At 46.4% G+C, this 71153-nt stretch overlaps 4 protein-coding genes across 14 annotated transcripts in view; 2 read left to right on the plus strand and 2 right to left on the minus strand.

The window, feature by feature from the left end:
• Positions 1-597: 597 nt before the first annotated feature.
• On the minus strand, positions 598-18371 carry LOC119453197 (Golgi to ER traffic protein 4 homolog). The gene is made up of 7 exons (XM_037715216.2): positions 18248-18371; positions 14555-14633; positions 13422-13503; positions 11754-12038; positions 8352-8505; positions 7307-7449; positions 598-1516 (listed from the first exon to the last, which is right to left on the minus strand). Exons 1-7 carry the CDS (start codon positions 18355-18357, stop codon positions 1389-1391), a joined length of 981 nt encoding a protein of 326 aa, XP_037571144.1. The 5' UTR covers positions 18358-18371; the 3' UTR covers positions 598-1388.
• A 213-nt stretch (positions 18372-18584) lies between these two features.
• Positions 18585-23492, plus strand: LOC119453196 (cyclin-dependent kinase 2-associated protein 1). 3 transcript variants are annotated; one of them, XM_049667620.1, is made up of 3 exons: positions 18585-18732; positions 20195-20267; positions 22016-23492. In XM_049667620.1, exons 2-3 carry the CDS (start codon positions 20235-20237, stop codon positions 22316-22318), a joined length of 336 nt encoding a protein of 111 aa, XP_049523577.1. In that variant the 5' UTR covers positions 18585-18732; positions 20195-20234; the 3' UTR covers positions 22319-23492. The 3 variants fall into 3 exon arrangements, with proteins under 3 accessions (XP_049523577.1, XP_049523578.1, XP_037571143.2); XM_049667621.1 differs by having other exon boundaries at positions 18585-18679; XM_037715215.2 differs by lacking the exon at positions 18585-18732 and adding an exon at positions 18767-19702.
• LOC119453195 (uncharacterized) lies at positions 23485-36413 on the minus strand. Of its 2 annotated transcripts, XM_037715213.2 has the most exons (4): positions 36288-36413; positions 32491-33271; positions 32015-32150; positions 23485-30542 (listed from the first exon to the last, which is right to left on the minus strand). In XM_037715213.2, exons 2-4 carry the CDS (start codon positions 33132-33134, stop codon positions 30324-30326), a joined length of 999 nt encoding a protein of 332 aa, XP_037571141.1. In that variant the 5' UTR covers positions 33135-33271; positions 36288-36413; the 3' UTR covers positions 23485-30323. The 2 variants fall into 2 exon arrangements, with proteins under 2 accessions (XP_037571141.1, XP_037571140.1); XM_037715212.2 differs by lacking the exon at positions 36288-36413 and having other exon boundaries at positions 32491-33370.
• Positions 36414-43483: 7070 nt separating this feature from the next.
• Positions 43484-71153, plus strand: part of LOC119454029 (uncharacterized) — a 33964-nt gene continuing 6294 nt past the window's right edge. The window contains exons 1-2 of one of the 8 annotated variants that reach the window (XM_049667622.1): positions 43484-44009; positions 64607-64969. In XM_049667622.1, coding sequence (XP_049523579.1) covers positions 43614-44009; positions 64607-64969 — 759 coding nt within the window. In that variant the 5' untranslated portion in view covers positions 43484-43613. The other 7 variants (XM_049667626.1, XM_037716044.2, XM_049667624.1 and 4 more) reach the window with 7 other exon arrangements.

Below are 71153 nucleotides of genomic sequence, written 5' to 3' on the forward strand. Positions count from 1 at the left end.
CGACCAAAGTTGCACAAGCCAGAGAGCAGTTGGTGAAGCACCCGAAGCGAAATGTGCATCATTTAAAGCCTACTGGGAACCACGCACACTGGGCCAGATTCACCGAGTGCAGCGTTACATTTATTTTGAAGCCGGCAAGGGTCTTATATGCGTAGCATAATGGCCGATTCTCTTAAGTCAGCTTCCCCACAATGGAGCCGTGTTATGCGGTGACGCATAAGCAAAATATTGCTATCAAGAGAGTTGAAAGGAGCCACTGTCGCGAAACATTGTACATGTCGCTTAATTATAAACGCACGCACCATCCTCGGTGACAGTAGGAGCACTGAGACATCTAATAACAGTACTGGCAACCATTCAGAGCCATTTCAGAGATAGCCGTGGTAATTGGTGGCCATCCTCACAGTCCCATTTTCCCGGCTGTTACATATTCTTTCGCGATCCCTTGAAAAATGTATCAACGAGGCTCTACTGTATAACACCACAATTAAGAAATATAGCCAAAGCAAAACTTTGTTGCAGTTGGCCTTCAAGATAAAGTTACGCACAATCACGAAGCCACAATGTTGTTCAGGTGATGAGACACACATCCATGCATTCACTGTTTCACTTTTTTTTTATTGCTCCAGTGGCAAACATTAGTGCTTTCACATCAGCTTATTTCATAAGCCTGCTTATTTTCTTCTTTTTTTTTCTTACAATGCCTAACTGAACATTTTTCCACAAAAACCAGTCTGTAAACAGTCAAAGCATATTAAAACATAAAGGAAGCAATAAAACAAAAAATAAGGAAAAAAGGCTTGCCCGGAACTCGCAAGATAGTTTAATAATTGCCTCACATCGCACAATTGCAGTTCATTCCAGCCTCAAAGAAAAAGAAAAAAAAAGAGAGAGCTGCAGTTGGGCTGCTCATTCCAGCAATGCGAGTAAGAAAAACAAGAAATACCTTGCGAACGAACATACAGCACTGTACTGTCGGCCATCGCAAGCAACTGACAACAACACGATGGTGGCCGAGCAATGACCTGGAAAGAATTCCTTTACGCCCGACCCTCCCGACATCCAAAGCACGCGCGGTTTGTAGCCATCCGTAGCCTAGGCCACATTGCCCGCGCGGCCAGAAACGTGGTTAGCAGCCGAGACGCGTAAATCTACGAGCGAAAAACGTCTGCAACAAACAGCGCACCGACTCTTTGGCCTTTCGAGAGCTTCATCCTCGTTTGCTTCACCGAAAGCCTCCCACGCCGCGCATCGTTTCGGTGTATTTGTACCGTGTTGCTAACCACCATCTTTCCTTATGCACAAAACTATGCCAGGCATTAAACCTTGCACACCCGAGTTCCAATCTGCCGACAGAACCGGATCATCACGAGGCTGGATTCCCCGAATTAATTTAATCCAGCTCCTCGGGCTGGACCTCCACAGGATGTCGACTGCCCCGGCGCCGCGCCTGCTTGCGACGACGTGCCGGAGTCATCATCTTCCAGTCCCCCCAGTAGCGTCTGGATCAGGTTGCCTGCAACGAAAATTTTCACTGTGAGCAAAAAGAACAGAAAAGTTATGCACATTCCATGTACTGTGGGAATCGATGTAAGTGAAGCTTTCTGTGCTGTTTGCATAGAGTCACAATATTTGGCAGTGATGTTGATGATGCTACGACAGTCATGAGGTAATGTAAATGTTACTTTGCATCCATAACTTGTATTTGTCTACGTAGTACACAGAACACACAGTGAGGCACGTTTGCTCGAGGCGTTGTTGTGCACCATTGTTTGTAGCCTGCAAGAAGGTCAGCACTGTCACTGCCTCACACGGTACATTGCATCAACGCTGACGTGTTGGCTTTCTGGATGGTTGCTTGCATAATGTCGTCGTAACACTGTGGTGTTTCAATGCGGCTTTGTATCTGTGTGCCCTGCATCGGCTGTACAGATGGACAAACTTGCACGGTGCTTATTCTTCAGATATAGCACAAATGTGCCGTGCCCATACCTCCAACGAAAATTTTCCCAGTTTGCCCGCAACTTTTCCAGTTTGCCCGCAACAAAAATTAGCTGCACTAGTCAATTAGCATTTTACAATACTGAAAAAGTCCCTCTTATTGTGAGAGCAGGATTTGTAAAAAAAAAAAAAGAAGCAAGATAGAAAGACTAGGTGGAAACACCGCCTTACGTTCCTTCGGTTACAACACTTATGTTGTAATGCATCGTGTCATCCTGTGCCCATAATCACATCCTGTGTGCTACTAGAAAAGGAGGTTTGGGCCGCTGCCATGGTGACAATTTCCCATGTGGCGCCCCAAATGCACCAATCGAGGTTGGGACGCCTTCGGGTTGGGGGGCAAACACCCCTTTCCAAATGTTGAGGTCCCATAATGGCCGAGCACCAGGCCAAGAGCGCGCTTGTACCTATTTTACCGGTAGGTACCCGGCGGCAGCACTTGCCTCCCACAGCCGCGGCGGATGCTCTTCAACAAGCACTAGCTCGCCGTAACGTCATGGATTTTGTCTGTGTCCGCTCGAGCCAAACTAATCATTTATCCATGAAGATTACGAGTACATACGGTTTTTAATAAAGACGCCTTAGCTTCAGATGATTCAAGTTCAAAAATTATTTGTCAGGTCTGTTGCGGCAGAGCGCAAGCAGCAGCAAGCTTGGCACAGCAAATACTGACAAACAACACGTTAGGCCACAGCGACTTTTTCAGCAACTTTGGTGTAGCCCATTTTGCCTACTTCAGGGAATTTGTTGGTATAAACTTGCTTGAAGCAAGTACTCCGATCGCATCTTTCCACCATCCGAAGACTTCTGAGGGTAGGTGCGGGAACCAACGTGCGAAACATTTTCGCAAACAGTATTTTTCGTAAAACTTGCAGAACACTCGTAGATTTGTAAAACGAGCCAGAATTCGTCAACTTCCCGGAAAATTCAGGAACGTTTGGCAGATATGTCTGTCATGCCAGAGAAATCACAGTGATAAGCAATTCATTCAATTCTGCCATGTCCTTCCAGGCTGGCCACTAAGCTAGCAAAATGATTTAGGAGCTAATAAAGGCAATGTGGCGCAACATAAAATAACATACGGAAGAAAAAGGAGACACCAAAAAGAGCGCCAGCGCTGGCGCTCTTTCTGGCATCTCTTTTTTTCTTCCGTATGTTATTTTATGTTGCGCCACATTACCTTTATTAGCTATGCACCAACCCAACCAACGTAGTACCTGACTCAAAAACCTTCAGTAGAATGTGTAGTGCCTCGAGAGATAGAACAAGGGTACAACAAGCTGCTCCCTTCTTCAATGCTGTCTGAAAAGGTTGCATTAGTATGCATCCACAGCTGCACTTGACCTTCAGGTCCATTTGCATCAGGTGTGAAGCACGTAAAGACATAACTTGATAATCATTGTATAGGTCAGCGCGTGCCCTGTCCTAAGATCCTAGGGAAATCAGCACAGTTGAACGGCAACATAACTAAGCATACTAGCATTTGGAGTGACATTTTGTTCTTTACGTCCAATATCCGTGACAAATAAAAGCTAACAAATACCAGTGCCATCAAGTTCATAGTTGCAGCCTTGCAACAGATTTACGAATGTGAACAACCATGTTGCTACGTTAATTTTTTTCCCCCCACCGAAACGCACCTAAAAAATGCTCATTTCACAAGGCAGCCTCATCCTTTCGTATTAAAATGCTCAAGAGACAAACTAACAAGCCCAGAAATGATACACTAATTAGTACGTATAACCATTTTGGGGCAGCTCGGAAGGTACTTGCGAATATTGCTCTCCTCAAGAAACAAGGCGCTTCCAAGTGGGATCACAGAGCCACAAGTATGGCAAGGAAATCTGAAACCATGTACACTAAATTCAGTGATTACTGCGTTTACTCACAAGAAATTTTTAAGGGGCGGACATCTTTATAACATACTGTGTAGCGGCAGGAACTTGCCAACTTTAAGAATACTAGGATGTGAACATCGTTTTATATTAATTGCGATTCCGGCTGTTCATTATTCGAAAACTATTCTATTTGATTTGCTTCTGGCACTACTTGATTCGGATTCGATTTGGTCTCAAAAATCACTACTTGCACTCCCCTAAAATCTATATGTTTCTCGTTGACATCAGTTTATAATTAGTATATATACATATAACAAAGGTATTTTCTAGGAGTGTGCAAATATCAAATACAGTAGAACCCCGCTGATACATTTTTCACGGAACCGTAAAAAAAAAAAACATAAGAGCCGGGAAACGCAAGAGCCGGGAAACAGGAAAAATTGAAAAATGGGAGTAGTGTTGAACTGCACACAATATTATTTTAATTCTTACGTGTGAAAAAAAGTCGTAGTTTCGCCCGAAAGCCGAAGCATCGATCGCGACAGCAAATTAGTAGACAGCTATACAAAGTAAGAATAGTAGTTTTATCGTCCGTATAAACTTGTAAATATTCACGTATTAACTATATTAACAAGCATGGTGCTTATTAACTACAGTCGACGTCCAATTTCCCGGACGCCCGAAATTCCGGACGTGCCTGATTTCCCGGACTCATCTGTGGCACCGTCAAGTTCCCCATAGAGTCAATGTATTAAAAAGTCCGAAATTCCGGACGCTTATAGCCTTCGCCATCCGATTTCCCGGACTTTTTACTGTTAACCGCCGACCGAAAGTCACCACCGACGCCGCCATTTTGGCTGTTTTCATATCCTCGAACCCACCATGCACCGCGCCGCGGCTGCCGTAACCTCGAAACCGCACGTGTCAATCCGTTGCCAGCCGTAGCTTAGCCAAGCCAAACCTCTGTGTTCGCGTGTTGTTTTGTCAGCTCTGCCAGCTCTGCGGTCGTGTCTGCGGTTGATCGTTTGCTGCTGCGCGCTATCTTCAGTGATCACGTTTCCCGACCTTCAGCATCCACCGAGTTCCTAGCTGTTTCGTGCTGCGCTTTTCGTCGAGCGGATTCGCCGTTTACAGCGATGGCACCGACTGCTCCTTCGTCTTCGTCCGCGCCTTCGAACGAACTGCCAACCGCGAACTGCCCTCCGTGGACGAACTGCCATCCGCAGACGTTGCCTTCGACGATCTGCGCGCTGCCGGCGTGTCGATTCCAGCCGGGATAACCTTTGAGGGCTTCGCCGACGCTGACAAAGACCTCGAGCTATGTGCGGAGTTGACCGATGACGAAATCATTCGTCAAGTTACGGAGGATTCCGACGACTCCGACACCGAGAACGAAGAGCCAGCTCCTACACAGCCAACGAGCTCGGAGTTGACGCGAGCACTGATGACACTGTCATCGGTGTACAGCGGCAACATGACGTTGACTGAAATTGAGGCAGACATGATCGCGGGCAAGCGGACCGTGCAAAAGAAAATAAGCGACTTCTTTGCGCCCAAGTGCTGACCTATGAGGTAGCGCCGGCCACGTCGTATTTTTTTTTAACGGCTCTTTTCAGAGCCACCTAAACGATGCATTGGCTGAATAGCAATGAGAATCTTGTACTCCGGCCGTGACCCTCTCCGTCAGCGAAAAATACCTACCAAAAAGGTGCGTTTTCACGTGCATTCGTTTTTCCGGACTGCCCGATTTTCCGGACGTTTTCGCGGTCCCTTGAGGGTCCGGGAAATCGGACGTCGACTGTATATTAACAAGCATATTAACAAGCAAGCGCCCACAGGCAAACATGAACACATCACACTCGATGAGCGCGGACACGCGCTGTCAAACGCTGGCGTGAGGAAGCGAAGCTGCAGGAGCGAGCGAAGTGACCTTTGTGCTGTTGTCTATCGCTTCAACGCAAACTGAGCACCGAGAACACACAGCACGCAGAAAGCTACGAGCCGCCGACACACCTACACTGCCTAGACTCGGCCCGTGCGACCACACGCAGTACGCAGTTGGTGCCAGAGCAGCCCGCTATTCCCCCCTCGCTGGTGCCTCAAGCGCAATGGAAAAAGGCACGCTTCCTCCCTGCTTTTCTTTCTATCGCGCGCGATATTTGGACGCGGTCGTCGGCTCCCCTCGCACGCTTTCACTCGCACATACAGCATAGGGCACGTGGCGATGACATTATCGCCCTTCGACTTTATACGGAACATCTATGAGCCAAAACCAATGTTAGGGCCAAAACCAATGTTAGGGCCACAACGCGTCATAGACACCAGCTTTAGATAGCAAATACGGATCTCAAGGGCCATACTTTTGGTGGCGGAAACCGAAAATACGTCATAAGTGTCGCCCCCCGGCACTTTGGGCAGCCAATTCCATCGTTAAGCAACCAAGCCAAGCGACATGAAAAGTCAAAGTGGCCACTCGGGCCGGCGCGGGGTGGCAGTTCGCAACGTACGATGCAGGAACGGTCCCACAGTTGCAACGTAACAGCGGGGTTACCAATGCATTGGGTTCTATGGGAGCTGTGCCGGGACCAGCCAAAAACGACGTAACAGCCGGGAAAACGCAGCACCCGGGAACGTAACAGCGGAGTTCTACTGTACAGCCAAACCTTGAAATAATGAACCTTGACGTAACTATTTTCCTTTCTCGATCTTTCTTGACGAAAATGAAAGTGGCGCAACTGCAGCACTCTGCAACAGTTAACACCTTGATAACGGGAGCGTTGGCCTCAATCAGCTTAACACTTCAATCTCAGACTTAGTGGGTACACGTTCATCACCTGGGAGACTATAAAACCGGACTGTTCCAACCTTCTCCTGTTAGCGAAAAAACAAGGCCACATTTATCCCAAAGAAACAGTCCCTACAGCTGAAGCCTCAAGTTGGCCCAAAATATTTCCTACCACTATTTATGTATTGAGCTTACAACTCTAACTCAGCAATGACGAACGATATCATAATTCTGTAAACTGCACCTAATAGTAATACATCTAAGGCAGACAGAATTGATGCACTATCCATTACCTGCAGTGTTGGTCATTAGCGGCAATTCTTTTCACTGACAACTTAGCTCTTGGGCAGAAATGAAGTGCAAATGGCAGTCGTCTAATGACGCCCACAATTAGCTGCTGTACGTGTGCAGCTAAAGTGCAGAGTTTGCAGCCTGGTACTGCGCCCTCGAAGACTTCTCCATCTTGCAATGGGCACAAATCAAGTTGATTAGATCATAACAGCGACAATAATAATAACTACGATGATGACGCTGCCCTCATGTGCAGCATTTTTATCGCCACTGCGGACAGAGTCGAGTGCTGTAGTATGTACCAGAGGCCACTCACTCTGATGTTTGCATTTCCTACTAGCCAGACAAGATCATCAAATAACGAAGGAAGAAGGCTGAAAGAGATGCGCACCGAACATGCCCTGTGGCTTGGGTGGCGGCGGGAGGCCGAAGAAGAGCTGGCCAATTTTGTCCAGGTACTGTGGGTACGTGGGGTCCCGGCTGATGGTCGGCTGGTACTGCTCACACAGCACCGTGAACACCGCCAGCTTCCGGCTGCACCACAGTATCACGTTGGCATGCCAATCCTTAAAGAACAAAGCTGAATTCGATTCCATTCCTCTGCCAGCAAATAGCGGATTCTGGCTGCAATAAGGCGTGCCGATTTGTTGCAGCGGATGGTCGTTCTTCCACCGCAGTCTTATTACGAAGCGCTAAAGCTCATCTGCCTTTGGAGATACCAACTCCTCTGGCAAAAAGTCAGGCCTTTCTGCTTCATGTAGTGACATGCCTACAAGCAAATTCAACTGTCTTTGCAATGAACTGAATCTGTCATTACCAGGAGGTCTGAACATTTTCAGTGAAAAGTGGCAGATGCACTGCTTCACTTTCTATTCCCGGAAACCCTGGTGCGGTGCTGCTATGATCCCGTTCACTTCTGGGTATTCTGTCACATCATTTTCGAATGCAGCACTAAAGTCAAGTCGAGACCTGTTAATTTTGCAACCCGACAGTTAAGAAAGCTTGCAGCGAGCTTACGAAATTATTTTTTCGCAATGAGAACAACAAAAATGTTGGCAAAATTCTCCGCTTTCTTTTCTTTTTTGTCCCCTTGGGGGCAGACAACAATTGAAATTGCGCCAAAGACCACTATAGATGATAAGGGGGCATTTTTTCACTCATTTTCTTGCAAAATAACTCGACCGATATTTCGGTTTTTATAGCACCTCGCTTACGCAACACTTCACTGGAGGCCTGTAAGTTTTCATAAGTACTAAATAAGCTGATTAACTTACTGTAGGGCACATGGGCACCACTGTGGCATTAAGAGTTGGCCAGTGACAAAGTCACGTCCACTTTGAAGAAACTCTGAGCCTAGCACCAGTTTAAGATGTCTGTCCTTGAAAAATGCGCTATGAAATGATCTGTACATTGTGATGTCAGCAGCAGGAGCTTACGTTTCAACGGCGAGGAGCAGAAACCAGAGGAAGTTGAGCAGTGGCAGGTAGTAAGGTGGCCCAGGGTGAACGCTGGGGTGGCGACGTGTGTACGCTAAGAAAACAACCGACGCTGTGGAAGGGTTACGGAGGCACAGGTACCTGCAACGGAATGCTCCGGTCAGTATTGCGCGTAATTTCAGAACAACAATGTTCAACAACAAATGACGACGCTTACAGTGATAGCCACAGCTAATTGCAAGATGCTATAGGTTGATTTTTTTCCAAACATTACTTTTACAGCCTCGTTGCATGTCCAACAAAGCCACTGCACATAATGGCAACTGAAATATTTAGCACCATACAATCTCCTGTTCAATTTGTGCACTATGTGACAGCCTCTACAGGCAGTTTTAGTGCCAAGCGATTTTTACTCTTCTTAGATGCCGTTTTGACGCTAAGAGTAATGATGACAATGTTAAGCCGTAAACACTTCACCGTTGACTGGCGCAAGTTGCCACGGTTCCGTGGTCTAGCCATTAGCTTCTTTAGCTGGCAAGCACTGATCAAGGACTGAATCCAGAGGTTGGACTGGACTTTTTTCCTTTTCAGACAGTGATCGATAATCAGTAACATTAAACGCTTATGTAAATATGAGCCAAGGAAAGGCCAGGGATAGCTGCATAACAGCAATAGCTGTTTAACTGCGATAGCTGTTACTATTGAAGCAGCTGTATCCTCGGAGCAAGCCACTGTTGTCAGATGGCATGAATATGAGCTTAATTATGATGCCACTGTCGAGTTAGGTTTAGGTTATATTAGGTTTGTAAGATATTTACACCTTAACAAGCTAAGAACAAATAAAACAAGTAAATATTGATCAAGCATACAGGTGGTTTCGAGCACTAACCTACTACAAATCTATGCTATGCTTCACAACGATAGCTGTTATCGCTCCCAGTATATAACAATTATCACACATAAACAGTTACGTATCACGCACAGCAGCACATACAACGATGGTTGAGCAACTGCAATAGCTGTTACTATTAGGGCAACTGGACCTCCACAACAAGCCAATGGTGTCAGATGGTGCAGAGAAGTACTGGTTGTTTTTACTATGATGTCAATGACAATGAGTTGTGTTCATGATATTAGACTAGATTTGCCAATTTTGGTGCCTTCAAAAGATAAAAAATTTGTTTTGTCCATAACGTGAAGCAGTAATGCGACAACTGGCGAAACATAATATACAGTAAGCCTTTCACTGTTTCGCGTGGTGTTTCTTGGAGTGAACATTCACCAGTGCAAATGAGCAATCTCCTTGCGAGAAATAAAAGTGCGAGTCGCATTTGTTTGAGCAAGGTGCGGCTTCCTGTAGCGAAATGGAAAGACAGCTTTTTTTCCTCCTCTGTTCCATCCAGACTTTTAGCTTCTTACTGTTGGATTCCCTTGGCTTTTCAAAGATTTATATTTCGGCTACCCCACGCTACCGGTGCTAACATAAGGGGCAGAAACTTGGAGGTTAACAAAGATGCTTGAGAACAAGTTAAGGGCCGCACAAAGAGCGATGGAACGAAACATGTTAGGCCTAAGGTTAAAAGACAGGAAGAGAGCGGGATCAGAGAGCAATTAAGCATAGCCCATATTCTAATTGACATTAAGAGAATGATTGTGCTCTCCAGGATCAGCACTTTCCACTGCTGTAGCATAGGCAGAGTGGCCAAGAGGCAGAATCATGGATAGCCAATCTGTTGGTTGCAAGTTTGAATCCTCGTGACACAATGAGAATTTTTGTTTATAATTCTCTCATGAGGAATTTTGGGATTCCAGCAACGACAGCAGCAGACATCAAAACGACTAGGGGAGTGAGCCTATAACAGCTACCGCCGTGAAACAAATGAAACAAATTTTTATAGTTGTCGGCATAAGGACAGTTCGAAGCACAAGCATTGGCCGATAGTGTTGTGGGTATATTTAGCCTCATCCTTACTATCTGCACTCGGTATAACAGCAATAGCTGTTATAAAACTATCACTGCAACAGCTATTGCATACAGTATAATAGCTATCATATAAAACTAAATTAAATTCTGGGGTGTTAGGGTGTTATGTGCCAAAACAACATGATTACGAGACACGCCATGGTGGAGGACTGCGGATTAATTTTCATCACAGCTATCACATATACAGTCAAACCTCGATATAAGGAACCTCGATTTAACGAAATTCACCGATGTAACACTATTTTCATTTCCCAAACTTAGTTCAATTGAATTAACGAAACCTTGAATTAATCAAATTCGCGATATAACAAAGTTTTTCGCTGCAAGTACAACTTCATTATATTGAGGTTCGACTGCAGTAGAACAGCCATTGTGTATAGCAGCATGTACAGCAATAGTTGTGATACAGTTATATGTACTTGTATTTATATATACTCTATTTCAGTAGTTCCATGCAACAGAACCGAGGTTATGCATCCCGCCAGCGCAGGTTCTTGCGCAGCAAGATGTAGTGCTACAGTTCGGAACCCATTAGACGACTAAATGGCTTAGGCAAGTAGTCTTGTTAGCAGGTGTTTTTACTTGGAAGCTTCTCTGCAGATTGCAGGGCGGTCGGTTTAGTGCGCGATTTTGCTTCATTCTTTAATATTCATTGGAGCTCTACAATACTAAAAATAGAGTTCTCCACTTGTTCGAATGAAAATGTGCAGAGAACAACTATTGCAACGCTGCTGTACAGACATCAATTTGCATTTAATAAATACAAACATTTAATTGATTTGACAGTGGCTAAATTAATACATGTTTTTGGCACAGCCACAACTCCGTCAAGGACTCCCTCCTGGTTAGTGCTTCGTCCTTCACAAAAAATGGCATCCGCAGACTTGACTGTGTGGTATCGTTCCAAGCTGCTCTGCGGAAAACAGTGCGGAAAGAGTGCAGTAAATGTGCACGAATTCTAATTACGAAAACGGCCGCACCTACAAATGTCGGTGAGCGCACCACGTACAAGTGGATGTTACAAGAGGGATCAAGAGTTGGCGCCACCATACCGTGCGACACGCTGGCCGAGTGCTCCTTCCGAACCCTCCGCTTCCGACAACTCTGCAACCCTCCTTCTCTATATCTCGAAACATCTTGAAGACGCGTGCCTTTTTTGGTGTCAGAGCGAATATGGAACAAATTTTCTACCGCTGCTGATCTTACTGGGCAATTGCAGCCTTTGCAGATGCTGCCACCGCCTGCACTGCAGTGCTTGCCGCTAGCGGACGACAGGGTGCGGAAGGGCACCTTTAATACGTGTTCGCCCCCCTGGCTGATCAAAGAAGCCTGTAGCTGCCACAGTGCTGCACAGAACTACTGTAACAAAGAGAGCTGCAACTCATAGCATGGAGACTGAGCCCGACTCACTGGAACACCGTTTTGGGCAATGAACAGGTCAATTTCGGAGCTGTAGCCTTTGGTCGTCTGGAACTCTATGAGCATGGCGGCACAGCCGTCACCGTCCGTCGAGTGCACGAAGTGGTGCCGCGCCTCCGGGTAGTTCTTCTCCTTCCAGAGGGTGAGCGCCACGAGCCGGTGAAGCTGGGGGTGCCCCCGCGCGGGCTGCTCCTTACCTGCCGACCACTGCAGCGCTCGTGCCAGGAACGCTGACCGCTCGGGCGAGTGGGGTACCAGCAGTGCGTACAGGCGCCCCAACCGTTCTGCATACATGAGAGGCGGTGTGCACGTCTCAACGAAAAGGGCAGATAGCTGGGCTAGTTTGAAGATATTCATGATTTAACGTGCAGACAAACACACATCAGAACCTTAACAGCACAAGCACTTAATGGAACACATTTATTCGAAGCATTAGAAGTTATACACAGGTGAAAAGTGAAGCCAACAGAAAGAAGGCAGGCAATGAAACAAGGCAAAATGAAAACATTACGCTGCATGAGTCATGTGCCGTAAAGATATCAGAACTGATGCTATTGTTGCACATCTTACGCATGTCAGAGTTTTCTCAACCAAACTGGCCACTTTCATTTGTTAATGTGACTTCGTCATTAGGAGCAGCCCAACTGAGACCACAAATAGACAAAGGTCCTTCCTCTCTAAGGGATCAACAATTAATTCCTTTTTGCATCACTTTTTTCTTCATATCCCCTAATCTTGTTACACCAGCGAATTCCCTGCATTCTCACACCGTGTCTTCATCCCATAGATATCCACCCCGCTACTCTAAATGTGAATTACGCTGGTCGATCCAAGGCAGGTTAGTTTGCTAACAAGTCCACATTTCTGTAGCTTTAGATAAACTAGAATCTATGGCAGGACGCATTTTCTTGCTCTGCCTTTGGAGCATAGATTCCTCCACAAGTACTACAGCCGACGACACTGGCCAACTACCAATGAGCTCCAAGACACGGCTCTTTTTATTACACACTGGGAACAAAAGCATGTAGAAGGCATGTACAACATTCTGGCCACACTACACAGAAGCAGAGTCAAATGCGCACAAAGCAGAGGGCGCCAGGAGCCGCTATTCCAGCTTGGGCATATCGGGAGTGTGTTAACAAGAAAGGAAAGTAGTTAACTAATCAGCTGTCTGTTGTGGCAGCCTGATTAAATAAATCGATCTTGCCAGGTAAATCCCATCTGAAGCTATGAATCTCAAAGAGACAATCCTATCAAATAAATGGCTATCATGTAGCATGTGGAAGGCACGTACAACATTCTGACCACACTACGCAGAAGCAGAGTCAAATGCGCACACAACAGAGGGCGTCAGGAGCAGCTATTCCAGCTTGGATATAGTATCGGGAGAGTGCTAATAAGACAGAAAATCAGTTTTCTCTCGTGGCAGCCTCATTAAATGAATGGATCTTGTAAGGTAATTCCTATTTGAACCTATAAATTTCATAGACACGATTATATCCAATAAATGAACATGGTGGTTGCAACACATACAAATTGTTTTGACAGCAAGTGCTTCAAAGGTACCTCTCAGAGTGAATTGTGTCACTGGTGTAGCAACTGCAATCACCCTTGCAAGACAGAGGATCTGTAAGCATGCTGAAAACAGGTGTATAGAGAATATTTACCAATCTGTTCATCGCAAGGTTCCGTATCTGACTGCACAAGTACATCCACTAGTAAGTTCGCCAGGTCGGCTCCACTGTTGCACTGTGTTGGTTAAAAAAGAAAGCAGCAGCACAGTGACTCACAGGTTCACTATCAACGGCAAATCACTACTGTACTTGCACTAATGAGACCCCGAATATAACCCGTGGGGCAGGCTTGACTGCCTAGAACGTTAAAACGAATAATATTACAGGAATAACACAAACTATGTACATGTAATGCAACTGCACAAGTGAAAGACAAGAAATATGTATACTGCTATAAGCTTCACATAATTTTCTGAAAAACCCGGCGGTTGAAGTCTTAAAAGGGACACTGCTATATGAGCACTTATGCTTGTGAAATCCCATGACTAAAGATTGACTGATTAGTTCATTTATTGACAGCTGAGCACCACAGTGGACTATGGAGGGGAGGGACATTGCTCCATCAAAATGCAGCCACCGTGGCAGAGAACAAAGCCGTAACTTTGAGCAGCAGGTGCCACATAATGTTCTTTAACCTTCACCGAATGCTTGGTACACAGGTGACTTTGAATTCTGCCCCCACCAAAACGCAGCTGCCATGGGCAACAATCGAACCCCGGACCTAACTAAAGAAGTACCACTTGCCCAGAAATGGTTCCTGCAGAACGGCAGTCAAAATTCACTCGAACGACGACTGGTGCCGCCATTAGTTGGGCAAGTGCGCAGTGCAGAGAAGCGCACTTGCGAATCGGGAAAAAAGGATCTATTGGCCTACAACCATTACTTGGCAACTATTTTACCGCGTGAAGGCTTTCAGAGTTCAGAGACGTGAAATATATTGATTAAAGGGGTTCACGTCTCAAAGCTCCCGTCCCATGGACTATGAGAGAGGACGTGAGAGATGTCGTAATGGATTGATTTCCACCCCTTGAGGCTCGACACCGTGCACCTAAATTTAGGCACATGAGCTTTTTTTCCATTCCGCCCCCTTCGTAATGCAGCCGCTGCAGTCGGGAATCGAACCCACAACCTCGTACTTTTGCAAACTGCCATAGCCACCGAGAAAGAACAGTCGGTGCGACATACATTGTCAGGCACGTGGCAAAAAGGAAACATGGACAATTCACCTGTTCCAACCTGAGGAGTTTGACGGCACCATTGTAGAGCAGTTCCTTCAACTCACTATATCTCTTTTGGCCTCGGTATCTGCAACGACAGCAAACAAATTGCGTTCAGAGTAAAATTACGTAAATACTGACTACAGATATCTGGCTTTCTGACCGTTTAGACCACCTAACCGTTCATGTGGCTCTACAGTATACAGAGATAGCTTCACATAAGAATAAGTAGATAGACACGATAGGCATCTTTACATTAACCGCCAGCATCGTCTTTGCATCACATGCCTACACTTTATCCTATATTGACTATGAAATCTCCCAGTTTACACATCCTCTCATTGGTTTTCAAATCTTGCACAGATGCAAATGATAAAGAAGCATGATGTAACAGTAAAGACCAAGCGCAATGAAATTATGCTTTGGATAAATTTTGTGATCAATGAGTAGTATGCAAATGTTGAAGCAATCTTGGCATGGCTGTGCAGCTGGTAGTTGCCTAATTTTCTCACTGACAGCCTTTAAGTAGCACTTAAGCAGATGATGCATGCACCTGGTTGCTAGCAGGTGCAATGCGAATTTTAGAACTCTGAGTTCATGCCGAAGAACCACATTAGTTCTCAACAATCTGGGTGCTGCGTCATTTCCAGCAAGTGAAAATGGTGGCATTTTTTTCCAGTTTCGGTATCGATAAGGTCCATCTTTGGAGGTTTTCCGTGACACATCCGCTCGTATTTTTTTTTTTCCTTAAACTAGACTGCCTGCACTTTTCAAAATTTAGTGTCAGTTGCACCTTAACCCATTCACTTCCATGACCGGCATTGAGCTGGCCAGGTTAGAAGAGGCCGAAGTGCAGGTGGCCGGCGCTGCGCCTGACGTCCTTAGAGTGGATGTTTTGACGAGATTTTCAGAGATGGCAGCCCACCATAGGATATTTTCTAGTTTCTTTGTGTTTCGCACACTAGATGGACATACTTGTCCACTTTCAGCATGAGTTGATGATAAAACAATGGAAAGGTTCCCGCTCGCCAGACTCCGCTCTGTTGTTTTAGCTGTTGCAGCCAGAGTTACAGGCTTGAAAAAAAGAACCGCACTGCCTTCCAAGTGGGCTCAATTTTTTTTATCAGCGCATATCACCCAACACTATGTAGCAGATCCTTTCAAGGCCCAAGTCAAGAATTCCAAGAGACGTTCAGAGTAAGAAAAACACAAAGCTGCACTCCGCTTTCCTAGAGGATTTAAACATTTTTTAATCCTCGCTTTGTACTTTTCTTTTACCGCACCTGATGCAGAAGCCTTTTGTTAACAAAATAAACCAGACATTCTGTAAATGTGATGTCTGTAGCAGATTTGTTACAGCGCGGAACTGCTGAACGAGACAGAAAAATGTGCCGTGGAACAACAGGTGCGGCAGAGTGCCGAACGAGCGGAAGTGAAGGCCCCCCAACCAGCTACAAATGATGAAAACACTATGCGCTACCTAAACTGAAACACAGTTTTACACTACGGTGCCTTCCGACACCTTCCTTCATAACTAAACTGAAAACGAAACATTGTTTACATATTAAACAAAGTAGTCACATCTTTCTTTTTTGGACATTATTTCAGTGCTTTAAAGCTCTGCCCATGCATAATGATAAAGTGCAGTGATGTTACAATAAGATTAACTATTGTAACCTGAGCAAGAAAAGCACCATACAACACCGACACATTATTCTAATTTGCAAGCTGTGTTACAGATGGCTGCAGAACGCTGCCAGCTTACCAGCTTGAGGTTTCGGGCTGCCAGGAAAGTTCACAAGGAAGGGCCTTCAGCGGATACAAGAAGTCACTCGGAATGTTTTTATATGACACGCCATTAAGGGACAACGGCTGCAAAAACTCCGAAATAGCAAGTTACTATTTCTGTAACCACAACAAACTTTAATTTGGGTGAGTTGGTTCATTTTGACAGTGTTCATGATATAACAACACTATAGACAAGGACGAAAAGAACACATAAGACAGGCTGGGCACAGAAAATATAAAAAATATGATGATGATGATAAAATAAGGTTGTTGTTTTGTTTTCCAAATTGGGCCAAAACCATCGAAATGGAGTCGAGAAAAATGCCAAAACTGCATAGTGAAGCCGTTAATTGTCAATGGCAAACACATTTTTGTAACACGTTTCTGCGTGTTGGCTCATTTTCATATACCTGAGTGTCCAAACGATGTGTATGAAAGTGTAGTGTTGAATACAAGCCATTTTCGCTTTGTTTCGGTTTCAAGATATGGCTCATTTTGAAAATAAAAATTAAAAAAAAATGCTCCTCGAATGATGATAAAACATCAGCATCCATCTTGTTGTATGTGTTATTTTTGTCCTTAGGACAATTATATGAAAACTTCGAAACAGCTTACACTTCGCCTAGAGTGACTAGTTCTAGATGAGGAAATGAAGTGTAGCTTATGTCAGCAAAGTACTCCTAGTCATTTCAAACAGCAAAAGTTGCAGACAGCAAAGACAGCAAAGCAGCAAAAGTTGCACGAAGGCACCATCACTACACAGAGAGCAACTAAGTCACGCCAAGTCTTTCACAGTCGTACATGTCTATGTATAACTAAAGGATTCTGCCAAATAACTTGCCAGCAGTTTCGCTGCTAGCTCCCTGCCTCTGCCCAAAGTGACGTCACATGTGGTGGTAGCGCTGTGGAGGCCTTAATTAGACATCACGGTGTCGCGCGCTGCGACATTACAATGCAATCGTGTCAATGTAGCTACTACCAGCACAGTAAGACCCGAAACTTGATAGGTAAACTATTATGAGTCTCAAGCGCGAAGTAAAAAGAGAGGGCTAGGTCTCTTCTCTTTCCCGATGAGCACAGCACGGAGTTATCGAAAGCCCGAGTTCGCTCATACGCGATTCCAGGTAGATCAGGCGGTTCGAAACACGCTGCGGCATAGTCTAACTAGGAAGGACGCGAGCCGCACGATTATATATCGACGCGAATGCAGGCTAAACAGTCGCAACGTGAGCCGCGTGGCTTATCAAAGGACGTTTATCAGCGCGCGTACTAGCAAGCTGCACGTCGTCCGGTAGACATCGAAACAAGTAAGCGTCGGCGCATCGGGAACGAGGCGCCCACGAAAGCGATCACCGCGAGACAAAACCCACGCAAAACAAGTAAACAAACAGAGCGCTTTTCATTGTCACTCGGTGTACGGTTTCAATGCTCGCCGAGCCATTCAAATCGCAGTTTTCCCACGAGTTTCTCTGGTGTCGGAGCGCCCGTTGCTGGCATTGGGGAACTAGAACCAGTGACACGCCGTAGCTACGCGTCTGCGAAACCGTCCGGTTAAATCCCGAAACCGCGCATATTACGCACACGTGTGACGTACTCGCATTTAACCTGATGTTTCGTTCATACACGTCAGAGGAAACCCAATGAAACACCGCCGCCGCACAAGCCAACAGCGCGGCTACCGCCTGCGTTAAGCGCAGCCCACGAGCCGCTAGCATTCCTTAAACAGACTATCGTAGTACTACGTGGGTTTGTCCGTGAGCGTGCGCGATTTGTTTGTTTGGTTCGCAGGTGACGACCAAATGAGACGACTCCCGACACACGATAGATACTTCCAGCGCGTTACGGAAAACCAGCCCTGCGCTGCGCGTCAGGCCGGTGCATCACGAATGATAGACCGAACGCGCGGAGACTGACCTGAAATATATGGTCCTGTACATCTGATGAGCTTCGTAATAATTTCCAGAGTCGATGCACGCTTCCAATTTGTTTAGCACACGGGACGTGCCCGTAGCCCGCGCCGCCATTTTGGCCAGCCCATCTGGAAAGTGACAAAACCAGAAACAACTGCAAACGCGCTTCAACGCAAGTCAACACAAAATGCATTTATTTTCAATTTTCAACGTGGTTTTGCACCAACAATTATTTTTATGCGCCTATAATTTTTTGTTATCAAGCAGATTTAGACGCCTTCAAAGTTTACAAGCTTTCTGCACTTTTTGTGCGCTTCCGCTTTTCGACGCTCCCGTTAATAAAAGAATGCTCCCCATTATTTCAATTTCCCTCTGGTCGCGATCGCTATTATTTTTCAGTCTCGTAGGTTTTCGCATCACAGCAGGGCTGAAACTTGTGAGGAGTTCCCGAATTTTGTAAAACCTCTCTGCATGATGTCGGGTCCTAGCGTACGTTCACATTTTTCGATACTTTCTTTTCGAATGTATCGAGCTAGCGCGCTAAACTTTGAGGGCGATTTCCGAACCCGCTGACCCCACGCCGGAGTCATCTTGACGCGTCGGGAGGCCCGAAGATTCATTAGGCATCGCAATGCAATCAGGTGCAATGCGCGCTCGTAATGCTTCGCACCGAATATAAAAGACGCTTCTTGCCACAACATTGCGCTTCTCGAAAACGCCTCTTCGAACTTGTTGGGCGATTTGTCGGCTGCTTTCGGGAATGTTTTTACTGCGACAGCAGTAACGGGGGGTTTAGGAAATGGGTCTGCGCCCTCCTGTCCTGCGCCTCTTCGCCAAAGCTCCGTGACATGTAGAAGCGCGTAAACTTAATTTTCGGTTCAAAATTCAAATGCGACTTAAAAAGGTATCCGCGGTAGGCGACTTGCGTGCGCTACGTCGCGCGCTATGCGTGGTTGTCACAATTTTTGCGGTAACAGATACTTCAAATGTTCGCAGATGACCAGGTCATATGCGAAGGTTCGGTATGGTTAGATGACCAGGTAGTGTGCGGAGGTTGTGCTTGTAACATGCATAGCAGTATGTCGCTAAGATAAATATTTAAAAATACCCAGTTCGCACCTAGGTATGATGTCTTCGCCGCGCAAGAAAGAGCCCGGATCTTCGCGTCCACTCACGCGAGCCGAACAAGTCGAAGCCATCAAAGAAGCAGCGAAGGAACGCATGCGGGCCCATCGCAAACGCTGGGAAGAACAGCTTGCTAACACAGGAGAATGCGAACATATGCCTGGACACCGCGCGGAATGCAAGAGTCCGGTGACGTTGCAAAAAGACAAGTGGTCACGAAAGAGCCAGATGCCGGAGAAGTTAGGAAGGCGGTGGAAGCCAAACCGAAGCGCCTAAGACTCCGGACGGGTGACGAGACGTGCGAGGGCCAAGACCAGCGGATGCTTGCGAATGGGTACATCGGGAGTTACGTAAACGTTGAAGAAAATTTCGAAAGATTCGTTACAGGAGGGTGGAGGTTATGTTTAGTTCGAAGCCGGCGCCGTGTTTTCGTGTCTCCTGTCCAAGTGCTACTTTAGCGCAGTTTTTAATTAGTGTCAGGAACAAGCTTTGCAAGAATGTCGCGCAGCATTGGGATGACTTTGTCTGCTGTCGCAGTAAAAAAAAGTGCGCGAACCGGAGGGGGCTACTTTTCCCTGGGGCTTCTTTAAGTGGAGCGCGGTCCTACCTCGTGGTCGATCTTTCAAAGCTTCTGGCAGTCGAACGCGACCGGGCGTCGCAGAGCCCGAACGTTGGGTGCGCGCCCGGTGGACGACGGCCTGCGGTCGGCAAGGCGGCATTTCTTGCTGAAGAGTGCCATTTCTAACGATGACACTGCGTTGCACGGCATGTCGGACGGTCGCATTCGACTGCTTTCAATGATGCATACTTTTTTTCTTTCTCCTAGGCGCGACACTCCCGACCCGTTGGTTTCCTGTACCGGTGATATGCTTCATCAGTGGCTGCTGAAGTCCATTGAGGTGAGTTGACCTCAGTTTGACTTGGTATGTCTGTTCAATTTACAGCAACTTCTGCATGTGTAATGTTGAGTAAGAGACACTGCGGATGTGTTATATTCGGGTCATTGTAGCAACTGCGGTGCAAACAGCGGCAGATGCATTGTTCAGGAGTGCTCGCCTTAAGTAATGAGGGCTCGGCATGCAGAGGCAAACTCTGCAGGAAAGTAATCGAATGAAGAGCTCACGGCTACGTTGAGTTGTAGCGACTAATTCGCAGTACGCGAGATGGGAGGCAACCAAGTCTCCGACGAGGAGAGCCTAATGGGATGCATTAGATGGCACATGTGACAGTGTAGAAGCCGAACAGAAAAGAGGAGCTCGAACACAAATGAGTGAAGTATGGAAAAATTGCCACATAGAAGTGGAACATAAAAGAAAGCAGGGCTGTGATATTGTGTTGGAGCGATGCCTTTTTCAATGCAATTTTTTCCATTCCTTTTCACATTTCGTCACTGTTCAGAGCAGTGCTCCATTCCCCTTATCAATGCGATCAGCGAGCCATGAACGGTAAATAAGAGTGGCGTAGAATTGAGCGAATGGCATTGTTACAAAATCACGGTGCAGCTTCTGCCAATTCAGGAAACTTGCAAGTTCACTTTCACTGGGAAAGTGCCGCTGATGACCTCCGAGTTAGCATTAGTGCTCAGTGTTTTTGGTGCCATTTTCAACACATGCGAACTGCCATGATGGTTTCTCAGTGACTGAGTGCACAATGGAGATGCTAAGTGCTTTGTTCCATGTCATTGGCTAAATCTCCGGCATGCGTTGACAACCGGCCACTATCTGAAAGCCTTCTTTTTGGCCCACAACCAAAATACTGTGTCTGGCCATGAAGAGTATTGTGGCTTTTTTTTTAATTTTTATTCATGCACATGTACTTTTCTCTCGTTATTGTCACTTTCTCCCATCTCCTTTTGTTCCCTGTACCCTAATGCTGGGTACATAGTAATTCAGGACAACCTTTCAGCTTTTCACTTAAAATAAACCTCTCTCTCATACTGAGTATGTGGGACGTGTAGACTAGCATTGTGGAGAAAGATATTGCCTGTGCTCTCTCGTACGTTTAGATACACATACCTTTAAGATACTGGCAAGCTTCATCTGACTCTTCGATACCGTTAGAAATTATGCGGTAGTTGATGCTCAGCGGAGGGCAGTTAGGCACTGTGGTGGATCGTAAATGTTCCTTTCAATGTAAATGCCATGGTCGCAGCCATTGCCCTGAAACCCTGGAGACGTTTGCTGCGAGTTTAGGCAAATCCATGTGCTGTACTCGTCATTCTCGTGTGGTTGAGTACTCTACTAACCCGTTTAAAATTAACACACCAAAGATGACACGGCTGTCTTTGGCCAAGATAGGTCCACTTATTGGAAACATCAACCGAGCCTGTCTGAGGCACTGTATCTCTGCTTGTACAACTTTTCTCCCATAGTGTTTCCATCTGTCAGCCCCCATCTTGAATTTGTATTCGACACTATAGCTAGATGGCACCAAAGATGAAGTGCTCTGGGCTATCGATAGTGAAAAGGTGGCCTCCGACAGCAGTGACGAGTGATGGCTGGTCTGCTGTAGCTTGAATGTGATAAATTTTCTTTTTCCGAGTAACAATAAATCGCCATTTCTTTCTTTTACATTCGGGTACATGTTGCAACCAAAGGCGACTTAGGATCAAGTAAATACAGCACATGGTCTTTTGTGCCTGACGCAGGTCATGGACGAGGACTCTCGCTCAACTGACTCTCCGGGCCAGAGCCAGCCCGGCACACCCTTGCAGACAAGCCACAGCCCAGGCGCAGTCAACATGGGCCTGGTTGCTGGCGACGGTGCTCGTCATCCGCAGACGTCCAAGTACACGCAGCTCCTAGCGGTCATCGAGGAGCTCGGGCGCGACATTCGGCCAACGTACGCTGGAAGCAAGTCGTCGGCCGAGCGCCTCAAGCGAGGCATAGTGCATGCGCGCATTCTTGTCCGGGAATGCCTGATGGAAACCGAACGCAACGCCAGGTCTTAGCAGGCTGCTGTTGCTGAAAGCTAAGCTAGTTTGTTACTGGTATTATGAAAAATTGTTTGCAGGGCTGAGAGAGGTGAAACAAACATTGCGCGTGCCTGTACATTTCATGTTTGTGTTTTATCTTTCCTAGCACTGTAGACATGTTTCATACCTTGACTGGTATGTCTTTAACCCCAAAAAGCCCAACCTATCCTTTTTCCTTTACTGAGCTTGATATTTCTAAATTATGATATATGATGTCACGAATGTTCTGTCCATGGCCAGAATGCGAGCAGCCTGTTCCATTTCTTTGTCGAATGGTGTGCTTGGGCTTTATGGGGTTAATTGAATGAGCTTGAAGGACGTGTCTTTCATGTGGTATAATATGTACTAAAATGAGATTGAAGACTGCCAGTACGATGTCCTAAGGACATTTTGCTTTACATCTAGAGTGAACTTCCTCTAGGATTCGGAAGGCTGCTTTCCGCTAATGGGGTTGTCGGGAATAACCTGGTTTGGCACACCTTGGTCTAACGTCCTTCTCACATTAACCTAAATGTCATTTCTCTTATGTGGACGTCCCTTTGAAGCAACCTACAGAAGAAGATAGCTGTACCAGTAGCACCAGCTTATAATGGCAGTACTGTTTATTCATTAACTTTGATGCATCATGGTGACTGAAAAGCCATTATGACCATCACCCGTTCTTTTGTAACAAGGGAACACTGGGTAATTGCCGTTGGGAAGCCTCGCAAAGGATGTGCAGTGGTTTACAATTTGCTTCTAGAACTTGCAGAGAGTATCTATGGCATCTGGCAGCAAGAACGGCAGTGCAGCTAACTGATGTCATGAAGGGCAACTCAGATTCAGTTTTGGAAAGGAGCCAACATTGCATAGTTTTCAAGCGTGCATATTAACGCCGTCTAGTTAATGTTCATAGCCAAGCCAGGCACAACATCAAGACTCGACGGAGCTCTGTTAAGTAAAAGCCCTTTACAGCACCCTCAAATCATTTTGAATCTCTAAACCTTAAAACAACAGTCCATGCCCTGCTTTTGGTAACCAAATAACATATGGCATGCACTGATCTCATCACACTGCTGTGAATACAGAGCTAGTGTTGTACTGTACAAACGTGCGTGCCAAACAATGTTTGTGTACAAATGAAGGAATAAAAATGACCAAAGTAAAACATGCTGTGGAACTTTTTATTTGCTTTTTTTATTTTTCTCACCTTGTAAATAGGACGGTGACAAACCCTGAAACAGTGCCTCGTTAAAAAGTGAGGTCATTCTTGTAGAAATGTAGCACCAGGAAAACAGTATTGCTTGTAATTATCTATAGTTGTCAGCAAAGTGGACATTCCTTAGGGATGTCACCACGAACAGTCAACCACGAAGTTTTACTGGAGCACGAGATATGAGCAAAAGCTGAATATCCTACGAAAGCATCGCAACGCAGCCTAGTATTCGCATTTACAGCCTCTACCAGTATATATATGAACAACATTGTGATGTTTGGTTTTCCTGACTACTGTTGCAGGCTGCTCAACAGTTGAATGTTTTCCGAGATCCCATGGTCCGTAAACTTTTGTGGTTGACTGTACTCTTGCAGTCACTTTAGCAAACAAATGTACATGCACTTGAGCTTCTAACATGTAGCAAATCTACCAGTAAAACAAATGTGACAATAAGGTGTCTGACCTTTGGATAAATACATCCTGCAGTGGGCCAGCAAATGCTCAAAAATCCTGACTCGTCAAACATTTTACTACTACTAAACATTGTACTAACTCCCAATAATTGTAAATGACCTTTGGAACAAACCTGGAGACGTCAATATGCTAATATAAACGCTAGCCAATGGACCAAGGCAGTAATTTGGGCTAGTTTGTCGTACTGGGAAAACTGAAGTAGCACGAAAAAGAGAAGTACTGCTGCAAGTTGTCATTCTTATGCCTGTCCTCGTTTTGCTTTTTTTGGCATTGATGTTTTCAACTATATTACAGACCAACCTTACCAAACGTTTTGCTGCTGCTATAAAGGCTGTCAGTAGTAGCGGTGCTTAATGGCAACTTGTAAGAGGCATTTAGTTTGCAATGTAATAGCATATTTTCTTTGCACATTTACTAACTTACAAACTAAAGTGAGCAAAAATTTTTGCTGTAACAGCAGAGCCCTCAGTGCAGCTAGACATGCAAACTTAATTTTATCTCCCCTTGGAGATGAAATAAAGTGACTTGATTACGTTGACTACTTTGACATAGCTCTGAAGTGGCACAGGCGTCGCACTTGCGCTGCACGCATGGTGAGGTTGGTCAACTTGAACCCCAACAGCTTCTCTACTGCTTCAACCAAATAATTTGTAAACGAGGACACGAGTTTGCTCGAATGCTCACACCTGGCCCTCTGGCACAATACAACACCTGAATCTTGTATTCCAGATTCATACGATTTCCTGAATTATTATGCGGTGAAGAATAGTAAACGCACCACTATCCTGGTTAAACAAATTGAATTGTACGCTTTTGTGAATTGCTCGTTCCTAAACATACTCTGCTCTGCTGAAGTCTTGTCACCCGACGCTTGAGCCCATGGCTCGCAAAGTTTGTGTGCAGTCGGAAAGCGCGCAAAATACAAAGTGCCACGGATGAACAAGTGCAGTTGTAAATGGAAAAGACTTTGCCGCACCACGAAAATCCAGTGCCAGGTTGCAGTGCTTGAAACAGTGCCATCACAACACATACGAGAGCATGATTCGACTCGAGCTTATGCATGTAACGAGAGCTACATCTTCAGCATGCACTTTTGCGGCACACTTTTTTGTGCACCTACAGGACCACAAAGCTTTCCTAGACTAAGTGTAAAATATAAATCGTAACATGTCTACCTAGCAGCCAACCACATTCATTTCACAAGAGACAACTTCTCGACAAAAAGCACACACACACTTGTGCAAATACATAGTTGTGTAGTTACGTTTATGAGTGCCCACTGCATTGCAGCAAACAGATCCTTTATATCGTCAACACAATACTGCCTAAAGTGCAGCATTTTAATGGAAATAAAATGCCACAAAGTCCCAAAAGTGCATGCGAACACAGCAAACTTCAGAGTATAAAAAGAAGATACACTTCCATTCAGGGTCACTCGAGCATATAAACTACATAAAAATTGAACCAGTGAAAGTCAACTTGTATTTTTGCTTCCAGCTACACCACTTTGATTACTGCCACGTATCAGACTCCAACAAAAATTCGGCAACAAGTTCACAAACCATTAACGCAGCGATTTCACATCGCAGTTGGAAGTCGTCACACCTGAAAAATGTTCCGGTAAGTTCTTTCCATTTGTGTTACTGGCTACATCTGCTTGGTAAATGCTTGGGCTTGTCTTTCGGAAATTTGTGACCCGTCTAAAAGGGGGCTCTGAAACGCATTGTCATGGCTCATGTTACTATCTTCCATCATCGCCAGGAATGGCAGCCACCGCAAGTTTCCCCATGCAGAACAGGCGAGCACATTTATAGTGCAATGACACATTAATGGCCAATGACCCTTCTTTCGCGAGAGGGTGATGCGACTGCAGTATGAGGGTTGGAGGACAATGCCACTTGGAATGACTGCAGTGGTACTACGCAAGCCAATGTCTCTCTTCTAAGCTCAGGAAAGTGGCATCGTCCGTGCCCATGTCCTACTGCGCTGAGTAACGCTGTTTTCTTTTTATTAATGAAATCCATCGCGACGAGTCGTCCATATAAAAATATACCATTAGGAATATAAAACTATGATTATAATAGTATTTAAAAGGTCACATAATTTACATACTACGATTTTTGCCGAAAATAATTACTGAAAAATAGGTGCTTTCCTCAAATAGCCAAGGCCTTCAGCAACTGCCCCCCGAAAAAAATTCCTGGCTATCGGCCTGGCTGGACACGTCTACGAGCAACAGCGTTCTTGGCACAGTGCCAAGAGCGGTGTCTTGGCTTTGGGTGACAGTTGGTCACACTAAGTATAAATGTGAACAGCGTTAACAGTTCAATAAAATAATGTTGTTCACTATCATACGTTGCATTGTCCTATTTGATTTCTTTCATTTGTCTGTATCATGTAGAACTGTATTCCGAAGTTTGAACTGATCAGAATTTTCCTTCTCAGCTCTGCCGCCCCGTTCTTCTAGTAAACACCAATGATTGTGAATAGAAGCAAAGCAAGGAACCTCAGAGACAAAAAAAAAAAAAAAACTGTGAAATGTGTTTCGGGGCAACTGGCAATAATGTAAAATAAGCGTAACAACACAGCTGCCGTAGAATAGCAAGGTCAAACCTCAGCCTTATTTATATTCGCACTTGCATATTGTCATCTATTCCTGAGCTTTTCTTTTATATTTGCTTTTCTTTCTTACTTTGTGCACTGCGAAGCTAACACAGTGGCATTTTTGGACGCTATGTTAGGCGTGAGAGAAGCAAAATAGCGATAAAAACGTGTACACAAGGCAGTCCACCCACAACGATACCTCATGTGACAATTACCGGTTATGTTAATGGACTTTGTCTACAGCAATGTATACTGGAAGCGTGCTAAATCAGCCTAGATACGACAACGAACAGCAGCAACTTGCTCAACACTGCTACACGTGGAGTGCAGGCCACGCGTAGCAGGGTACCCAACATTTTGGCAATATAGTAACATAGTAAATGCATCCATGCAGCATATATAGTTAGCACATAAATGATAAAACGCCATCACGCCAAAACACTTCAATAACAATGAGCGCAGAACATCATGGGCCACTGGTTTGCCGACTTGAAACCTGAAATCTAGGAAGCGGCATACAAGGTTGTCGCACATTTGGGTGGCCCTTGTAGCCAAGGCAAGCTTTGTCAAGTGGCGACAGAAAGACAGCATTATAAATGCGCTAACGTTCACATGCGTAAAACCTTGGTAACATTCATACAAAATTCTGAGCCTTCGAAAATACACTGCTTCAAAGATTTAAACAGTTGACAAGTGAACCTGTTAAATGCCAGGTAATATGCTCTTGCACGACCCTTGATCGTGCGATACTTTGGTACCAAAAAGGACTAGATATAAAAATACCAACACAGTCAAACCTCGATATAACGAACACAGATGTAACAAATTATTGGATATAACAAAGTAAACCAAAAATTTTCCTCGCTGACGTTAGCCTGTAATGGATATAATACATATCAGCTACGATGAATGCATTTTCATGTTGAATACGACTTTGTTATAACAAGGTTCAACTGCACTGAACAGTTCACAGAGAAATGACAAAATAGTTTTATGTTGTGTTATTGCCAAAGCCCGACAATTTCGGGCACAATGCATGGTTTAACCGGTGACTTGTTGCATTGGAACATGTGCCTAGGAGCGCAAGAACTGTTAATGAAACTCGACAAGAAGACGAGCGGACCACCGGTAAAGGACTTCCATTAGAAAAAGCGCTATCATTAAATGATACTGAGCAAAGAATATTCCAACAGCATTATAATGAGTTCACCTCTACGTCAAGGCCACTGGAATTTGGCATAGCTCTTGTCACCATAATTGCAGCTACTACAGAAGTGAAAGCATCTGTCTATGCTAAAAATCATCAGCAAAAAGAAAAAAACACTCATTTTTGTGGTAGCACTGCGTACACTAAACTTTGCAATGGCTGCTGGCTATCTCTACTCCACACCGCACTACACATTGCTCTAGGACACACGAGCTCACACATTTCACGGAAGCACGGAATGCATGAATGTTTTACTTCAAGCAGTCGGCATGTATTGTGAAACAATGCTGTACTGGCCTTCAAGAAACCCATTTCAACATTTTGGCATGCTACATGTTTGCGATACAGCAATAGCATTGTCTTTACTACGAACATGTGTGAAAGACTTGGGACTTGCATTTGAAAGCAACAAGGATCATAGTGCGCACAAGGCATCAGTCTAGCTAAACGGACAATAAAGGCAAACATAAAGTCAAGATAAGGTGACATATTAATACTACTCCAAGGTGACCAAAGCATAACTTTTGCCAAGAATAGAACTTTTGTAGGTGAGAAGAGACATGAATGTAGAACAGGATTGATGCCACCACTGTGAAAATTCAGCTTGAGTGAATTTCACTGGATTTTTTTCGCATAAGAGCCCTCTATTGTTACTTTTTAAAAACTGCTGTGCCAGCTACGTTTGCATCATTGTGACGCCCTCCATGTGTGGACCTTTGACTCAAGGCAGGCCAGCAGCACCTGGTAAAGCGTGGTTCCCGAGATTCCTGGCACAGCGTAGGCTTCTTACGTAAGCCTACCTGTTCGTTATGGGGCAAATCGATTTGTGGAAGAATTGCGTGGTCTCTTACAGTCACAATTCTCTCTGCAACTGAGTCATCTCGTTGCATAAAACGAGCAGTCGAGATTGATTCAATGTTTGCCTTTACTGTTCCTTTATATACTTTATCTTCAAGCAACATGCAGCAGTGACACCTTGTGACAAATTAATTGGGGCACACGTGCTAAGCTCAAAGATAGCGTACAGATTCGGGCATTCTACATTCATAGTAGTGCATGGAAAAAGGAGCGGTCCTGAATATACACTTGGCTCTAAGCTGGCATGCACTTCCTATCGCAAAAAATGTTGCAGTGCAGCAGTTCCTTTTTTTTTTTTTCGTACTCCGTGGTAAAGGACAAATGACTGTTGGATTAAGTGTGAGATGGCATCCTTTGCTGGTGGATTTAAAGTAGCGACACCAAATATTTGTGCCTGAATATTCGAATATCCGGCTAACTGGTTATTTAATCCTGAATATTCATTTCTTAAAATCCGGATAACCGGTTTTCTATACCAGATTCACTTCCCTCCGGTTAAACCACATAGCCGTTTTGACGAATAATTGCAAGCACTAATTTAAAGCAACTCACTTGGGCTCCAGCCATGCAGTAGGCCACACGAATGCATTTCCAAAATGCGGTGCAAGCGAACAATTCAAAATTGAGCTGCGATGTTCCTATCATGGCAAGGTAACCTCTCTAGCTGCCACAACAATGCCACTGCTGCGTGCTTGCTGCGCAAGCCCACTTGAAGTATTAGGCAGGCCTCAGTCGCACTCTGACCCAATGGCGATACTACTGATGTCACACGGCTCAACCACTGTGATGTGCTACCAGTGGCTGGCATTGACCAGCCTAATACCCATGCCACAGGGGTGAGGTTTAATGCCCATTAAGAGTCAAAGACAATAAAGTTGCCCAATGCCATTATCATCTAAAGCTGCTGCTATGCCCACATTTTTAATTACATTAAACGTTGCGACGACGATAGCTGCAGTGAACGCAGAAAGCTGGTTTGCCAATCGTAAAATGATTTTTAAATGAGTGCTTAGCAAGGAAAAGTTAAAGAAACGCCACTAAAAACATTATTAATAGGCACATATTACATTCAATATTTCAGATTACTTCAGCAAATGTCATTTCCTAGTGCAGCCGTCACTGCTAACATTGGGAGCGAGTGTAAGGATTCAAGGCCAAATGAGTTGTGAGAATGTACCACGCTGCAAGCAGCATTAACATTTAATGTCATTATGCATGTCCATGTGGCACCATGCAAATGCCGTTAAATGTTAAGGCATTTAGCAGTTAATGTCATTTCCATAGCCCACTGTGTTTTTACAATGCCTGCGCAGTCACTCGTGCAATGCATGGGTAGCCAGTTGTCCACTGCAGCAGCACCACACCCCCAGTCATTTAAGGCCTGCTTTTGCTAGGGCGTAGACAACTTTTACTGAGAACTGCTGCCGCTCCATGCCCCGCTCCTCGGCTTTCACGCAATGTGTGATGAGGGATAGTTGACGTGACTCTAACCATACCCCATATACTGTGACCAACTGCTGGGAAATTTCCGTCGTCTCAGTGACCCCCGGATTTGGCATCACTGGGTTGACATCAAAAAATTACATGAGGCTGTGGTAATTCCTTGCACCCGTGTGGCACGGGCATAAAGCATCAGGCGAGCATCAGTCGTACTCTGATCCGATTGTGATACTGATGTTGCCCGGCTCGACCAGCGTGCTGTGGTACCAGCGGTTAGTGTTCACCATGATAATGTCACCGGGCCTGACGGTGACCTTTAGCGAAGGCACGCACACTGACTCGCACTCTGGTGGTGGCAGCAGGGTCCAGGTCTTTGCTCCCCGGATCTGAGCTTGCCACGACGGACGGAGGACGTAATCCAGCTGGAATAAAAAGACACAGCACGAGGCGGAAAAGAGACATTAGGCCAAAGTCGTTTTAAAAAAAGGTGGAGACCGGTTAGCAAGAGCTGCAGAGCATAGCTGTGCCATTTGCATAGACAAGTGCTTAGCTTTGGTGCTCAAGAGAACAGTGATGAAAGACGACACACAAAAAAAAAAAAAATTGCTGACGCGTAAAGTTGAAGTAGTCTACAGGACCTTGCTAAATAAACCCTGCATCTGAAAAAGAAACCTGGATATGTGTGAATGGCATAAAAAAACAAAACAGGTGTAACAGTTTGCATCTCTTCATTTTCACAGCGTTCCTCTCCACAGCGGCAAGAATAATGTATGCAAGGTGATCTTGCATATGTCTTTAGTTGTGAGAATAAGCTGATTTTCATGAACTTTTCTTGTGACGAAGTGTGTCTGGTTAAAATGAGAAGAATTATGGGTCTTAATGTTCGAAAGCTATGAGAGATGCCTTAGTTAGGTGCTTTGGATTGATTTGGATCTCCTGGGGTTAATTTTTACATGCACATGAATCTATAAGTACACAAGTGTTTTTACATGCTACCCCCATTGGTATGCAACCACCATGGATGGGAATTGTACATGCTACCTTGTACTCGGTAGCAGCATTCCACAGCCACAGAGCCGGGTTGTTCATAAGCTGCCTTTGGGGAATCCGGCCGCAGGTGTTTGGGATAAGATAAAAGCTGCCCGTAGCCTGCTGTCACTGTTTTGGATCAAATCAGTAGCAGTTGCCTTTAGCAGAAGCCTGATCAATGACAGCCACAGAAAACACATGTTCATACCTGCTGCCCTGCGAACATTAAAATTCTAACTATCCTACGAACACAACACAAAGAAAGGCATTGGTTACAGCATGCATTTAAGACCTTTCATCTGTGCACAGGCCTTTATAGTGCAATGCATACGAACATTAACGATAACTTTTACCCACAGCACAAAAGCAGCAGCAAGCTTGTAACATAAGAGAATGAGATGCAACACACTGTTTTTAGATCACAGTGACTTTTCTAGCAACCTTGTTGCTGCCGATTTCGCCTGTTTTATCAGTTTACATGAAGCAAGTACCACGTCTGGTGTCTTTCAAAACTGGAAGACTTCCAACAGTAGGCTCAAATAGTGACGAACACAACATTCTCGCAAGCAGGACTTAGTAAAACTTCACGCAACATTAATGAAATCATAGAATGAGCTCAAATTGGACAACTCTTTGGGAAATTCAGGAGAGTTGGCAAGTATGCATGTTGCCCCCAAAGAAAAAAAGAACTTGCACTGAAGTAGCCATTCGAAAAAATTGGCATTTCCCACTTCAAGAATGTTTGGTTATGCTCTCGCCTCCGCATGTGCCAGTGAACGTCTCACTAGAGAGGTTGCCACAACAACTTTGTACATACTGATAGTTTCACGCCCTAAAATTTTTCCAAAGAAAAATGCAGTCTCACGTGTGTCTTGAATCCATTTCCCGCATATCCAATAAATATCCAGTCGATGATGCTAGCTTCGGAATCTTCGGGAAAGAAGTCGGGTCTAGTGTAATGCTCCCTCAGGATTGCGACAACCCTCTGGTCACAATTGCTCCTGAAAGAGAGTGATGCAAGTATGTAAGAGCGATTTCAGGTCACCGAGAACAGCTAACCAAAGGTGATTCGCCAGTATATTCGGACCTGGCACTAAAAAAAAAAAAAAAATTACATTAGACTGCAATGTCCAGGTGTCTGGCTACGGATGCGAGTTTTCCTTCAACGAAATGTGCTCAATACAACTTAGACACATTAGAGTGACAAAGATAAATGAGATGGGAAAGGCAAGGAAATTAACCCGGATCGAGAGAAGCGTCTCGAAACTTAATTCGACAGCGCCTTGCCCGACTTCTGGACCCCGTAAAAACCGCCACTGTTCAAACTTAGCTCGAACTTACCATCCCACGTACCACGGCTTTTCTTCCGGACTCGACATGCGTGCACGGGAGTCCGGCATGGAGAAGAAGTCCTCCAGGTCCTCGAAGTCGGTGGCGGACTTGAAGAACTGGCAGAAGCGGCGGCTCTCTTCGAACGCCCCGCTTGTGTTGCGGTATACGTCCCGGAGGAAATCGTAGCTGAACGTCTGCATCGCCCTCCAGTGCGCCGCACCGCCCCTGAGCACGATCGGCTTGTCCGCGTAGCCGATGCGCAAGAACTCCTCCTTGCTCATCTCGGTCAACTCCGTCACTTGGGTCGGCGAGCGGCAGAAGTCGCACGGCAGCACGGGTCGCGTAAATTCCAGGTACAGGCCTCCGGGGTTCACGAGACAACGATCGTTGGCCAGGTCCGGAAGGCCCCGGTTGAAGCAGAGGTAGGCCAGGGTGCCCGCGATGAAGGCCCATTTGAGCAGCAAGCCGCCGCTGACCGGCGAAACCGTCGCCGCGGAGTCGTTCACCACCACCACCTCGGCCACGACGGCCGAGACATCGTTGTCGGACAGACCGGACGCGACGGCCCTCTCACGAAGGTCCCGCAGTTTTCTCCGCAGTTTTTGGACTCGAATGCCGTCCGCTTTCGGGCATTCGTCGTCGGCTAGGACCATTTCCGAGGCGGCGATGTCTCATCTTATTATCGTGATCGTTGCGAGCCGCCGATGTGGCACGACAAAGTGGTGGCGCCAGGCGAGCCTTCTTCGAAGGAGCGGTCGTGGTCCGGCGCTGTCACGCTGGCCTGGTGAACCTGCGAGCAATCCCAACGTTGTTTTCAGTTTCCACCCGAAACCGCACCCCGCCCACGCCTTCCGGGGCCTGACACGGCGGCCATGTTGACTTTTTGTTATTACACTAGCAAGACGTAATGCTCTACGCCCGCTCTCCTTGAAGCAAAATGACTACCAGCGCGTTGGCTGCACTTTTGTCATGAATGTGCGCAAACTGCACAGTTTGCGTCGATTTTCTCTCGTATAGAATTTCAGTAAATGTTGCGAATGTTGCAGAAGCCAGTACACGCCGTGAGCTATTCTGCGAGCTGTGTCCTTTGGCTTTGAGACGTACTACGGTCACTGTCACGTCGGGCGTTGGGACAGCGTCTTTGAAGAGAAAGGAATCGACCGCGAACGCACGTGCTTTGCTACCCCACACAAGGGAAATGAAATACAGAAATGAAAAGAGAGAAAGAAGGGAGAGAAAAAACAAATCCGTCTCCATTCCACCCCGTGAAAGTGTGGAGGAGTCAAATGGGAATGATCCAACTCTCATTATTCCGAGGAGTTACAAGACTTTTTAAAAATTTCCGCCTCCATTCCACCCTATGAAAGTGGATGTACACAGCGAATCTGTTGCCGACGTTACACAAGGGTCACCACCACAAGGCGTACACGACCTCGCTCGCACCCTATCCGTTGGAACTTCGACGCCGCGGCGCACATTAGCGGTGTCCATACGTTTGCACGGTTTGCACGTAACCCGTGTTCACGAAGGGAACGTCACTAACTTTTGACAGGCAATTGCCCTGATGTCGACCGATGCAACGGACAGAGCACCCACTCATCAAGGACAATTGCATCGTATGCACAGGTTCGGCACGCGCGCATGCAGGTGTGCCGGAGTCCAGCATATATCCTTTCTAGTAGACCCTCAGTCTGGCTCAAGTGCGTTATTGAACAAATTCAATTTCTCAAGGTAAAGTGCATACAAAACTTGTGAAGTACGACTTACACACAACCTGCAGACACAATAGCATCGGATTGTAATTTGAACATACGAGAAAACATAATTCTGTTACGCGTAAACTCAAAATTACGCTAGCTCTGGCGACGAAAATTTTTCTTTGTCGACGCGACGGTGTACACGCACGGATGCAGAAATTTTGGCGGAGTAGCCGTATACAGCTTCGCTGTACGTAAAAAAAAAAAAAAAGTACAAGAAGGTTTTTTTAAAAACCTCCTTGGCTGCGTACCACGTCTACAAACGGTCGCTGAGTCTGTCAAACGACTGCAGGAACTGCATGGATCGTTGGTGTGCGGCCAGCGACATGTACGTACACTGTTTGTCGAAACTAAAAAAGTATGAACTCAAACCCGCTCGGATGTAATCCTAACGAGCAGGCCCACCGGATAGCGCGCGATTTCACGTACCGTGCTGTCAAGGGTAGCCAGGCTCGGAACGAGGTCAACATCCACAAAGATCCATTATGTACCTTCCACGAAATTGTTTCCCATTATCGTCTCGGCAGGAGGAAATTTCCACCCCCCCACCCCATATTGAACAAACCTCAGGCTAGCACACTCAGACTTCTGCAAACCCGTTCGTATCCCACTCCCCGGTCCCTTCACAGGATAAACCCTGACCATTCACAGTCGTGCTCCAAATGTGGTCATGACTCATGCTCTTTTGATCACATGCTCTGGTTGTGCCCAGCCCTTAACGCCTCTCCACCCATCACGAAAGAGCAATGGGAGGAATCCCTCAAGAGCAGCAATCTTCAAATCCAACACCAGGCTGTCCAGAGGGCCCACGACATCGCGACGGGACTTGGTCTCCCGGTCCCATCGTGGGCGGAGCCACCGACTTAATCTGGGGGAGCCTTCAGCTCGCCTAGATCTTAGTTCCTCAGGACTGAAATAAAGTTCTTGTCATGTCATGTCTCAAAGGTGCCTGCTACCGCAACTACTGTGGAACGCCATAAACTCCAACGACCCGGGATATGAACTCTCGTACTTAAATACATATATGGGGCGTCAGGATCGAGCGCCATGGAAACCGCACCACACAGGCCGAACATATCTTATTGATTTAAACATACTTGCTCTATCTAGCCTTTAGCAGGAATTGGGACATTGCATGAGATCACATACATATTATATAAACACGAGTCTATACGGTATATCTTTGTCATTGACAATGTTCTTGAATCCAAGGGGGGCTTATTCTGCAAGTGTCCCCCTAGTGGACATGTCCATTTCGACTGCTGCTTAAGTGCTGAATGGCTGGAGTGCCTGTCACCTTCTGACGCGTACCCCAGCCCAGCCAATCAGGACTTCAGCAGCAGATGAAATGGACATGTCCACTAGGTGGATCCTTGCAGGAAAACTCCCCAGCTGACCTAACGTACGTGATCAATAGTAGGAAGCGTTCTTCATCGTAGCAGAAAAGTTACATACAGTTTCAGAGGGGCTTGGTGGACTTCTCCCTCCCCACCACCCCCCCGAGCCGTTCAAACGAAGGTTAATTCTGATTGTTGCTTCCGCAAGCGCGAAAAGAGTATTTTTGGCGGCTGCACGTTTCACGTACTGCACGTAGGTGATATCACAATGCGTATTCGAGGGATGAGGTATTGGTGTTGTTCCTTAGTGCAGTGGCGCAGCCCACCTCGAGGGATCAGCCATGAATTGGGCGCAGGAAAGACCACCGCGGGCTTCTTTCATGCCCCGGAAAAACGTTCACGGGTCACGTATTGAGCAACAGAAAGCTGTATCGGGAGTTTTTCATGTTGCTACACAATTTTCTCATTGACACTTTTTATCTAATTATATAATATCTGAGAAGTTGATTAATTATAATTAAGACTAATTATGTAATTAGGCGGAATGCGAGAAATAATCTGAGTATCTCCAAGCGACGGCAAACAACATTACCTTGGTTCTGTCCAGCTACGTGGCATTTGCATGTTTTAAAATCTTGGTGCATGATAGTTGGGACACCCTGTATATATCGTTCGCATATGTCGTTTGTACATATACAGTATATACACTCACCATCATCGCCTTCCTCTTTTGGGGCAGTCTCGCACGGTTTCTCTGAATTAAAGATTGAGTCAGCAGCCAACGTCTTACAAGTGGTGGACGTGCGCCACGATTCCTATACGCGTCTTCCTGCTCGCTCCGTCCCGGTCGCCGACTAGCGTCCTCGGTGACGTCGGAAATCGACGACACCGCCAATGCTGTCCAATGCTGACACACCTCCTCAATTGGCAGGGTCCAACTTGGACAGTTAACAGCCACCCTCGAGATCCACAATTATTTGCTGGGCTCCGAGGCGACGATGTCGAAGACTGGCTCCACCAGTACAACAGAGTAAGCCCGTTTTGGAAAGATTCGAACAGGCTATAGCTTTTGTGAGAGGTTCGCCGAGCCGGGCTATATATACGCGGCGAGAGACGGCTTGTTCTTAGTCTGTTCGCTTTATTTTGCATTTTTAAACAATATTCCGCGTTGTGGCGCATCGTGATTGGCCCACGCCAAAGTGGGGTGATGCATACGTTGTCAGAGACAATACTGCGCAGGTTGTACATCAGAGATCTCAGTGCGAATAAAGACGAAGGACATAAACGGCGACAGTACAATGCTCTGTGTTGTCACCGTCTCTTTTTCCACTTTTGATCTTTTCTTTTTTTTTTGCGCTGAATTATGATGTATACAAGCCGCACTAACTCCGATCGACGACACCGCCAATGATGTCCAATGCTGACACACCTCCTCAATTGGCAGGGTCCAACTTGGACAGTGAACAGACACCCTCGAGATCTACAATTATTTGCTGGGCTTCGAGGCGACGATGTCGAAGACTGGCTCCACCAGTACCAGAGAGTAAGCCCGTTTTGGAAAGATTCGCACAGACTATAGCTTTTTGTGAGAGGTTCGCCGAGCCGGCATATATATACGCGGCGAGAGACGGCTTGTTCTGAGTCTGTTCGCTTTATTTTGCATTTTTTAAACAATACTCCGCGTTGTGGCGCATCGTGATTGGCCCACGCCAAAGTGGGGTGATGCATACGTTGTCAGAGACAATATTGCGCAGGTTGTACATCAGAGATCTCAGTGCGAATAAAGAAAATTAATAAAGACGAAGGACATAAACGGCGACAGTACAATGCTCTGTGTTGTCACCGTCTGCTTTTCGTCTTCTTACCCCCTTTTTTTTTGCGCTGAATTATGATGTATACAAGCCGCACTAACTCTACCGACAAATTTTACCGGACTATATATATTGCAGCATCTCGGACAGAGCTAGCGGTACAGCTTCAATTCTGTTTGAATCACGGACGTCAGCTGGCGGGCGCAACGTCGTGTCCGACCCGTTCTTAGGAAAAATGCAATTCCATACTTACACAAGTGTTACATAAGAGCAATGCCGCCACCATTGCAAGTTATGTGACATTATAGAAGAACAGCGCAGGTTTTCCAACCCATTTGATATTTATACAATAGCAACGCAAATTATGACAGTTCATTGTTGGAATACATGTATTGTGCACAGCTTAGTGCATGCTGAGCTAATACATGCAGCATATTCACTTTCAGGCTTACCTTATCCATATATCGAAATGTACTGGTGCCCCTGACGACAGAGAGAGGTGTCCGTTTATTCTCCCGGTATGAAATACGGATATGTAGTTGTCTGATCCCCGCGCGCTTATGTGGTCTCGTGCCCCGATCCCGCCTCAGTTTTATCTTCTATGAGAGATGCCCGCACGCTGTCGTTGCCCCGTACCGGCCGTTTCATTGCGATAACAATTATATGGACATTCAAATCGAACTTTCGCCGTCGCCGTGATGTTCCGTAATAAATCAAGTGCGATTAGAGCCCGCGCGCCGTTTGCTGTGGGTGCATGGCAAAGCTTGCGAGGGTGAGCCGAGAAGGATTGTGGTTTGATGAGCGACGTGCTCTCGCGCGTCCAATGTAGGTCACGTGATAAGCGCGCGATAGGGGAGGAGATTCGTCTCCTCCTCTAGCCCGGCAGTAGTTGCGCATGGCTATGCGGTCCCTATATTGACCCTTGCGCGGCGATCCCGTCGGCGCTGCCATGTTTGATCACGTGGTGACGCGTCCATTGCTTGCCTCAACTACCTCCGTTGCCTCCGCGCTCACAATGGATGTGTATGACGCCGGTGCGGCTTACCAAACCTCTTTTTCGGGAGATGTCGTATACGGTGACTGGGTGGACGACACGAAGCTTTGGCCGCAGTTTCACACAACATGCAAAATAGCTTTCGGAGCTGATTAAGCTATGTCCAAACGGTACGAGCAGCGTATATGGTGCTTGCTCTAAAAGCGGTGCTAAATATGTATTCGAAGCTATCCAAACTTTCCGCTAATGAATTGAATCAGGATTATGGTGTTTTGGTCTTCGTTCTTTATTTGGCAAACATTTTGAAGCAGCGGCTCGTCACGTTTCTGACTCAGTAAGGTTCCTCGGTGCGGTCACCATGTGATCGTTTTCTGCCTAATCGCTCGTGGGTGTGTCCAGTTCCGTCAGATTTGTTCTTGCTGCACACAAGGCTTGAAACATAGCTGTTCTGCACATTGTGATACCTTGTAGCAAATGTGTATTATCGATAGTAACTGGCTTACTCTTGTGGACCGTCAAGAAACATTCAGCTTCGACCATTCGTGAGCCATAGGTGTAGTATACCATCACTTATTGTGCCATATATTGTGCAATATATACAGTGCGCACATATTCAAATGTTCGCCCATTAACTTATTCTTGACACGTTGGCGAAAGAGTGGGTGTAAGTTTCCGTGCCAGTTGGGGTAGATGGGTGTAGATACTGTGCGCGAAACCTACTATATATGACAGAAAGCGGCGCTACTCCCGTTATCATTGTTTAACGAGCGGTACTCACTCTTGCCGACATATATACCGGGGCTGAAGCGCTTTCTTTGAAGGTTAGCAACACAACGCTGGAGGATCAGCAAATTTGTGTATCCTCGACGAAAGCCGTACGTCTCGAAGTGCCGGAAACATGTACGGACAGTTGCAGCAGCGGTCCGCGAACTTGGCCCCACATTTTCATTACATTCCTTAATATGCCAGTCGCTATTTTTGCAGCCAACTACTGCACACGTCTTCAATCCACATGATTCAAACCAGCATGAATGGAGCACAGTGCGTTAGGGAAAACTCAGTTCCATTTCCGACAGCTGATCGCACATAAGCAAGGTAGAAGCGGTAATGGTTTCGTATTCGTGCGCGGTCGCTGAGGAGACTTATGGCGCGCCGCCGTAAGCGCCATCTCGTTTCTCTAGAACAAACTGCTCCGCGAAAAGGGTCAATACCATGCGCTGTCCGCGCGGCAGAGCGCATAAGCGGCCCCGCTCGCCGTGTTTTGGAGGTAATCTGAGGCGGTGCAAAAGCTAAGGGCGAGTCAAGATGGCCGGTGACTTCATGCGCGATCTCTTCCTGCACACGAAATGTTGGAGATCGGTAATCTGACGTTTCGGAGACGCGGTAAAGCGCGAGAGGCAGCCGCTCCTCACCACGCCAGTGTTGTGACAGCGAGTGCTCGAGGTCATCGAGTGAGATCTGATCGCGTTTGCCGGTGGGCGCGTGACACCGTGCTTGAGGATTCAATCAGCAAGCGAATGGTTGAGTGCAATTTACACGGCCGATAAAATTACGAGCCTTACTTCGTGTGGTTGTCTAATACTTTGCTGTCGCTATAAGTACACGCTTCGCATTTCTGGCGAAACTGAAATACATTTATAATCGGCTTCTTTCATACCTTCATTCACATATATTTATAATTATACCGTCTGGTTCTTGGCCGATCCCCAACAGTGAGCTTGTTCCATATCCGAAAAGATCATCGTCATCAAGAAGATGCCAAGCTCGCGCACGGACCTCTTCGAGAACGAGGTCCAGCGAGTCGTGCCGTCCTCCATGCCGCCCGCTCACATCACCGACCACCGAGTAGATGGTCGTGGATGATGATGATGATTTGTAGGGTTTATTGGCGCAAGGGCCAGATGTGGCCAAAGAGCGCCAAGTCGATGATCCGTGCTTCTCAATTATATATGAGTGTTAATTGCGGGGAGTATATGAAACACGGCTGTATAGAGGCCTAAAAACACTCGCTGAAAAGTGTAAAATATACATGTGGTGCAATGTGGCTTTAAAGGGCCTCAAATTTATTCGCTCTAAAGTGCGTAGAATACAAGTATATGCAAATTAATTAATGACAGTGATTGATCGTGTCTGCTATGACAATAAATGTTTCACAAGATAGGGATGATCAGTAAAATATGTAGTGACTGTAGCACTAGTGCCTTCTTCTTCTTTCTGGTGTTTTACGTGCCAAAACCAGTTCTGATTATGAGGCACGCCGTAGTGGAGGACTCCGGATTAATTTTGACCACCTGGGGTTCTTTAACGTGCACTACAACGCAAGCACACGGGCGTTTTTGCATTTCGCCTCCATCGAAATGCGGCCGCCGCGGCCGGGATGCCTCAGCAAAGGCCTTGAAGGCAAGGGCTGGGAAGCACGTGCTCTAGAAAATGGTTTCATTGTGCCAGCTACGACCTCCAGGTGGAGGCCGTGCTACAAGTAGCCTGGCCACATTACATTTAAGGTGTCAGTTTCAGTTAAAAAGTTTAATACTGTTTGAAAAGTAAAAAGGGATTCATTGCTCAGAAAGAATGTTGGGTGTAACGGTATGTGTTGGAAATAAGCGGAGCGGAAGTACTTTTTCCTTTCTGCCTCTATTTGGTGGTCGTGGATGGATGGATGGATGGATGGATGGATGGATGGATGGATGGATGGATGGATAAGGCTGAACCCTTCAATTGGGCGGCCGCCGGCGGCTCACGCCACCTAGCCGTGACTAACAATATATTTTGCAGTTGGAGGAGGGTGAAATTTCACTCTTGCCTTGATTTTAGCCACCAATCAGATAACCTGCGTTTGGTTATTTCTCGTGATAACACTAACATAGCGCAGCAATAACAAAGGACAAGACGAGACAGGACAAGCGCTAACTTTCAACAGAGGTTTTAATGCAGCTCCTGAGCATATATACTTGTATACGCCCATTTGAAACCACAGAGAATGAGAACGAAACTACCACGTGCCGCCTATGCCAGAAAAGCAAGCTCTTTTTCTGACAAAGCCACCGAGGCCCAACTGACGCAATCATTTCCTGCTCACACGTGCCATCTCCTTATTGCTGCGCTATTTTAGTGTTATCACGATGAATAACCAACAGGCCCAAAACTTTTCCCTTCTGGTTATTTCCACCGGCTAAATGTCTATTTTGCCTCCGCTGTCCCTAAATACCGTACCCTAGCTAAACACCAAAAGCGCTGGCGTGGGGTTTCCAGTGTTGCCAATTTGTCAATTTTCACGCTAAATTTAGCTTTTTTGCGCTGCCTAGCGGGTACATTTGTTCTCTTGCGGGCGGCGGGTACGTCTTTTAGGGGTTTTCGTGTAATGTTGGCTTCTTCTTGGGCGGTACAAAAACTGAACTTTTTTTTTTACTGTAATTAGTGCTTTACGTGCCGCAAACCTGTAGCTTATGCATGGTAATACAAATAACATAGCGCAGTAGGACGAGGGACAACTCGAGACAGCTAGGACAAGCGTATACATATGCTCAGGATCCGCATTAATATATTTGTTGAAAGGTAGAGCTTGTTCTGTCTCGACTTGTCCCTTGTCCTTACTGCGCTTTGTTATTTGTATTACGATGAATAACCAACATGCCCAAACTTATTCCCTTCTGAAGCTTATTCATGACCATTTGGAAGTAATTGCGAGAGAATTGAGCGTGTTTTCAGAAAGCTGGATGCGATTAAATGTAAGTACTGTGCTAAACTGCAGATGCTGCTCGAGTACACGGCTACCCGAGCACGTTGCATGTTCGCAAGATCGGCACCTATAGGCCCAGACACTCCAGCGAACAAATATACACACAGAGGACACACGGCCGGTCATTAAGCGTGAAATGCTTTTAGTTCCCGTTGTCGGCGACCTTCAAGTGACTTTGGGCCAAAAGCCAGAGCCGTTATCCGGGCACTCAAAACGAGAACATACCCGAAAGTTGCGAGAACAAAACGAGATCATCTGGGGAACCAGTCTAAACTTAAGAAAATGCGGTCTCTAGCCCCTAACCCTTTGTACAGGACCGTATTACATACGCCAGTTACTGCCCAAATAAGTTACAAAAAATATTGCTTCCGAGTTCTCCCCCCCCCCCCCCCCCTAATGTTTCTTCACAATATTACGCAAGCTGTAACTTCTAGTACGCTGAAGTTTTATTTGTCATTTCCAATAGCGACATTCAAAAGGCAGATACATGGGGACCTAAGGCCGCACATTTGCAGCCGACCACTTCGATGCGACAAGGAAAAGTGGCGACAGACGCTGAGCGCGTTTAGGCCCCATTCACACTTGCGACTAGACGACGTCCCGCGACCGATTGTGACTGGCGACCATAAAGTTACTCAAGACGAATGATGTTCACACTGACAAATGCGAGCGACGAGTCGCTAAACCTAAATGTCTCGCGATATGCCGTTCACGTCTGCTTGCATGTCATCACCGCGTAAAATAAGCGTCAGCGTATACGGACGTCATGTTACTTCGCATCTGATTGGTTCAGCTGTTCTGCGACTGCGTTCGCGCGACAGAGAAATCGAGCAGCGAGCGACTGGCCCGAAACGGTCGCCTTTCGAGAAAAGCGACCAGACGCAGTATGGTAGCCATTTCATGCTTACATCTACTCTCGATTACGAGAGAGCCAGCATTTTTTAAGTGCGAAGCACTTTAGGGGCCCGGGCTGTCGGCGTGTGATGTCATCTCATGTCGTCGTGGTTACGCGCAAAAACAAGTTCTCAAAACAGGGAACAAGTGCACAATATATCAAAACCAGTTCAAAATAAACTAACGTGATTCAGAATTTAAAAGATATGAATAATTAAGCATTAAGCGCATTAATTAGCAGAAACCCGTGAAAATCGTGTAATGTGATCTCATGTCGTCGTGGTCACGCGCAAAAACAAGTCAAAACAAGTGCAGAATTGATCAAACCGGTTCAAAATAAACTAACATTATTCAGAATAATTTAAAAGATAGGAAGAATTAAGCATTAAGCGCATCAATTAGCCGAAACTCGTGAAAAGCGTTTACCAAACGCCAGTCTGGTACCAGCGTAGCGCAAGAGAGGGCGCCGCCACCCCACAAGCGCTCGATTCCTCCTCACTCCAGCGCTACTCCAGCACCCGATCAGCGCGCGCCGTGTGGCACGAGAGAAGGAACAGGGCTTTATAAGCAGTTGGCGCGCTCCGGAACTTCCTGTGCGCCATGGACGCCGAGCTGCAGGCGCGCATCGAGCGACAACGCGCTCTCGCCCGCGAAAGACAGCGCCGGCGCAGGGCAAATCCAGAAGTTAAGGCCCACCGCGCAGCAGTAGCTCGACAGCAAAGACACGTGAATCCAGAAGTCAAAGCCCGGGAAGCAGCAGCCGCTCGCCAGCGCAGGCAGGCGAATCCACAAGTCAGGGTCCGGGAAGCAGCAGCCGCTCGACAGCGCAGGCAAGCTAACCCTGGCCTCGTGAAAGCGCAGACCGCAGCCGCTCGCCAACGCAGGCAACTCAATCCTCAGATAAAGGCCCAGCGCGCAGCAGCTGCACGCCAGCAAAGACAAGCAAACCCAAGCCTCGTCAAAGCTCAGACTGCTGCCGCTCGCCAGCGCAGGCATGTTTACCCTCAGATGCACAATACTAGTATAAAAAATACACAAGAACTAAATGATACCACAGTCGCCGACGGATTTTTCGGACTCCCAAGAATTCGGACTTGCTGGATATTCTGGACTTCAAAAGTGCACCATCAGGGCTCCCATAGAGCTAATTCATTTTCGCGACCGATTTTTCGGACGAATTCAAACCTCAAAGTTCGATTTTCCGGACTAATAATTGCTCGTTCCGAGCGACGCTACGGTGGCTAGATGGGTAGGTGTGCCGACCGCCGCTTCTGGAGCGTAGTTCACCGCTTCTCCGCATCATGACGCAAAATTGGCGCTGCGGACAGTAGAAAGGTTCAGCGGCGCGCGTCGTCTGCTACAGGGGGCTGGCGGACTGGCGGCGAGCAAAAAAAATAAAGCCCGTATTGGAATAGTTGTATGTCATCTGTTCGTGTCAGTTTCAAAGGTGAAGAGCTCCGCATCTCTCGTACTGTTTGTAAGTTCCTAAGCGATGTGGAATGTTCCAGGTAGGAAAGATGACCGGCGAGATTAGCGGCGGCGTTGCTCCACCAAAGAAGACCACCAAGGAGACCCACTGCTTCGCTCCAAACTGCAAGTCGGGCTCTAAATTTGTGAGAAAGACAGCGGAATTGTTCCGCTGTCTGACAGCGGAAATGTTCGCCCCGGGCTGCTCAGTAGCTTGCTCAGTATCGGCGAAGTTTATGAGCAAGCCGTACACCGAAAAGCGTACGTCGATGAGCTCCTCGACATTGGAAATTTGCAAGCCGCACATGAGGTGCTCAGCGCCTGCGACATCGAGCAGCGCTGCGCTGCTACAGGGAAAAGAAAAGTGACTCGATGCTTATATTCTATATAGCAGGCTATGTAGCAAGAAAGTTCCTGCAAAGAACCAAGTGCTGCGATTGCTCAGGGACATTACTGAATTCAACAGAATGAGTAGGTCAGGGCTGTTGCTCCCTTCTGAAGCACTAAAAAACTGGTAGCATCGCTCGAAAACGCCTTCAAGCTGTGCTTCAGTTTAAATATGAGTTACGAAGGAACAGTATCGCCGACTTTGCATCCTTTCTGCAGCTGAATCCTCCAAATATCGGCTGTGAGCGGCACAAGAAAGAGCTAACAAAAGATGTTGTGAAATTCTATTCAATTATGCTCCTTTACTTTCTTGTCAAGGACAAGAACATGGGGCGCGAAAGCAACAGGGAGAAGAGGAATCACCTGAAGCGGAGGCGTGTGCTGTGAATAATGTTATGATGTGGTGGACCAACGTTGAGACGTTGCTGGCGCGCTAGGCTATTTATGTTGGTGCATCTGCTGACTAAAGTTATGAGAGCGTTTCTTGTATTTTAAATATATTCTTGAATGTAGCCCAAGACGTATTGCTTTATTTTATTGGAACCAAACAGTGAACCATGTGCACTTACCAACACAATTCGTCTCGTAACAACTTAAATACCGTAACTGAGGCAGCAATAAACATAATAGCTAGATTTCTCGAAATTGAAACATAAGAAATTACTAAATTTCACGTAAACACGTTTCCATATACCGTATAAAACCACTGCAGTATTGTGTTATGCATGGAAAGAAATGCATCTACGTATTTAATGCAATGGGCTGGAGCGCCGCATTTGTACCAATAAATGTGACCAATCGCCAAGCTAGAAATTTACTTCAGCATTTCGTTTTTTCTGACTAGACGACAACAACAAGTTCCTCATTCTGGCTTGGCCTACACTGCTCAGAACGGTATTATAACGCGCACTTCAAAGATACAATCAGAGGCAAGCGATACTATCAGACACGCAGACGCTACCCGTCACAAGCCGCCATGTTGGATGTTTCACTGGCTTGCCCAGGCTTGGCTTCCAGTGACCCGCACTATAGCCTCCAAGATTGGGAAGCGCTCGTCATTTTTTCGGTCTCGGAGGCCATGCCCGCTCTTCCTTTGGTGACCGGACATTCCAGGGGACAGCACCTTTCTCTTTTCGGTCAGCACTATCGTCATAACCACTTTGCAAGATCCGTGTTTTTTTTTGTTTTTTTTTATACTAGCTTCGGTTGCTATTTTGCATGTGGCGTGTGCGCCTCAGAGATGTCGCATCTTCGTGTGTTTGTGCGGTGACGCTCTTGTCGGTCCTATTCGGAGACGTTGTCAGTCTCGCGCTGACCCAAGCAAATCTGATCGCCTCCAAGCATAGTATGAGGCAGGGCATTATTAGAGCTTTTTTGTAGCGTTAGCTACACTGGCCTAGCCAAGCCCGTTTCACGCGGCACATCAAGAGCCGTGCTGCGCATGTGCAAGGATCAGTGATGTCACACGGCTTGCGGACCGGAGCCACCGGAGCGCGCGCGACTCACCGCCGCCGGTCTGCGCATTCCAGAGGAGTGACGTCGTAGCCTTGGTATACGCACTGGCGCCGGCGCGCGCTCGCTGTGCAGACGCCGTCTGACACTGCGCTGGAGCCGCTGCGCTTCTGACTGGCGTTTGCCAGTGTGGTATAGCCATGGAGAAGGAGAGCGCAAATGCTGCTCAGCGGCGCAGAAGAGCGGAGAAGCTTGACTCATCGGATCCCGAAGTAGTTGCCTGGCAATTAGCGGTTGAGCGTAGGAGGAATGAACAGAAGAAGGCTAAACGTGCTGCGGAGACACTGGAGCAAAGGGACGAACGTCGAGCAAAGCGGCGTCGCCAGGAGGCTGAGCGACGTGCCCGTGTATCATTGGAGCAGCAGTAAGCATGACAATCAAGCTAATCCTTGACAATCTAGACAACCAGGAAAGCTAAGAATAATCAGCTGAACCTTTGCTAACGCTACGTATATCCTGGCATAGCCGAGCTAAGCCACTGCAACTTTTTTTTTTAATGTCACTCTAAACCTAATAAATTTCATTTTTTTTTTTTTTTTTTAGCGTGAACGACTTTTCCGGACTGTCCGATTTTTCGGGCTATTTTTCGGTACCCGCGAAGTCCGGAAAATCGGTCGGCGACTGCAGAATAGAAATAGGCATAACCATAACAAAAGATTAATGCGATAATACAAGAAATCATCATAAACTCATCATAATAGCACAGTAAAATCAGAGGAATAGCACAAGACTAACATAAGGGAAACAGCAGCGCATCACTGCTTTGCACTTCGATCCCCAGGTTTCACGTTAGTCGAGGTGCATTAAGGCTGGATTTGAACTACACAAGCGCAGGATCTTTTTTTGTTTTTTCTGTAATTTTAATCACTATAGCTGGTTATGAAAATCAACCAATGATTGTAGTTCACTTGCGCATCTCTATTTTTACACGCATGCCTATACATTCCCCGTGTCTGAAATCGCCGAGATTATGTGAGCGCCGGAGAGGAGGAAGGCGCCTGGAAGTGGAGAAGAGAATCGCGCGCCGGGGGAAGTACGGAGGAGCACGCTAGAGTTTATATATACAGTAACTCTATAACCGATAAGAATTGATAAGGGTCGGATCATGTTTGATGAGGTTGACAACGACCGATGAGGGTTGTTAAGGGTTTGTACTGGTCGGATTGCAAGCTTCATAAGATTGATAATGGCACCGCGCTGTGTGGAGATTGGAGCAAGTGGCGCAATGCTTACGCATACTTATTACGCAGAAACTCCCACAGGAGTTTTTTTCTTGACGGAGCGTTCTAGAAGTTTTGAGTTTATTATTGCTCCCTTTTTGGACATCTGATTAACCTTTTTTTTTATTATGCACTACACATGTTTATGGTTGCTCAGTGTTCGTGTCATCCATATATATATATATATATATATATATATATATATATATATATATATATATATGCTGCCATATCACGAAGTGATGTTGTAGGAAATGTTGATAAATGCATTTTCTTTATATACTACTGCGCCCATTGCGCATGGTATATGTATATATGCACACTCTAGACCATGGTCTTAGACGACAAACACATGATTTGAAAGGAAGTTTAATCACAAAAAAAAAAACTATACACGTCACGAGAATATATTTGAGGCATGAATTATACAACGCGACGTCTTCAATTTTGCTGTCGTCTGCTAGCGAGCGCGAGTTCGCTACGCGGACGCTGGCGGACGCCCAGTTTTTCTCGCTGAACGTCTATGCAGTACATTTTTTCCCCATGTTTTAGTTGCTTTGGTACGCCCATGGCTCTTGACAGCCGGTACCAAATGTAGTTTTAGCCAGGCGAACTGCTGTTTTTACCACTGTCTTCTAAAAGTATACTCGTATCTCTGCAACATGAAGCTACGTAAGAACATTTTATTATTCATGTCGTGTCATTTTGCGCGCGCTTGTTGTTAGTGGATTGTTGATCAGGGACAATGATCGGGGGAAACAATATGAGAGTGAAATAAACCAGGTGTATTAACTGCGTGGCGCGAAGAATAACCTATGTATATCTATGTAATTAAAGCAAAGGGCACACACACACACACACACACACACACACACACACACACACACACGTGTGTGTGTGTGTGTGTGTGTGTGTAAGGGAAACAAATATTCTAAATGCACTAATTGAAACACACTTTATTTTTATTAGTGAATACTTCACATAAAACTCGCATTCGGAGAAATAATATGCATAGCAGGCAAAGCCATCTTTATATATATATATATATATATATATATATATATATATATATATATATATATACAGGGTGTCCCAGCTAAAAGTAGCCAACGAGTGTGATAGGAGAATCAAACCAACTCAGTGGTGTTAGGATCGCGTGTCCTATAGTCTAAGGCATTTTTTTTTTCGTTTTGCAAAGTCAATTATTTGTTATAACCTATAATTGCCTAACTTTTTAAATATTGGCTTCACCAAGATCAGACTTTGCAAACTTAGATCACATGCTCTGGCGGTGCCCCGCCTTACGGAGTGACGAAGACGTTACGTCGTCCAAGTGGGAGGCTGCTCTACGTACGCAGTGCGGTTTTTGAAGCACAACTATGGGTAGTCCAACGGGCCCGCGACGTGGCGGAGAGGCTAGCTAGGCCTTTCTGTCCCGACGTGGGAGCGGCCCGCCACGTGCTAGTGCACGTTCCGAAGGACCTCAGTAAAGTTTTTCCATTTCCATTTCATTAACCAAGAAAGTGCCAATACTAAAGTTCTAGATCACATTTCTAGATCAAAATGGCCGACTGAAGTGTTTGCAACTAAGTACCATTAATGCTCCTCTTGTAATTGCCTTTAAAGAAAGCCCGCGAAATACAAAGACAACCACGTGATAGCGCCACTATTTCAGCGCTCCTCAGACGATCGATCAAGAAACGAAATCCGCAGATCTGTACAGCGGTTCCGGGACGGGCTTGGCGTTTCAGCTGGTCGCAAGGTACGCGCCAGCAACTCTCGCTATTAAGATATGATCGCGAACGAAAAGAAGAACATGACAATTGCATTTCGCTTCCCGATTAAACAGTTATGCGGTTAACATTTACTCAAGCCCGAGCTTCTTTTTTTTTTTTCTACCTTGCCTTGTGCGTTCGGGCTTCATTCCACAAGTGGAGTGATCAATGATATGTTTATGCCGCGTCACGCCGAAGCGCGACACACCTTCATCACCGCCGCTTGCTCTGTGCGCCCGACCGCGACAGGGCACAACTTGCAGGGCACACGAGTGAGTCTCGAAAAAAAAGGCATGCAAACAATGGCCTTTACTGATGGGTCGTCTGGGGGCGCTGAAATAGTGGCGCGATCACGTGGTTCTTTTTGTATTTCGCGGGCTTTCTTTAAAGGCAATTACAAGAAGCTCCATCAACGGTACCTAGTTGAAAACACTTCAGTCGGCCATTTTTAAATGTCATCTACAACTTTCGTATTGACACTTTCTTGGTGAACCCAATATTTAAAAATTAGGCAATTAGTTTATTCTAATTAATTGACTGCAAAACGAAAAAAAATACGTCAGACTAGGACACGGGATCCTCAACACCAATGAGTTGGTTTGAGCCTCCTAGCACGCTCCGTCGTTTTTAAAACATTGGCTACTTTTAGCTGGGACACCCTGTATATATGGAAGTGTTATTGATATATACTGTGCGACGCCGAATAGTCGTTTCCGTTCGAATGTAACGCATAACAGTACTATTGCAGTCTCAAAGGATGAGTGACCGATGGAAAGTGCGGACTGTTATTCCGAATGATTGTGCTGCCGGAGAGTCGTGGCTGTTGCGCAGAGCCGCAGTTCCTGAGAGAATTAACGCACGGGTGTTAATAAGTCCTACTTAACAAGTTCATAGCTGTCATTCAATACAAATGCCCCGTTTTGGGGCAACCCGTAAATCTGCTAACTTGATTTAGACAAGGAAAACGTTTTTTGCCAGTCTCACCATGTTTGCAACCCATTAAAACTAGGTGCCCCATCTGGTACCACACTTATCTTCTTCAACGAACGCAACAGATCTGCACATATCTCTACGTGTATGTGAGACATGCCGTTCCTTAAATTGTTTCGTTATGGTCGTTATGATAGTGCACCGGATAACTGAAAGCAGCCGTTTATAATATACAAGTTGCTGAGTTGAGCGGTCCTACATTTGGGAACGGCATTACATTTACGTATGAAATATAGGATAAGCGTAACATGTTTTTCTCGGAAATCAGACTCGAGAATAATTTATTTTGCTTACACCCTGTTGCGAATGTCGAGGTCCGAGCGGCCACGAAGATTCCATGGATGGTGCCGTGCCAGGTGCCGAGAGGAGGAGATATCCAGGGAGATTAGAAAACTGTTTTATATACAAATGTACATATGGTATTTTACAAGAAGGGCTCCATGATATTGGAGCCGTCTACGTGCTAACATCTTTGCATGTAGTAGCGTTTACATCTCCGAGCGTTCCACATGGTCGAGCGTCTCTGCATGGTCAAGCGTCAAGCGTCTCCACAACACTCAAGTCCCCTGTTTTATCCCTTCCGTTTCCCTCTTTCACTCGACGAGGCAATACACTTTAGTTCTTTTAGCCATTGACAGTCTTTGATCAGGTGGCTATATCCCGCACGTGATGTGTCGTCGTTTCCCGCCGGGCTCCGCCTCCAATCTTGCTAGGTCGCCCCCGAACACAGGCAGCGGTTGACACCTTGGGAAGCGAACGTTGATGTCGTTCCCCCGGGATTGCCAGACACTGGCCCCTTTCAAGATTCGCCTCTTCATAGCGGTCAGTTCGCGGAACCAGGGAGGGCGAGGGCTGCCTCGATGGCGCGTCGCAGTCGGCGCTGGGCCTCGTCGTGGTTCGGGCGGCGCTGGTAATTCACGGAACCGCACCAAAGGGGAGACGCTTTGTCCCGAAGGACCGGCAGACACAACAACCCCTAGAAAAAAGCCGAATAACGCAACCACCTGCTTTTTTTCTTCTTTTTTTAAAATTTAAACAAATTCTTTGGTTTTACGCGTGGCAAAACCACGATATGATTATGAGGCACCCGGTTTAGTTTTCACCACCTGGGGTTCTCTAACGTGCACCTAAATACAAGTACACGAGTCTTTTTCCATTTCGTTCCCATCTAATTCCGCGAAACCCGCGAGCTCCAGTTCAGCAGCGCAACGCCGTATCCACTATATAGCATTAATTAGGTCCCACAGGCTTTCTCTCTTATCTTTTTTCAAGTATTTCTTTTCTTTTTTGAAGTATCCACTGGAAAAAAAATTCCACGTACGGCTTACGGCCAAAGATTAGCATATAGAATGACTAACAAAAACCATTTGCGGCGCTCGAGGCCCTACCGCAATAAATGACCCCGTACCAATTACTCCGCATTCTGTTACGCGAGGAAGGCGGAAACTTGAATGGAATGTTGCGCTGCAGTTTACTCTTTTTTTATCTATAACAATGCTTCCCTTAAATCTGAGTATGGATGGGGCAGATATGCTTTACTTGTTTGACGCGGCAAGCCGGAAGGTTACATTTGTTTCTTCGTCTGCGTTTCGCACAGCGGCGCACCGACAAGGGGGGGGGGGGGGGGGGGGGGTTCCGGTGTTGTATACCCCCCCCCCCCCCAGCCAACCCGCCTCACCAGTCCAACGTATACCTTCAGCGCTTTGTTCACGTTGTCATTACAATTCAGGAGGTGTGACTTGAGGTCGAATTTTCCTGATTAACAAAAACACTCTATCACTGTGTTGTATTTATATTCATTCATTCCTAAATTACTTTGAGTAAAACAAGTAGTAGTAGTAGCAAACTTTATTTTATGTTTTAAGACGAAGTCCCAGAGGGTGGAGCCCTCAGTCCAGGACCCCATTTGCTGCTGCTATCCGGCTGGCCCGGTCGATCAGGCATCGCTGGTCGTCGAAGGCTGTGCTGGAAAGAGCGGCTTCCCACTGGGATGGGGAGGGGTTGGGTATTCTAGGTAAGCCGGGTGGTTTGGAGCATTCCCACGTAGAATGGTAGAGGTTTGGGTGACCACCACAGAAAGTACATTTGTCGGGGTACTGGCAAGGGTAAAAAGTGTGGCGGCGAGCAAGGCTGAGGAACGTATTAGTTTGGAGCTGGCGCCAAGCGGCTGCATCTGCACGGTTTAGCTTCAGTAAAACAATGAAGAAATAAACATAGTCATCATCCTTGGTGTCATTATATTATTATAATTATTAGGCTTTTTATTTGCTGTTGGACTCATCTGGCTAAAGCAAGGAAATTGCATATTATGCAAAGTGCTTGCGCCCCCCCCCCCTCCCCCACCACAAAAATTCAACCCCCCCCCCCCCTACCCCTGACAGAGATCCTGGGTGCGCTACTGGTTTCGCAAGACCTACTGATGGAAAACTATATGCGCAACAATTAATACTCACGAGAGATACATGTTGCTTGAAGAACGAGAAAAACATTTGTTCTCCAAAGGGAACCGTACAATAACACAGTAGAACTGAAAGCCGACACTGCGGCCGCAATGCACGCGCAATCACCGAGCGGCAATAAAAAAAATAAAGAAGGAAAAGAAAGGAGTTTATTCTTAAGGCATAAATACATATCATATGCAATTATGAACACCATTTGAGCGGTATAGAACGAGTGAACCTGCCGAGCAGTATCGCCAGCAGTTTCCAACGGCGCGACCTTGATGCGGCCCAATCCACTTCGATCGCAGCGCCGCCACAGTATTTGTCCACGTCGAGTGTCTCACTGCAAAGCATGCGCTGCCCCAGCCGCTCGTGCCACTCAACCGTATTCTAGTACACTCTAATATTAACAAGACGCGAGTTTTCGATATATATAGGTTTATTTCCGCCGGAGGGTTTGTGTGGTCGGACCAGGAATGTTTCGCGTGGGCATATACAGCTTCGCTGTAAGAAAAATAAAAAATAAAAACGCGAGCTGCCGGAGTAGGAAAAATGAACACGATCCCGGCAAAGCTCGGACAGGTGCGCGGAACTTCGCCCGATACAAACGAACTGTCCGGCAGGCATTCAGGCACCGGGCTGGCTGGGCGAGCGGATAATCGACCAATATTGAAGGACCCTGGCAATACGTTTCTGCACTTATTAATATTGATAATTTATGCCGTTTATTTCATTATAGACGAAAATAAATTCATACTATTCTGTCAATGGCCGTTTTTTTTTTCATCTGTGTTTTACGTAGTGGATATAAAACATATTTTACAGCCAAGCTGTATATGCCCACGCGATACGTTCGCGGTCCGACCGCAGAAACCCTCCGGCGGAAGGTGTGGCGCGCCATTGGCTTCGCCGATAGTGACGTCGTTTCTCCCTCGCAGCAAAGGTGTGGCGCGCCATTGGCTACGCCGATAGTGACGTCGTTCGTCTCTCGCAGCAGAGCACGCGCGCGCGGCAGTCTCTCTCCGACTTGGCTATGGGGCGGCCAGGGCGACCACGGCTCGTTCGTTCTCCCGAGGAGCAGCTGGCCTACGAACAACATCGCCGAGAGCAGGAGCGGGAGAGATCTCGTCGGCGTCGCGCCAACGCCTCGGCCGAAGATCGGGCCCGCGATGCGGAGCGCAAGCGGCAATATCGGGCCGATCCGGCAGCTCGCGCGGCCGAGCTAGTTCGCGAAGCGGAGCTGAGGCGGCGACGTTACGACGCCCGCCCCGCGGCCCGGCCAGATCGCCGGCGGGGACTTCGGGCCGAGGATCCCGCGGTTCGGGCCCGCGAGGCAGAGCAGAGCAGCACAAGGTAGTGGCGTAGCTATATACATTAATGAACCGTCGGCATTAACCCAGTGATAAACACCGGGGCCGCACATTACAGCTTCGCTGGTTTACCATATGTACGGGGGTGCATGGTAGGTTAATTTTTTGGTGATTTATTGTGATTGAGATGGCTCCCTAATCCACTGCTGAAGTGGGCATCGCACACGCCCTACGATTTGATTTGAGAATATAAACGAACCTAAGGGACGATTTACAAAGATATGGAAGTTGGCGGCCCTAAAACGCTACCCTTCTAAACAAAACTCGCCAACAGACCAATTCGAGCGTTTCGAAAAACGTACGTCTCGGAGAGATCGTATTTATAGATTACGATATGTTTCGGCAGGCTGTTCAAACCTGATGGGCAATTTCGCCGGTCGGTATACTGTTCTAACACTGCTTTAGCGAAGCCCTCAAAAAAAAAAAAAAAAAAAAGGAACAAAGTAGAAATAGCGAAATTTGCTCTTAGTGAATGCGCCATTTTGACGAGATACCTTCTTCAACGTGTACCAGTACAGCAGACGAAAGCGCACATGGTCGGCTTTTGCTTTACACCTGGCTGAACCTACGCGTGTATTAGAAAACCACGTGAGGACAGCATGGCGAGTGGGGAACTTTGCACGTAATTTGTGAATAATTCAAACTCCGTAAACAGGCCCTCCTTCCCCTTGTTGCTCAATCACTTTCCTCCTGTCTACTATATACCATACCCCCTGCTGGCCGATGAAGGTCGACAGACTAGCGCGCTTTTCTTTTTTGTCATGTTCCTTCATGCTACCGGGGTCCTTCAACACTTTTCTATTGAAGGACCCTGTTGCTACTTCGATTTCTAAATAGACACTAATCGACTGGTGCTGCAAAGGCGACCTGCGCTACGATTCATGGTGACAAGTAATTTGTCATACTATTGTTCAGTTGTTCAGCAACAAAACGACAATTGACGTGTCAGGCAGCAGCCATCGTAAAAGGTGTGTGCGGGGCGAGAGGCGTTTTTCAACCAAGGCAGGTCGCCTGCCACCAAGAGCTGCAGGTCTGTGCTGCATCGCAAAGAGCATTTCTTCAGTCATGACTAGAGTGTGCTAGGATACGGTTGAGTGGGACGAGCGGCTGGGGTCGGCGCATGCTTTGTAGTGAGGCGCCCGTCGTGGAAAAAAATACTGTGGCGGCGCTGCGATCGAAGTGGATTGGGCCGCATCAAGGTCGATCGCGCCGTTGGAAACTGCTGGCGATACTGCTCGGCAGGGTCATTCGTACTACTTCGCGCGCTGGTATTTGCGCTTCGACCGCTCAAACGGTGTTCATAATTGCCTATGACATGTATTTCTGCCTTAAGAATAAATTCCTCTCTTTCTCTACTTTATTTTTTAATGCCGCTCGGTGATTGCGCGTGCATTGCGGCCGCAGTGTCGGCTTTCATTCTACTATGTTAGTGTACGGTTCCCTTTGGAGAACAAATATTTTTCTCGCTATTCAAGCAGCATGTATCTCTCGTGTGTATTGCTGCGCGTATAGTTTTCCATCAGTAGGTCTTGCGAAACGCAGACGAAGAAACATATGTAACCTTCCTGCTTGCCGCTTCAAACAAGTAAAGCATATCTGCCCCATCCGGCGTCTTGTACTCAGATTTACGGGAAATATTGTTATAGATAAAAAAAAAAGATTAAACTGCGCAGCGCAACATTCCATTCAAGTTTCCGCCTTCCTCGTGTAACAGAATGTGGAGTAATTGGTACGGGGTAATTTATTGCGGTCGGACCTCGACCGCTGAAAACGGTTTTAGTTAGTCATTCTCTATGCTAATATTTGGCATTGTATATGTTAATCTTTGGCCGTAAGCCGTACGTGCAATTTTTTTCCCAGTCGATACTTCAAAAAAGAAAACAAATAAAGCCTGCGCGGTAGCCTAATTAATGGCTATATAGTGGATACGGCGTTGCGCTGCTAAACTGGAGCTCGCGGGTTCAATCCACGTCTCGGAATTCGATGGGAACGAAATGGAAAAAAGACTCGTGTACTTCTATTTAGGTGCACGTTAAAGAACTCCAGCTGGTGAAAACTAAACCGGGTGCCTCATAATCATATCGTGGTTTTGCTACGTAAAACCGATGAGCTTGTTTAAATAAAAAAAAAAAGCAGGTGGCTGCGTTATTCTGCTTTTTTCTAGGGGTGTAAACAAAATAAATTATTCTCGAGTCTGATTTCTGAGAAAAACATGTTACGCTTATCCTGTATTTCATACCTAAATCTAATGCCGTTCCCAAACGTATGATCGTTCAACTCAGCAGGTTGTATATTATAAACGGCTGCGTTCAGTTATCCGGTGCACTATCATAACGACCATAATGAAACAATTAAAGGAACGGCATGTCTCACGTACACTAGAGATATGTGCAGATCTGTTGCGTTCGTTGAAGAAGATAAGTGTGGTACCACATGGGGCAAACAGTTTTAATGCGTTGCAAACATGGTGAGACTGTCAAAAAAAGCTTTTCCTTGCCTGAATCAAGTGAGCAGGTTTACAGGCTGCCCCCAAACAGGGGCGTTTATAATGAATGCCAGCTATAGGAACTTGTTAAGCAGGACTTATTAACACCCGTGCGTTAATTCTCTCAGGAACTGCGCCTCTGCGCAACAGACACGGCTCTCCGGCAGCACAATCATTCGGAATAACCGTCCTCACTTGCATCGGTCACTCACCTTTGAGACTTCAATAGTGCTGTTATGCGTTACATTCGAACCGAAACGACTATTCGGCGTCGTACAGTATATCAATAACACTTGGATATATATATATATATATATATATATATATATATATATATATATATATATATATATATATAGTAACTGGAGTTTTCAATGGGCCAAGTGTATTTAGAAAAATGAGAAGCACAACTTCGCGGTTGTCTTAGGTTTATTTACCCAACAGTTTCGGTAGGTGGACCGACCTTTTTCAAGGGATACACGAAATTCTCGCAACAGTCTTTTAATATCTTCGGGTAGTGAAAGAACACTAAAAAATAGAGAGAAAGGAAAGAGAGAGAGAAAAAAAAGCATGAGGGAGAGAGCCGGTGTCCAGAGAAATTACTTGTTGGCAACGGGGTTCTGCGTGACGCGTTGCTGTCATCATTGGCAGTGGACAGGCCTTTGATACGGTCCCCGTTACACGCGCTTTTACGTGATGCACGGCGCATTCCCGTCAACAGTGTCAGTGGAGATGTCATTGACACGGTCGCACTTACGCGTGCTTTGACAGACATGATTGACGAGCACGCCTGCCATTTTGAGCTGAACATGCAGAAAAATAAGTAGATAAAAATATAAAAGAGAAAAAATACAAGCGAGAGAGCCGACGGCCAGGGAGATTACTTGTTGGTGACGGTGTTCTTGTATATATATATATTATACAGTGTGTCCCAGCTATCACGCAGCACGATTAAAAAGAGAGAGGAACGGCGTTACGCGGAGCAAACGTATTGTTTCCAGTACAGTGGTGTAGCCGCCAGTAATTTTTTTCGTTACTGAGATTTAATTAGCTAATTGTAATTAATTATCTAACTCGAGAAGTAATGTGCTAATTATCAAAGTGTCAATGAGAAAGTTGTAGAGCAACATGAAAAACTCCCCATACAGCTTTCTGTTGCTCAACACGTGCTACATAAAAGTGTTTTTCCGAGCATGAAAGAAGCCCGCGAATACACGCAAAGCGCCTCGAGCGCCCGTCGCACGGTAATTCTGCGTGTATTCGCGGGCTTCTTCCGTGCTCGGAAAAACACATTTATGAAGCACGTGTTGAGCACCATGAAAGCTGTGCAACTTTCTCATTGACACTTTGATAATTAGCACATTACTTCTCGAGTTAGATAATTAATTACAATTAGCTAATTAAATCTCAGTAACGAAAAAAATTACTGGTGGCTACTCCACTGTACTGGAAACAATACGCACTAGGTTGGCTTCGCGTAACGCCGTTCCTCTTTTTTTTAAATCGTGCTGCGTGATAGCTGGGGCACCCTGTATATATATATATATATATATATATATATATATATATATATATATATATATATATATATATATTGACGCGTGTGTTTTAGGCAGACGACAACGACGATGGGGGGCATTAACGGACTCCGTCTAGTGGGTCGGTGGGATTTAGCCGACGACGAAGACGTCACTCTGATCTGTTTTGCTTGAACTGGTTGTCTCGTTGCTCCTGAAGAACGTTTTTGAGTCTTCTCTTGGCGTTGTACCGTGACATATATATATATATATATATATATATATATATATATATACACATAAAGATGATTTTGCCTGCTATAAATATTATTTCTGCGAATGCGAGTGTTATGTGCAGTATATGCCCTAATAAGTGTGTTTGTTACTGCAAACACGTGCGCTTATTCCCTATCGGGAGTTCTCACTTTTTCAATTAGTGCATTTGGAATATTTGTTATTTTTCCCTTACATATAAATGATTGAGGACCTTAACAGAGTGGGGTTGAAGATTAATATGCAGAAGACAAAGATTATGTTAAATAGCCTGACAAGGAAGGGAGCAAGAATTCAGGATCGCCAGTCAGCCTATAGAGTCTATAAAGGAATACGTTTATCTAGGTCAATTACTCACAGGGGATCCTGATCATGAGAAAGAAATTTATAGGAGAATAAAATTGGGCTGGAGTGCATACGGCAGGCATTACCAAATCATGACTGGGAGATTACCACTGTCGTTGACAAGAAAAGTGTACAATCATTGCATTCTGCCGGTACTAACATATGGGGCAGAAACTTGGAGGTTAACAGAGAAGCTCGAGAACAAGTTAAGAACCGCACAAAGAGCGATGGAACGAAACATGTTAGGACTAACGCTGGTAGCGCAAGACAGGGGTAATTGGAGATCGCAGGGAGAGGCCCTCGTCCTGCAGTGAACATAAATATAGGCTGATGATGAGGATTTATATCGTGAATATATATGTCTATGTACTCTTTGATTTAATTACATAGAAATACATTGGTCATTCTTCGCGCCACGCTGGTAATAAACCTGGCTTATTTCACTCTAATATTATTGTTTTCTTCGATCATTGTCCCCGATGAATATCCACCAACAAGAAGCGCGCGTAAAATGACACGATATCAATAATAAAACTTTCTTACGTAGCTTCATGTTGCAGAGAAACCAGTTACTTTTAGAAGATAGACTGTGGTAAGAACAGCAGTTCACCTGGCTAAAACTACATTTGGTACCGGTCGTCAAGAGTCATGGGCGCACCAAAGCAACTAAAACGTAAAAAAAAAATAAAAGTACTGCGCAGACGTTCTGCGAGAAAAACTGGGCGTCCGCGTAGCGAACGCGCGCTCGCTAGCAGACGACGCGCTTGACAACGACAGCAAAATTGAAGACATCGCGTTGTATAATCCATGCCTCAAATATATATGTTTGGCAAAATGGTGTAAAGATAAATTTGCAGTTGAAATAAAGCACTATTTTAAGAGCTACTATGCGCAAACGGCCTTGGCGCCCGCAGCGAAAGTGCGTTGAATATGCCGCGGAGCGCGTCTCCGTCCCAATTCAGTTCGCGCGCAGCGCCCTCGCACAATTTTTCCACACGCGGCGCCTCAGCGGGAGAGCGCCGTTCGGCCCACTTGCTGGTTCTTTATGCTATGCTTTATGTTAGTAGTAGCCGTAGTATGGCCGTAGTATTCTATGGCCGTAGTAGTCGCCGACCTCCACCGACGCTAGCTGACATTCGGCGACGAGTATGGTGAGGACGAAAAAGCAGCTCTCTCCGGAAGAAGAGGCGGCGCGGCAGGAAAGACGACGGGAAACTGTTCGAGTATGGGCCCAACGACGACGTGCCGACCCAGAGTACCGAGCAAGGGAAGCCGAGGCTACGCGACGGCGAAGATCCGAAAACCCCCAGTGTCGAGTGAGGGAGGCGCCGTCGCGGCAACGGTACGAAGAGACCCATCGGGAACAGAGGCGTTTGGCTGCCCAGCAACGAAGAAAATCCGACCCTGGCTTGCGAGTCTTGGAAAATTTTCGCCGCCGAGAGAGGCAAGTTGAAGCCACCAGCTCCGCCGGCGATTTTTAACGTGACTCCGTGCTGCGCATGCGCGAGGAGCAGTGACGTCACATGGCGCACATACGGCGCACAACAGGCGCGCCGGAGCAACACCAGTGTTGGCCGGAACCGCCGCGCGCGCCTCACCGGTCTGCGCATTCCAGAGGAGTGACGTCATAGCCGCGGAGACGCACTGGCGCCGGCGCGTGCCCAGCTGTGCGCCTCCGTTGCGTAGTAGCCAAGTCTGACGCTGCGCCGGAGCCGCTTGATAGTGCCTCTCATTTTGTGCATGTGCAGAGGTATCAATGAGGGTATACAAATAGCGGTGCGTTTGCCAGTGTGGTATTTATTCTATGGTGTGGTATAGCCATGGCGAAGGAGAGCGAAATTGCTGCTCAGCGGCGCAGAAGACGGGAGAAGCTTAACTCATCGGATCCCGAAGTAGTTGCCTGGCAATTAGCGGTTGAGCGTAGAAAGAACGAACACAAGAAGGCTAAACGCGCTGCGGAGACACCGGAGCAAAGGGAGGAACGTCTAGCAAAGCGGCGTCGCCGGGAGGCTGAGCAGTAAGCATATGATAATCAAGCTAATCCTAGACAACCAGGAAAGCTAAGAATAACCAGCTGAACCTTAGCTCACGTTACGTATATCCTGACATAGCCGAGCAAAGCCACTGCTAATTTTTTCTTGGGTGTCGACCGTGGTCTCGACCACGGTGTAAGAAGAACCGTGGTCTCGACTAGCGGTTTTCTTTTTGAATTTCTAGTTGGCAACACTGCTTAGAACCCACTGCGCCTGCGCTACACTTCCTCCATGCTGCGCTACTTCGCTTCAATGAGCCGATGAAATTGGCCGATGCCGCTGTGCCCGCTGGTAGAGAATGCGCTCTGCAAGTTGATTCTTTATTCTATGCCGTTCTGCGCGAGCCACGCGTAGCCATGTTCACGCTTTCTTTCTCAGAGCGACGCAACCGGTGGAATTGTTTCGTCTGCCGCAGCTGATCACGATCTGCCCCAGCAGATGACTCGGGAGTGCGCGCCGCGGAAGCCAGACGCAAATCAAGGCTGTAACTGTACATGCGTACATGTCCCTCAAATTCTTTGCCTCAATATATCGCGAATTCAAACAACCTAAGGAGCTGCGCTCAAATTTGGCATTAGGGAGTGTCGTATTGTAATCTATATCAGTGACCTTCCCGATAAACCTAGCTCTTCCATAATGTTGCTTGCCGATGACTCCTATACCGTAGTATAACCGATAAAATTTATAACTACCTTCTTCAAACCGATCTTGACTATATCTAACTGGTGTAGTACGTGGCTAATGACCCTTAACCCAACCAAGTGTAAAAGCATGACAATCTTTCTTCCAACTCTTCTGAACTTTTTGACTTGAGTGTGAATGGAACCAAACTCGAATAAGTTGGTAATTAATATACCTTGGCATACATATAACCAACGATTTGTCCTGACACTCTCATAACTTGCATCACTTTTTGTTACCTACGCCGAAATTTTTGGCATCCACCCACACCCCTTAAATTAATGCTTTGTCAAACATTAATCTGTCCAAAGCTTGAATATGCTTCAGTGATATGGCACCCGACTCAAACTACGCTAATTAATGTTTTAGAATCCGTTCAGAACCGGTCAGTTCGTTTATTCTTAATACCTATGATCACGCTGTAGCGTCACATCGATGAAGTTGACTCTTTGACTCCTGCACTTGATAGTGAGAAGAATTTCCCATCACTTTTTTCTAAGTTTTTTGCATAATCAAGCACTGCGTCAGGAGTTCATCACGCAACCTACTCACTCTTCATCTTGTGTTGACCAGCCAAACAAAGTAGCCGTTCCTTTCTGCCAAACAAATCTGTTTTTACAATTTTTTTGCCAGAGACAAGTAGAGAGTGGAATCGCCTTCCTCCCTCCATTGTTCACAGAATACAGGACTGCTTTCAAGTCTGCAATCACTGACCACTTTTTGAAGTAGCTGCAATTGTGGTTTTAGTGCGAAAGCACTACTAGCCTCCGTCGGTTTTCCGTTGACCAGAACATTTTACGGAAAACCATTCCACGAATTGAACTGAAAAGTGGCTATCTCCATTGGAATTACACATGCAAGCCACACCCCAGTGTTCGTCTCAATAGTAAAGAACAAAGGGGTCAAAACCACATGATACATGGTAAGGTGCATTCGAACAGTGCGAAGCACGTAGGGTTCGCCGCTTGCATTTCCCAGTAAAGATTATGGTTGCATAGCTGCACATGCCGCGAAGCAGCAACTGTAGCATACGAAGCAGGGAGTGACGTCACTACACTTTCAAAAAGAAGAACCCGCCTAGCAGCTGATTTCATTTGTGTTGTGATAGTGATATGGGAAGGCCACGCATAGTTAGGACTCCCGAAGAGCAGCGTGAATATGATGAGCGGCGGCGGGAACAGCAACGTCAACTTGCACAACTGCGCCGTGCTCGGAATCGGCAGGACCCAGTGGTTCGTGCCCTAGAGGCTCAGCGTAAGCGCCTAGCACGGCAAGGCAATGCAGAACTTCGTGAAGCGGTGAACGCAGCCAGAAGACTCAAGTACCACATCTGTCAGATCAGGTGATACCACAGCTTCGCTGGCCAACCACCTTCACAGAGTGGATTGGAGCCCAATCTTTTTTTTCCCTTTTATTTCATATAAGGTTTGCGTTGACAAATGTTTCATACCCACCACCTCTGTAACAACCCAGAGGCCTTGAGGGTATACTAATAAATAAATTTAAATTGGTACATGGCCACAGGATGATGTAATCATGAGCTTATTGCAGACAGTAAGAAGTGGAAAGAAACATTTAATGACATTAAAGTTGCATATGAACTTGCATAGTACATACCTGCCAACCCTCCTCAATGTTTTGTAGCGAGAGCTACATTGGCCGTATTCTCGCCATTTCGCTGTGGCTGGTAGCCACACCGCGAGCTTAGCCGTTGCCTAGCAACCGCCGCAGCTGGCAGCACCGCTCACCACGCCATCTGGCATGACATCAGAGGAGGAGCCGGCGTTGCATCGTATATATAGAAGGGGCGGCTCGGCGGGATTCGTCGGCAGATATGGAAAGTGAGTCAGAGAGACTGAAAGAAGCCAGGCTTCGTCGTCGGAACGAAACCAAGAAGAGGCAGCGAGCCGAGGAGACGGAGGAAGAACGAGCCGCACGCCTCGAGAAGCGTCGTAAGTACGAAGCGGCCAGGCGAGTGCATTCAGATGAGGATGGCTCGTCGTCTAGTTCGGCATCTCGTGCCAGGGCTGCGGATCAACGACGGAATGAAACCAAGAGGAGGCAACGAGCTGCAGGGACAGAAGAAGAACGTGCTCGGCGTATCGAACAGAGACGGCAGAGTGATGCAGCTCGGAGAGCGGCACGCCTAGCCACCAATACAACGCAGTTGGAGAGGTAACAACCAAACCAGAACACTCAGACGTATGAAGCTAAACGATAAAGATGTAACCGTAGAGAGAACCAAGCTAAACAATAAGATTAACCGTACCTCTCGCTACCCACACCCAGGCATAACTGAGTTAAGCCACAGCCAATTTGTGTAATGTTTATAAATTTGGGCTTGTTTTACGAAAGTTGCGCCAAGCGTTGCGAAAAATAAATGCTGTTAGTGGAAAATTTTTGCTCATTGGTCTCGGATCCTTCTGTCGGGAGTGTCTTTTGGTGATGATGAAAGAGCACAAGCACAGATATATATCTATATATATATATATATATATATATAATGAACGAGAAGAAACTGAGGGGCCTGTTTTTTATTAGTCGTATCATAAGATGCCAACAAACAATGACACCAATTACAGCAAGGCAAATCTGCTGTCCTTGGTGTCATTGTTTGCTGGCTTCTTATATTTATTCATAAAAGGTGTTTGCAGTGGGTAAGCATTAAAAAATGTGTGTGCTATTCCCCTTCCCTCTTCGTGTCGTGTCCAAAAAAAGTTTTACGAATTTTAATGTTTACAGGTTGGCAGGTATGATAGTATGCTGTAAACTGGTGGCACCCGCTACTGTCCCATTGTCAGGGGAATTCATCAATCATCATTTGTGGAGCCTGAGAGGGTTTGTGACGATGGGTAGCAGAGCAGTGTTGCAGTGCTTGATGTGCTGTGGCATAAGCGAGCGTCCTCGCAGAGATGGGTCCGAAACATTTGTTAACTGAGCAAGTGAAAGTGTGGTGTCATTGCTTGCCCTCGGGCACTTGTCGCAGTTGGTAACCGCTTATGTCTAGTATAGCATGATATGCACCCAGCGGGTGAAGTGACTTGCATGCAGTGTTTTGAAGAATTTTGCTATAGCGCACATCTTTTGGAACAGGAAGGCAGATCCTGCTGTGCCGAGAACTGCACAGTGTGTCGTGCCAGTCTGCCACTCGCGGTCGGCACCCAGCTCCATCCTGTACCCCTTGCCTGCTGAACCGACCCAGCGCCAGGCTTGGATTGACTTTGTGCGCGGGTGCCCCTGTGGTGGTGGCAGTGACTGGAACCCGCCGACCAATGAGATCAGCTTTGTGTGCTCGCTGCACTTCGCAGTTCGCTGCTTCTGGTTCCAGCGACGACGTGGCTGCACTGTGGGCTATAGCAAGCGTCTAAGAAGTGGCGCAGTGCCAACGCTGTACCCAGTTGAAGAGGAGTGCAGTTCAGCGGCCAATGCAAATTCCCCTGACGACACTGCAGAACGTCTGGTGAGTTGCTGATATTTCGTGGCTGCATTCGGCGGTAATCGCCTCACACGTTTCTAGGACCATTGGAACTGCGTGATGTACAAATGGAGAGACACCAAAGGCATAAGGCTTGTCTTCCTTCCTGTTTTATTTATTCATTTTTTTTGGCAATACTTGGAATTGCCCATGGGTCGGGAAAGAAGGAGGTGATTAACTTCCTAGCAGGGGACCTGCTGGGCTTTATAGTAGCAGTGCTCATCTCACGAAATAGTTTTATGTTCTGCAGTAATTAAAAAAGAGTAGCTAGTAGGGCATGTGTGAATATTCGCAATTTTGAATACGAATGGAATTGTCTCTCTGTTTGATTCATATTCGATTCGAGAATTCAATATTTTAAGCTTTCAAATATTGTTTCTTTCAAATGTATAAGGTATGAAAACACTTGATGAAAGGAAGACAGACAGATGGATGTGAGGACTGTTCCGAATGATTCTGCAGCAGGAGAGCCGCTGTTGTAGTCCAGGATCGCCAATTCCTGATTGAACACATGGGGCACGTGACTCCTGCTCAATCATTAAGTTACTGCAATCTGATTGAGTTAATACAATCTTTTGTGCAAGTGATCGTACATTACTACGCAGTCCTTCTCTCCAGCACGCACATCGAGCAAGTCTTCAGTGTTGCTGCAGGTGTCTTCACAAAAAATAAAAACAAGGGAACATTATCGAACAAAATTTGGACTAGCAATTTTTGTAAAGATAAACAATGTGTGAAGGGTTGCAGAGCCAGGCCACCTTGTTCTTTTTTACCGTATTTGTGCACTGTTAATAAAAGCATGGAGGAAAGTAACATTAAAGTAATTAATTACTTTTTAGTAATTGCTCGATTACTTTAGTGGGGCAGTAATTGGTAACCGTAATCGGTTCCACTTTAATAGAAATAAATGTGATCGGTTACTTTTTTTTTTCTTTAATGTGTAGAAGTACCAGTGCTATTGAACTTCAGAACATGACAATGTTTTGCATGTGCACCAGTTTTTTCATAGCCTGCGAAATGGCGGTGTCATGCCACAGTCTTGGAACCTACGCTTTTCGTGTAGTGTGGTGTTACCACCTAACAAAGTATTGGAGTAGGTCTGAAGAGTAATACGCAGAAGACTGAGGTAATGCTGAATAGTCTGGCCCTTAAGGGAATGAGAATGATTGGCAGTAAACCCAAAAATCTGTGCAAGATTATATTTACCTGATATAGCAAAGCAGATGCACAGTGTAGCCAACAAAGGTCTGCTCTTTATTTCAGAAGGCGTGCGCTTATATAGCTTTCGCCGAGACGCTGGCGGAGCCTCCGAGACACTTGAGGCCGTTGATGCTGGACTCTCTCTCTTCCCCCCCGGCCTCATTTTTTTTTCTTTTTGGTTATAACCTCAACAATCTGGCTGCCGACGCTCGCTTGTGCTTCTCTGAAGAGGGAAGGGCCTGGGTGATTCTGCGTTGTCCATGCCTGGTTGGCCGGGGTTGGGGGATTGGGATGGGGGTAGCTTCAGGTGTTTGGCAAGTAGGGCCTTTCTCTTGTGGCGTTGCTGGCTCGTGCTGTCTTCAACAGATGGAGCCGATGCAGGCGGGTAAGGTTGCGTTAGAGAGTGTCTGCCGAATTATGGGGAATGGCACAGGATGGGGAGTCACCGGCTGCTCAGGAACAGGAAACGTTGTTGCCTCTACTAGATGATCTGTGTGAACGAACTGCTCTTGGTTTTGTTTGTTCACAACATAAGTCACTGCACTGATTTGTCTGACGATGATACCAATAATCCATGCCAGTTCACCTGGTCTAGTTCCCTTCACCTGCACCTTGTCACCTTCTTTGAACATGCGCATGTGGGCAGCAGGCCGCTGGGCGTGCCATCGCTCGTCTTTCTCGTGGCGGTTTTGAAGCTCGGGGTGCAGCATGGTTAGCCGTGTCCTTGGACTCTATGATAGGAACGATTCGGTCGTGGTTTTTCCAGTTTCTGCGCATGGGGTGTTCCTGTAGTAAAAAAGAAACTGGTCGAAACGATGTTGAACAGATTTGGAAACTCCCGCTCGTTCTTCATCCTTCAACTGTGTTTCTAGGTTCCTCTTCACGGTTCGAACAAGGCGTTCAGCAGCTCCATTAGACGCCAGATAAGGTGGCGTCGTCGTGTGGTGGATTCCGTTTGATGTGAGGCGAACTGCAGGCTGTTGTCAGTGACAACCTCTTCCAGCAGGCCAAAAGCTGCGAAAATAGTTAGTAGTTTTTCCACCGTTTTTGCTGCAGTTGTGACAGACATGCAGATTACCTCTACGCATCTCGAGTAAGTGTCCACAAGAACAAGCAACCAATGAGGTTTGCAGTACGTGAAGTCGAGATGAATTCTCTGCCATCGGTCATGTCGGTCAATGCCACGAAGTGATAGGCAGGTGTGGCGCGGCATTTTGAGTTAATTGGCAACTTGTGCATTCCTTCACTGTTTCTTCAATGTCTTCAGTTTGCTTAGGCCACCAGACACGACTTCGGTCAATTTTCCTGCGAGTCTCTCTCCCGGGTGTCCCTCATGCAAGAGTTGCAGTACCAAGAATTTCAAGGAATTTCGTATGAGCACCTGGTTGCGGCATATGATACAGTTATTGTCGATAGACAGCTCATAACACCTAGCAAAGTACAGCATGAGCGCTTCTTTGGTTATTTTTGAAGGCTATCCGTGCCACGTGTACAGCAATACTTTCAACAAAACTAGGTCCCGGCTGCTTTCTTTGCGAATCTTATCAGCTGATACCGGTAGTTGCTGACATCATTCATGCTTTACAGCGAAGCTGCATATGGCTAGGTTCTGGCGGATCACGTCTGCGGACAAAAACGTGTAGAACAACAATTTGCGGCGGCAAAAACTCGTGTCTCGTTCACTACGGATGTATGACTAACTTGACTGATAGGTCATGACATCAATAACATCACATGCTTATCAGTTGCGTCACGATTAACAATAATAAAATCACATGTGGCGCATACACGCATTGGATATGCGGGTGTGAGCCTGGGACAAGAAATAAATAAAAATCACGTGTGGCTCATACCGGGGCCACACATTTCAGCTTCACTGGTTTACTATCTGTACGGGGTGCATGGGCGGTGAATTTTTTTTCAGTGGGATGTGCGACAATGCGTCGGCATTCACCACTGCATTGCTTTTCGGTATTGCCATGTGTAGCGATAGGCTGCGAGCAAACACATCCATCTTTGTATGTGGGCGCCTGCTGTGGTAGATATTGGTTTGTCATGCCCGAGCAACCCTTTCAGAGGCAGATGGTCTGAGATCATAAATTCACGGCCGAAAATGTACTTGTGGAAGCGTTTTATAGCAAAAACAACAGCTATTGCCTCTTTTTTTAGGTGTGAATAACCCATTTCTGCTTTGCTCAGGGTCCGTGAAGCATCTGCTATCGGCTTTTCATGGCTGTCTGCAACATGAAAAAGAACCGCTCCTACTCCGTAGGTAGATCCGTCTGCTACCAGTCCTAGTGGTTTGGAGGGATCGTAAATGTCGAAACGTTGTCGCTTGTTAGCCATAGCTTGCTTTCTTGGAAGCAGCATTCTTCTTTTTCCGACGAATGCCAGCTTTGATTCTTTTTCAGTGGGTTGTTCAAAGGCTTAGCAGAATGTTCGGAAAGAATTTGGTATAAAAAGTAAGCATTCCAAGAATAGCTTTCAGTTCCGTCTGGTTTGTGGGTGCTGGAGCACTTTTGCAGCATTAAGTTTCTTTATGCAAGGGGCGCGCGCCGGAATTTTGAATAACCTGGCCTAAATACTTCACAGAGCGTTGGAAAAACTTACATTTGTCTTGCTTTACTCTAACTCCGTGGAGCTGAAACCTTGCGAGTACAGCCTCCGCCTGATTCTGGCATTCCTCGATAGATGCTCCGGCTATGAGGACGTCATCCAGGTGGCACACGACTCCTTCCAGTCCCTTCAGCATCTCGTCCATAACAGACTGAAAAATAGCCGGGGCACTTGAAATACCGTACGGCGTGCGCAGACACTTGAACAAGCCAAGATGCATGCTAATATAATAGTAAGCAAGTTCTGCGAATCTTCATACACTGGAAGCTGCCGGTATGCCATGGCTAAATCAAGCACGGTAAAGACTTTCCCACCAACCAGTACTGCAAAAATATCTTCTACGAGTGGCAATGGGTAGTGTTCAGTCTTTATGAAAGGGTTTAACGTGACTTTCTTCTCTGAATAGTCTCTTGTGCTCACGCTTTGGGATGACTACAAGTGGTGTGGCACTGTTGCTCTGCATGACTGACTGCAAGAGCCGTCTTTCCTTCAATGCGAGTAATTCTTGTTCATCGCCAGTTTGGCATTGCATAGGGAACAGGACGAGCTTTGCAGAAGACCAGACGAGTGTCTTCTTTGAAAACTTGATTCCAATTCAACTTGAGCTGGGCAAGCCAGTCGTGCCCTCGTAGGCATGGTTGAGTTCCAGGAACGACAATCACTGGTGAAGTTTTCTTTTGACCTTCATACTCGACACTTGCATGTGTCTGCCCTGTCGTCTTGAGCGGCGTGGCGCTGTAACTTTTCAGTTAGAGAAGGCACTTTGTCAGGCCTGGCTTCCGTGGCAGTTGAGTGTAGATCTGCTCGTTGATAATAGATAGGGCTGCACCAGTATCTATATGCATGCTCAAAGGTTGCCCCACGATTTTCTCTTCTACCAGATAGGGCATCTGAATTTGCTTGTTTATTCCACTTGAAAAAGGTGCAAGTGATCAGGCTCGGTCTGTACCTCAAACGCATTCGCATTAACCGCTTTGCCATTTTTCTTCATGAAAACCTTCACTAAATGGCCTACTTTCTTGCACCAGTGACATCGTGCCTTACGATATTTGCAATCGCTTGCGTCGTGCTTGTCGCCGCATCTGTAGCAATTTTTGCCAAGACAGAAACGTGGTGTGCTTACCCTAGGTTTTTGTTGTGGGCGGCCTTTCTTGGTGACAGCATGAATGGCTTCGTCCATTTGCGGATTTCCATTGGACGGTCGGAAGCTCTTTGACTCTCTTTCGGTGAGTTCCGCTGCTTTTGCCAAGTCACACGCTGTTTCGAAGTTGAGCTCTTTCCTCTTGAGCAATGTCGCTTGAATGGCCGGGTTTCTGAGCCCCACAACAGAACGGTCAAGTAGCGCGTCGTCCAGAAAAGTCCCGAATGCGCACTTGGCAGCCTTGTGTCTTAGTTCAGTGGCAAACGCCGCTGAACTAAGAGTTCATCGGCGTGTAGTGCTCCTTCAAGACATTGACCATGTCCTCGAACAACTTGTCCTCCAGTGTAGCGAGATGCCCGAACGGTCCACGCCATTTCACCAAAAGCAGATGCAGTGCGCATTGTACCGCCGTCTGTTGGGCGCCATTTTACTCACCGACGGCACCAAAGGGCGGTGATGGCGTATGCAACGTCACCACTCCCCGGTTGGCGTGGCGAGAGATTTGAATCGCCATAAAGGTATTTGGACTCTTCAGATGCAATTTTTGCGTAAACTAAGTCTTTTCTTTTCACGAAACAAGCGTTGCGAGGTTTCTGGAATGGTATAACCGTATTTAAACAGTCCAGGTCAACTTAGTATTTGCCTTTAGTGTCCCTTGAACTCTTCATCATTGCCTTCGACGTAGGAATCGAATTCCCAAAACTTGGACATGTTCAGCCACTCCGCACATCCCGCTTCGGGGTGTGTGGAGCCATAGCTGTTTAAACTGGTTGAAGACATAAATTAATTGTATGAAAACAGTATAGTTCTAATAGAAAAGAGTACTGGCACAACATTTCTGACTTTTCATCTTTTTTCGTTCATTTAATGTCTGAATTCTCTCTAAGCCCCTTCAATATTTTGGTGCAATGCTTGTTTCTATGAATTCATTCACGTTTTAGTACCTCAGAGGTGGCTGCTTCATGATGCTGCTTTGCACTGGCTTGCTCTGAACCTGCCATTGCTGCAGTTTTCACTTGCTAGCATAGTCAGAAAAAAATGAACGCAACCCTTCCATTTATTTTTTTTTAAACAAAGCTTACTTTGCCTCTTCCCTCGTCTTTTCCACGGCTGCTGCTGCTGTCGCTGTCTTGCGTGCTGTGTTGGGGTGGGTGGTTGAGAACGTGTATAATGCACATGGTAGAGACACGGTAGAGGTGTCTGTGAGCCCTT

This window comes from Dermacentor silvarum, chromosome 5 (assembly GCF_013339745.2).
Source record: "Dermacentor silvarum isolate Dsil-2018 chromosome 5, BIME_Dsil_1.4, whole genome shotgun sequence".
NCBI lineage: Eukaryota > Metazoa > Arthropoda > Arachnida > Ixodida > Ixodidae > Dermacentor > Dermacentor silvarum.

Coding starts and splice junctions, on each gene's coding strand:
- LOC119453195 (XM_037715213.2), bottom strand. CDS start 33,134: ATGGTCCTAGCCGACGACGAATGCCCGAAAGCGGACGGCATTCGAGTC. Junction 32,151..32,490: donor AAGCCGTGGTACGTGGGATG/GTAAGTTCGAGC, acceptor ACTCTCTTTCAG/GAGCAATTGTGACCAGAGGG. Junction 30,543..32,014: donor GAAATGGATTCAAGACACAC/GTGAGACTGCAT, acceptor TTTTTATTCCAG/CTGGATTACGTCCTCCGTCC.
- LOC119453197 (XM_037715216.2), bottom strand. CDS start 18,357: ATGGCGGCGCGGGCTACGGGCACGTCCCGTGTGCTAAACAAATTGGAA. Junction 14,634..18,247: donor TACAGGACCATATATTTCAG/GTCAGTCTCCGC, acceptor CTGTCGTTGCAG/ATACCGAGGCCAAAAGAGAT. Junction 12,039..13,421: donor ACCTTGCGATGAACAGATTG/GTAAATATTCTC, acceptor TCATGTATGCAG/AACGGTTGGGGCGCCTGTAC.
- LOC119453196 (XM_037715215.2), top strand. CDS start 19,515: ATGCGAACATATGCCTGGACACCGCGCGGAATGCAAGAGTCCGGTGAC. Junction 19,703..20,194: donor CAGCGGATGCTTGCGAATGG/GTACATCGGGAG, acceptor TCTTTCTCCTAG/GCGCGACACTCCCGACCCGT. Junction 20,268..22,015: donor GGCTGCTGAAGTCCATTGAG/GTGAGTTGACCT, acceptor TGCCTGACGCAG/GTCATGGACGAGGACTCTCG.